The following is a 72,089-nucleotide window of genomic DNA, read 5'->3' as shown; positions in this document are numbered from 1 at the left end:
CTGTAAAATCTTCTCTCATAGGCTTTACTTAACGTGACATGCATACTGATATTCAGCTACATTTAATTTCTGTGCAAAGACTATATGCTAGTAGTACTGAAGTGTTCAGGATATAATCCTTGTGAAAATGACATTCGAAAATGCAATTGTGCATAGCGACATGAACACAAATGATACTGATAACAACACTCTTTTAAACACTATAGTTTTTAGATACGCGTGTATTACCTTTTTTCATACTGAGATTCCATAAATCGTACTATCAATAGATACGGTTATACAGTATTTCATATTTTCCGAAAGGATATTAATCGCATACAAAATGGCAAAATTGCAAAATGGTAAAAACTGTCCCGCAATAATCATAACACCTTTTTCGATTATGATCTAAGAATAATTTGATTTGATTTACGTATTTTTCAAACAAACATGTAGCAATATAAAGTTGTATATGCTTTGACAGAGTGGGATTATATAAAAAGTAATCCACCAAAGATGTATTAGCATATGTGAATAGAATTGTAACAAACATTTTATTCCGTCATTGAATTTAAATCAAAAAAAAAACATAAGCAGGACACAATATCTATCAAAGCAAGGACTCTTTTTTTTTTCATTTGCTACATAGATTTCAAACCTTAATTCATACTTCTGATTTGAACTTTGTCAGTCATTATATCAAATCGCAATCTGCAGCCCAACACGTTATACGTAGTTGATGTCTGATCGTCAGAACTGCTACATCATCATTATTATTATTTTGTATTTTTACTTCGTTTGCCTCTGTTGTCGGTGCGAAAACGATATACGTAGCTGAGACGGTAGGTTGTGCGCAAGGCCGGCCGGGCCGTTAATCTCTGCGTCCTGCAGCGCCTATACGTCTTGAAATCTTGACTATCAGTGGACCAGATTACTGGACATTGTCATGAAATTTACAAGAGACAGAAGGCGCACGCGCGGAACCACCTGTGTATATAAACGCCATGATTTCTGTATTTTCTCCTCACAGGAGTCGTTGATAACAAAAACAAGGTAAACAAAATTCTTTTGAGGCATTAGGTCCCCTTTTGAGCTATTGCTTGAACTTGGTAGAGGCTTCACCAATATGATGCATGCATTAGGTCCTGCCTATCACATAAAGGTAACGTTCGTAAGAGATTATTTCAACTTTAACATGATAAAATTACGGCTTAATGGTTTGAATGCTCTGTACATTTATGATATTTCAGTGAAGCATATACCTTTCAACAATGTGAGAGTCTCACCCACTGACACAATTCATTTAAGATTCACTCTTAGTTTTTTTTTTTTGGTTTCATATTGACTGTTTTGATTGTTTTCTAAATCAGAGATTGCCACGGATGATATCGAAATTAAACTAATTGTCATAGCATTAGAAATATAATAACATGTATATAGTTAACATCACTGAGTGAACAAAATACGTATTCATATTCTGCTTTTATTCTAGAGCAAGTAAACATTGATTTTTGTGTTTATTATTTTTTCTAACGACAGCAATAACCTCTTGTCCAGGTCATCTGGCGGTAGAAGCCTCAAATTAGTGTGTCGTCAGGTTTAGAATCTTGTTTTCTTTCTGTCCCGTTTTATAAGAATAACATGCAATTGCTGAACAAGGAGCGCACTGTAATTGAGCCAGTGTTATATAAATCATGGCAGAGACTAATGAAATTTAATCCAAGATTTACGTTTTCTGTTATAGTTGCACTTATAACATCAATATTCACTATATGAAAACAAAATGAAACACATTTCCAGAAAAGCAAGCATGCAGACAAGGAATATACTGTGTTACAGATCTTGTTCCACATTTTAGTCAAAATGGCTGTGATGATAGTAAAATCATACTAACAGACTATATACATGTATATCAAAATAAAAGTGTCATCGAAATCGGGCCCAAAAATTATGTGTGTATAACTAGATTGATGTCGCTCCACTATGTTTATTCTACAGTATCTTCATAGCCATGATCAAAAAGACCTAGTCGCTGCCCAAAATTGGTAGTTAATGACTCCATAAGAAATAAGGCCCAACATTATTAAACCATCAAAGCAAACCTATCATGGCACAGGATTAGCAGGGGATACGGGTGCACGTCACGAGACCGACACCCACGAGTCATACAGCCCATGAATTATACCAGGGAGGCACCTCCCTGGTTATACAGCTCACGAGTCATACAGCCCACGAGTTCGACACAAAGCTAACAAGGCCCACGAGACCGACACAATTAAGCCCCGTGTTCTATCTGTCGAACTCATGTGCTGTTTTAACCTATCGTGTCGAACTCATGGGCCGTATGACTCGTGAGCTGTATGACTCATGGATCTGTTTTCAATGTCGAACTCGTGGGCTGTATGGCTCGTGGGTGTCGGTCTTGTGGGATGATACTTGCCTTGTGATTATATGTACCAATCTAACTTTCTGCGAAGTCGTTCCAATTCTTTTCCATCTCTTCGCTTTGTTTCGGATCATTTTTGCTTTTAGTTCCATGCTCTTCACTAAAGACACTATTTACCATTCATTTTGTAAATGAAACAAAAAACCCAGCTATATAGTGCTTCAAAATAGTTCTGAAATATGAGGTAGAGATAGAAACAAACATCGCAGAAAAATGTTGGTCAATGTAATCAATGTTAAGTATTGTTAAATATACAGAATGTGAACGATAGTTTCATTAAAATTGTTTCTACAATAAACCGTCTACAGTTATGATTTATTGAGAAAAATAGTGATATCTCCTCGTATTTTAGGTTTTATTGCAAAAATTTTGTATGGTAGGACGTTTTGTGATACAACTGACTTACACATATGTGTCAAATGTGATAACTCGAACATCTTTTTTTTAAATCACTGCTTCAAATGTTTAACAGTGGCTTTAAACTAACTATATACACTGTGTGTGTGTGTGTTGGGGTGGGGAGGGGATATTGGGAAGTGACAATGTTGTTAATGCAATGAACATGCAAAACGTATTATTTTTTTTTCTATTTGCTCTTCATTGACTTCAATTCCGATTTCGCTCTTTCTTTAGTCTGTCCCACAGGCTAAGCGACAGCTTTCCTCCTCCTCCTTCTTCTTCTGTTTACAATGGTTATTTCTACAAAATAAGAGCGAATTTTGTATTCTGCCAACACCTGGAGCGGCTTTTGACGCTTTGTCTGCATTTGCATGGGTCGTTATATGCCGTTTTGTAGTTCACCGACGAGATAAACCTTCTTTCAAATCAATTTTATTAGAACTGATGATAGACAGATACAATAATCTTGTTGACGCGGAACATATAGTAAATTGACCTGACGATGGATTTTGTGTTCGATGTTATATCCATTCTCCGTTGTCATGTTCTCGTGAAGATATATTCGCCAAGTACCATAATTCTGATATTGTGCTGAAGTGCATGCATGTAACACATTATCACGCACTGAATGAATACTACGCTGTAACAAAATAGTGATTTGTACATCCGAAGTGTCACGTGCATATCTTGACGCCTCTTTATATAGTGACATTTTGTCACTACGTTATACCCTCTACAGATTTTGTATACGCCTATGTCGACGTGGACAAGGGTTGGTGAGTTATAACATCGCATGTCATTCATGAGTTCATGATCACATATATCTCAGTGCCGGGACCGAATCCAGATTCCTCACAGTCCATCAGAATGTGGGGCCTTTGATGACCAAGATGCGGTGATGTCTGGTAGGCGGACGAACCCACCTGGCTTCCTCATCATAAACCGAGATCTCCTCTTCGTCGCCGTCGACCAACCACGTCTTGTCGCCTGCACGTCGCGTCGTCTTCGCGCTTGTTGTCACAACACAGCTATAAACACAGCTTTCACCGTCGTGATCATATCATAAAGCCATTTTTGTACAGGCATCTGAACCAATAATTTATTATGACAGACTCTGTTTCTTTCATACGTTTATGGATTTGTTACCTCTCATGAATCAAACTTGTTCCGAAATATCCATCCATGTCGTGTTTATTTTTCACCATGCAGTATACCATTCGAATGATGCACCAAAAGGCACTTAACCACCACTTCATATCATGCTTATGCTCAACTCGCACAGACGGTACATGTACCGTAGACCTATTCATCAAACGACCATGGCCTAAACTGGTGGTGATGTTTCTACGACGAAACTTTGTTCGAGTGCAGAGTGAGCGGGTATGTAGACATGGCGCCTTTCCATCGCTCGATTCTGCGTGTAATGAGTTCAAGGAACGGGTATGCATTCGTCGGACCAGCGGCGATTAGTGCTGATGCTCCCGCCTGCTGCTGTCATTATGCGAAGGAAGAAAGCCTATAGGTCCTAATGTGCGACATCACAAGTTTTGGACAGTCAAGACATCACATTATTTTGTATAGCACTTAGGGGACCCCCAGTATTGGTGGTGCAAGTCATCTCAGTATACCAAGGAGGTATAGGCCTACCGCATACCCATTCGTGTTACAATGACGATATAGTAGAGATTGCCAGTGACGTAGGTTTTTGTTCCTGCTTCTTCTGCCTTGCCTGCTGTTGGACATGAGAGCAAGGTCCAAAGCAAAATTCAAAATTTGTTAAGCGTTTTCTGCATTGAACATAATATTATCACAAATGAAATAACGACATTTTTTTTCGAAAATATGGCGTATTATCAGTATATTCGAACAAAACTAAAGTTTACGTGTACATTATTTTGATTGATAATAGAATGGAAAAAAAACAAACACGACCTAAACTATACTAGTAGTCATTTAAGTAAACGCTTATCCAGGCTGAAATGAGAAGCCATATACGTGGCGTGATGAAGAACATTCTCACATGACATGTGCCATAATTTGATCCGGAGCCGGCTTTTCGTTCCCAGAGCTTGGCGATTAGCGCAGATGAGAGGGAATTACACGCCTTGTGGATAATTATACACCTCAGCGGCATGTATAGACAGGATTACGTAATGCTAGAAGGCTTCAACAGCAACAACAACATCAGCAACAAATCATATCGAGACAAAACCCATGGCCCTCTTTCCTCCATTTTGCTGTACCCCTTCCGCAAAGGAATCTATCACGCCTTGTTGATTTACTTGCCCAATATCATTGACAGGATATAAATTCTGTCTGGGCTATTGCGCAACAGGAGCGAGACTAAAATCCATGCGAAATTTGGGAAAGCCGCCATGCGAGGTATAAGGTGCTGCAAAACTGCTTGTTCTTCTTAAAACAACGGTGAAGTAAGGGCTAATACTATATGAGAATTTCCTCAAAAGAAAGATTTCCACTAACCCCTTCTTTTTAACATCAGCCATCTGCTGTAAATAGGCTCATTGTATTCACACGTTTTAGCATGAATGATATTTCACTTCGGAAGTCCCGCTTCGGAATTGTAACAGCCTCAATACCTTCAAATCTGAACTGAAGACTCATCTTTTCCAGCAACTTTGTGAATGACGTGTGACAAATTATGGGAGCCGGGTGCCTTTGAATGTTTCTACAGATCAAATGGCGCTATATAAATGCTGTTTCATCATCATCATCACTTTAAATGACATTAATAATGATAATTTTTCTGACAATAATGTGATCATGATAATCATAACGACAATGATGATAATTAATTTTTATAGTAGGCCTATTAATAGATATCATTTGAGCCAACTATTGACATGATGACTTGTTACACTGTTATTACAATGAAGACATGCCTAATTGAGCATCTCAGACGGACATCTTTGTAAAAAATGAAATGATTGTTTATTCGCGTGCATGATAAATGTGCGTACGCTCCTCATATAGAGAAAGAATGTTTCTACGAGTATTTCATTTTCTTGATGATTATAGGTCAGAGAAGTAGAATTGTTCTATTTGCCAAAATCTGCGATGGTTCTTAGAGGCTAACTTGTTGAGCAACAGTCTGAACCCGGGGTCAGGCAACAACTCTGGTGCATGGATGAATCAGAATGTGACTGACCATATGAGTGTAAGTGAATGACTATATCTATCAATGGATAAAATATAGTATGAGTGGATGAACGACAGAATGTAAGAACAAATTAATGAATGAATAATCAAACGAATCAGCTTTGCGATCTCGGTGTGCCGTTTCTCCTTCTCCTTTGTCAGTTTGACGTCACACTTGATGGACTGAATCGCATCTCTGTCCACACGCTAATCCCAACCGCGGAAATATCAATTTCGCCTCTATAACCCTCATCTAGACATGTTACGTAATGGTGAGCGTCGCCATGGTAACACCGGTAACGCACCCTCAGCTGAGCGTTGCTTTCCCTTGTCGGGGATTTCTTCCCAGAGCGTAGACATTCCACAGAAACTTAATCATCTTAATTTCGCCTTCCTTGCAGATTGTCTTCAAAAATCGCAAGCAGCTCCATAGCTAAGATCTTCAACCTTCCAAGTCAATCATGAAATACATTAACACTTATTTTTCTTCTTCTTAACCTCCATGTGATATGGAAGGCCTTTACAAGATGGGTACATAAATATCATCGAAGGAACTTCGCGACAGCAATGAAAAATGCATGCAGTTTCACATTTAACACCTATTAATTCGAACATAACTTACGTCTGGATGCACATGGCACGATGGTCGACATAAGGACCGATGTCTACGTGAACACCATGAATAAGCATTTCTTTAACCTTTACAATACCTTTTGATATCGTTCAGGCTTTGTCCTCGCCATCTGGTACTAAAAATCTCCTCAATTTTTCCCCGGTTAATGTATGGAATACACACTACTTACTTTGCGCATAGAGTATAGTAAGTAACCTCTTCGTAGAAACTATATCGCCTGTTGCACATTGCAAACGGCGGTGATATTACAAAGCATATACGTAGAGTGATGGACTTAATTGATTATTACAAGGGACATCTTCTGATCAGATCAGACACTGCAGCAGGCTTCTTACTCGTCATGCTCGTCATAGCTATTGTACTCGGCCCATGCTCAGTTGATTCCACGTGAACCCGGTGCCGAAATCACCCGAAGCAAATTTGTAATATCGTGCGTTCGTCAACCGTAAAGTCACCAGTGGAAAATGCATCTGATGTGATTACTGGCCGAATTTCTTATTGGTCGTATTGTCTCCAGAGCCCTTGATTTTGACGAACAATTACCTTCACAGGATGGATATTAGTTTGCTGGCAAATTAATGTCAAAAGCAGAAAAATATAGACCGCCGATTATTTCTTAGTTGGCGCACGTGCGGATGGGTGGTTTGGAGAGGACCATTGTTACGTTGCCCATTAGTTTCAATTATATAGCATCGTTTGGGGACAGGGCCATGCCGGATTATCTTTGTGATATAATCCGAGAAACTCGCCACGAGTCTAAGCAATGGCAACACAACGAGAGCTCAAATATACTACAAAATTTGTATTATGACTGTAGACCCTAAGTCAATTATAATCCGCGCCAACTCCGCGAAATATGCGTTTGATGAGAAGCTTGAATTCGATCGCGGAATCAAAGACAAGAAGATAATTTTCATAAGATTAGTCTTCATATTACATTGCACTCATATTACGTTGTACTCACTGTGTACTCGAACCTTTTTATTATTTTTTGTGTGTTATTTTGCTTCAGCTATAGCGCAAGTCTTCAACATTTTTACAGACCATTATATGCAGTCGAAGGTGTTGTCCCCAGATAATATCGTCATTCACACAATTTGTTTGCAAACGTAAATGATATAATATGCACAACTTTAATCATTGTTCGGCACTGCTCACAATTCATTTCAGCCAGAAAAACTACATAAAGGGGACTGGGAGTGTAATAGAGCTAGGTATCAAGGTATCGCAGGGATAACAACGACAAAGAAGAAGAAGAAGAAGAAGAACCCCCCCCCCCCCCAAAAAAAAAAAAAATAGTAATAATAATAATTAATAAACTAAAAAATACCAGGTGATTATTTTTAATCATCTTTAATACTCACCATGAGTAGAAGCATCATAGAGTTGACAAGACACAAATAAAACGAAACAAAAAATCACACACACAAAAACCGAACTAAGTTTAGTGAGGGTATATTAAAGACTACTGATATCCGACGATAGAGTTTTCCTTCAACTACAAGCTCGTTGTGATAGGGTAGGTAAATAAAAATTATGCTCAATAAAACTGCCCTTCTGTTTCACTTTGCATGTACCAGGCTATTCGACAACTGTAACAATAGCTAAAGCCCTCCAAGCCAAACTATGGATGCGGACTTCGTTCGTGCCTCACTGATGTTTTGGAGTCAGTACAACACAACGTGGCATCTAAAACAACTTTCTACACAACTACATCGCTTGTATGGTGATGAGAATATTCTCGCTAAAACCCGATAGCTGACAACAAGCTTATAATGATTGATTTAGGCTGTAGGCTTTGAGCTTTAAAATAAATTGGATTCACGTAGACTTATGGGGTTAGGGGCGAGAGAAAAGCGTTGATATGTATCATTTAATTAGGATGTTCACTGTACTCTGCTGCAAAGCTGAAGAATGATAGTGAAATACATTATAAACATTATTCATTTTGGTAAGACGCTTACGCGTCTATTCAAACCGATTTCACACGAATTGCCCACAGATCTAAATTTCTTCTGGTAGTTTGCAGATGCCACTGTAATCAGCCTTTTGAACAATATTTCTGCAGGGATGCACTTCTTTCATCCTTTTTTTCTGTTTTTTTTTTTCTCCGAGAGATTGAATTCAGAACGAGCTAAAGCTAACAAAAACATAATACAGTTAATATATCAACTTTACAGACACTATTGCACATACACACGCTCTTACATACAATACTTTCATTGATAATGTTCATACATTATAATTGGAAAGTACATTTAGGATTAAAAAACATATGTCATACTCATTTTGTCCCAACGGAATATGTGGAACAGCTTTCAGTTTATCCATGCGCACTGTACCTGAACATTGCTACACAGAACTTACAGTCCTGTTGCGCCTGCCGAATGTAAAACATTGATGACACACAATCTTGAAGACAAAGGAACATTAATTCAATCAGAAAAAATGCAGTATAGATAGAAGTCTAAAAGTGACGCAAATGAATGGCATCTACATATTAGAAATTCTAATCTGTTCAATAGTGCGATCCCGCCACAAAGCGACGTTAACTTCCTCGTAGTTTTCAGGAAACGGCGCGCGCTTATCCGACAAGCAGGAATGATGGTAGATAGCCATGCCCCAGTGCTCGTTCCGGATGGTGATGTGCACCTTTCAACCGTGTCAACCGCTCACTCGCTTTCGAGCCACCACTTACTCCCAAGTGCAACAGGAAGTACTATACTAACGGCTATTATTTTCCAGGGCTCGGTTTAATTCTGCTTGATGAAGGCACGAGCCTCCACGCGAGGCGGTCCATTGTGCGCGCTGGTCGGACCAGGCACGCGAGTCCAAAATTAATCATTATGCGTCTCATCTTCACGCACCCCTTCAACCACGCCATATCACACCTCTTACCAAAACCCGATCTTCGGAAAAAGATTGAAATGCAGATCCGGAAGATTCGCTCGAATTGCCACCGTTTGTTATATTTTGTAATCTCGTAAATTACGACGTAGCATGCTGAAATATAAGAAGTTACTCATCAAGCCAGATTGATCCGTTCTAATCAAGTCCAGAATACAGTCAGACAGACATATTGACGCCCATGGACGCACAATTAAATTCTAATTGCCAAGAACTGGAAGACTGAAATAGAGTCGCAGAGTTGCCTTAATTAATTCAATCGCGATATCGAAACGAATGCTTATCCCAGGCAAAATTACGGACTCAGCTAATCACACTGTCGCTCGCTCCCTTCACAAATTGAGCGGTTCAGATGTTGGCAAGTCGTTTTCAAAACGCAGGAAGAGCGGTTGACGAAATCGTGAATTTTACTCGATTTTATGGGTTTAGGGCTCGTGGAGTAGGCGAAGGGCACCGGAAGCATCCAAAGTGACCGTACGTCGACCGCCATTTAACAAGCTAATAAAACAACGCATGGGTTGATATGCAATTATGCAGAAGATGGATAACTAAAGATACTGGCAAAACCTTTTTTTCCCCATATTTTTTTTTTCTGGCAGAGACACAGAGACGCGTTAGAACCGCAATCAACAACCGCGTCGTCATGGCAGTTGAACACGGGTTCATCAACAGAGCAAAAATGGCGGGAAAGTTGTAGAAATAGATGAGGGCAAGATTTTTTTTTTTTTTTTTTTTTTGGTAGTGGTCGTTACGCACGAGCAGAAATCAGCCAAATTGTCTGGTTGATTTCTCTCTTTTTGTCTGTTATCATTATCTCTCTTTTCTTGTTCATGTGCGGCCTGCTGGAGGAGACAGAGCCGAGAGGATGCTCCATTGTTCTCGGGCTATCAGCGATTGGATAATTCCCGCTCGCTGGTCGGGATTTGCAGCTGCATCGGCCACTCAGTCTCTGGCACACGTTTGGCGCGTAAATTCGGGATCGGGGCCGTTCATCAAAATCAACCACGAACAATGCGCTATCAAGGGGGCTTCGTGCAAGTTTTATGAGGAAAAGCGATATTCGTTGAAATGAAATCTAATGTTTTGGCCACAATTTGATTAATACCCTTATATCTTTTTAGCTGTAACAAAACTGACTGTCTCCCTATACATGTATTCTGTTTCTTTCTGTAGGGACAACGTAAAAAATAACGAGTGCTGAAGTAACCTATATGGGCAGATTTAACATACACCTTGTACTAGGCTATACTCAAGTGGGATGAAAATTAGGACAATTCCCTATCGATTGTACGTTTCAAAGATGGATGCACTATATAGTGCATCCATCTTTGGATGTAGCGTCAAAAGCTTATAACGGCCTCCCGATTAATCTCAGATGTGAAACCCAGTTGAATAGATTTGTGTCAAACATTAATTGTACCATTTTCCAAACTCCGTTTTAATATGGTAATTTTCAGATTTGTATGATTTTTTTTTGTCTAGATTACTTTTTCCCTTTGTTTTTTGTATCTACATTTTTTCCCTTATCAAACTTTGTTACTTTATTTTTGTTTTGTCAATGTTTCTTGTCGTGTTTGTGAATGCTATTTTTGTTTTGTATTTTACTTTTGTTGTTTTATACCATGTATGTTGATATATACGGACTCACTGAAAAACAGCCCTGAGGCTGATAGTGGTTTTTTTAAACCGTATTGAAATAAAACAAACAAACAAACAAACAACATAGTGAAAATCGTCGCAAACTTTTGTTGTTTAGTCATGACAAAACTAAACTCTGTATAGAATGTGTCAGATTCGAGTGGGTCTAACCCGTTTGCTGTTGCTATGTGGGTAGTTTTCCCATCGCCTCTTCCTCTTTCTATCCATAGATAAGGGAAACAGGCAACATTTTTGTTTGCTTGTTTCAGCACTCATCGGTGCTCACGATATTTCAGCTTCGCAGGCGTTGAGGGTCCGGTGCTGGTTGAACCAAGCAGGTTCGCCAAGTACCTCCTTGGTTGAACACAACAAGTCGTAGAGTTACGTCAAAGGTTGGAAGGTGCATGAACGTCTATGAATATTTGATGTGCGAGTGATGTCTTGGCATCTATCAAGGCATCCCGCATCGGAGGTTCTACAGTCGACATGACCCCTATTCGTCACTTGTCGCCCAAGCTGACGTCACGCAACATCGCTTTGCACTAATCATCTCGGAGTGATCCCTAAGAGTAATGGACTAATTAATTCAATGCAGCTTTCTAAAGCTGCCACGGATGTCATCTCGCTCGAGACTTCCACAGACTCGCGTCTGAATTGCATCTTCCGTCTTTCCTATGGCCCGTATCTATTTCCGCCTACTGCCAGAGGCTGACGATGTGTTTTTCTAACACTTTTTTTTTTCTTCTTAGTTTTGGGTTTTAGACGAGCTAGTGTATCCTCAAGAGAGGAAGCGCCATGGCGATCAAGAAACATGAGTTCAAAGTTCTTGAAAGTACGCTGCATACGACTAGAATTCTCGGTCATTATTGTGCTTGCACTTGGGATGCCGCGTCCAGAAGCCTGAGCATCTTGCCTGCATTCCAACCCAGTGCTACGAAAACAGCTTTGACTGGCCAAGACATTGTGAAGATTTCCATGACATTCATTGAAAGAAAAACATTTTTGTGTGTTTGTCACATCTAATACTGACAACAAATGGAACACTGTCCGTGAATATATATGTCGAATACAGTTGGCCAGTATCAATTGTCCGATAAACTGTCTTAATGTTAAGTACTATTTTTTCGACAGCTCACGATTTCGGCACGGCATCTTTCGTGATTCTCACCGCTGATTCTTCAGTCTGTTGCTACGTTGATTGGCACTGTCAGACGCTCAAGTTCATTACGTTAGAGAACAATCGACTCAGAGAATGATCAATTACCCATACAGACAGGCACCCACCCTCCGCCTCATTATACGCGGGTGAATGTTGGCGTTATTGCAATGCAAATAATTGCGCAGTCACGATGAAGCATTGAAGAGGTCTCACTGGCCCTCGGCAGGTTGAAGTTATTTTAGATAAATTCCTTAATTGGACCTCACTTATTCGGTCATTGTCGGTTTTTTCTCTGTGTCCTACCCAGCTCATTGAGAGCACGCCTGGTAGACCGATCTCCCTTGATTCGCCCTCTCGTCAACCCGCTCGGCGGGTTATGACCGTATATCCTGCGCTCCACAATTTGGCGACCAGTTGCTCTCGGAAAGTCCTGCAGTTGCGCACCGAGGTTCATTACTACATATATCCAGAGAGAGAAAAAATATGCTACATGAAGTACAAATTAACTTTGATTATATGCCATAATGGGAAGTTTCCTTCTGTTGAAATGAGGGCGATGATGATAATATGGTTGTTTTGGGTGTCGTGACGGCTATAGTGCCACACAACATAATTATGTACTTGCTCTCTCTATCAGCAAATCATTATAACACAGTGGTACTTTTTGTTCTGACCTGAATATACTTTCGGTGCGCCGTGGTAACCAATGTATTGTGTACGTCGAAAAGCTGACTTGGGTTTTAGTGCGTGCAGCAGCAGCAGCAGCAGCAGCAGTAACAACAACAACGAAACACATCATTTCCTTGTGATTATGGGGGGGGGGTGGACAACTCACATCCATATCACTAATTCCGTACGTCTATAAAATTGTGTTTTCAGCAAAATATGTTAACCCCTATCTTTGTTCGCATATCTCGCTCAACAATTATAATATTGATCGGCCGACATGACTGTGTGTCCACAATTGACATGATGAAAAGTTGTGTGTAAAACGAAGTGTAGTCCTTGTATTTTCATTGGCAAAGTCTGAACAAAGGAATGCTGTGATGTGGTGGAGTGTAACACACACACACACACACACACGCACACACACACACACACACACACTTTTTTGTTTTATGATATTCTTTATTTGAATTTCATTCAATATCAGGTCCATGTTATCGATGAAATTAATATGAACAAAAATAAACAGCTGCATTCTTTTTCTTTTGCTGCTAAATCATTTTTTTTTTCAACATACAGTACAATATATTTGTATTGAAAAAGAAGTATCGTCTCATTTGTCAACCGGCTACCATCGCATAGCAGTCCCAATGTGACACAAAATCATCTGTTGATGACAGTACATAGTTATATACTTGTCATTTGGTATACACGTACATTGTGGTATCACTTTCCTTACATTCATCACCTGCTCACACGTGACACATGTTCCTATTGCTTTCTTGATCGATGCAGCGGCAAAGTCGGGTATATCGGCAATGAAATCAGTACTGTGTGACTAAAGGGTGTCATCTTGAAGGTATAGCATGTGTGTACCTCTTTACTTTACCAGATGGTTGTCAGCGACAATTACGTCTGGAAACCGACGGACACTAAAGTAGAAATCTATCATTCCTACTTACAGAGGATAAAAAAGCGCCGGAGCAACCCCACTCTGGCTCTATTGTCGCCTCCCCACTTGCGATTACGTATAAAAACTAAAGGATTCTCATGAGTGAGTGTTTGATACAAACATATTGCTTATCCATAACATTAGTTTCGATATTCGCTATATGATGCCACGATAACGAGATCCAGTGCATTTCTGAAAGTGCTTACCTACTTCGACATCACTCCCTTTATTTTGTCGTCTGGATAACAAGAGGACTGTACTTGAGAAATTACCACTAGCAAAATGTAGTGTACTGATGATCGAATATGATCCGTTTCATCATATTAGGGAAAGCTTGTTGGTTCTATACAATCATCACCATTACATCACCGTAACTCCTTGTGGTTACGTCAGAAATAAGATACATGTGTGTTATCGCAGAAATACAATCTGCTCCGTAAGTGCAAAGAGTTGCATGCTCTTTTTTGTCACGTCGTATGTCATGTGCATCTTATTCTTCTTCGAGCTCACGTATTAAGGACATTCCATGATCAGACCTCAACGTGTGTTGGCAAAACACAAGCGGCGTACAGCGTCCGATACCCAACTCCTCCTGCTGAGTTTTGTGCCCTCAGTCACCCGTTCCGGTGGGAGGTTGGTGAAAGGGTGCCTCAAACACCGCATCTTCGAGCTCCCGCAATGTCACCTCACAGCCCCCACCCCCATATCTTAAATTAACGTAACCAACACCAGGCACTCCCGTTAATGAGTGGCACGCGAACCAATTACGTGGCCCACGAATCAACACCACTCCGTTCGTTAGCCGCCGAATGTTTCTTAATATCCCATAACTGAGTCCTCTCGTACGGCATTCAGGCGACACATACTTCTGGTGCTGGGCATCAGCAAAGAGAAAGTGGTGTACGCCTTTCATCGTCTGAGTGCTTCTATAGTTCTATCTTTCAGAAAAAAAAATTGACAAGGAGACTCTCACTGAGATGAATTGATGTTCAATCCTCCATGACTGCTAAATACAGAAGAGACCATTGGCTCGTAAGTGCAAAAAGGGAGTCTAGGTTAAGTTTACTCTAAAAGCACAATTAATCAAGAAACATACATACGAGCATACGGACCAGTCCTATATGATCCTTTCTGCGCCACGTTATTATTGCATGTGACCGAAATGTCCTCTTCTTTTCTCCTCGTTGAATCACTTTGTAACTCTCATCTGTTCCTCGTGTTTTTCAGCTGCAATTAAAAAAACCCAATACGTGCCTATTCCTGTGGTGTTAAACAGATAAACTTCCTAAGTTGAGAGGAGACAATTTCAAGTAGAAAGGTTCATTATGTCTGTTATTCTGATGATGACCTTATAGGCAGCTCAAATCACCTTACGTATGCACTGCGAATTTCTCTTCCGGGTAGATTTTGTATTTGATTCACGAAGCCTCTCTTGTCATATAGGTGCCGCGGGGAAAGTACCTTCCGCATCCGTTTGTGTAAGATCTATCTCCCGAGCATTAACCGGGGCGTTGTTGATCCCTCTATAATTGTCAGGATCCTCTGCATCCCACTTCCTTGTCCATATCGGTGCAGTGATCCCCGTATCGATCGCCCCACCCTCCTTCTGGGATTTCCCCCTTCGGAAGCCAAAGGAAGAAAAGGAGGAGGAAAAGTCCTCAAAGCCCCTTTCAGCTCTAACGTTTGCCGCAAGAGTAACATCTGTCAGATTTGTGTTCTCGTCAATATCCTTCTCTACAATAAGCGGGTTAACCTTCCGCCGTGTTGAGAACGTTCTATTTGTAGATTCCTGTTGTGACGTGTATGGATGTAGGTCTCCGATTCGAACGTTCCTTTTCCAGCTATGGCTCTGCATCACCCAAAGCAGTTACTTCTCTCTGACCATTTGGTGGCCAAACTTCCTGACCGTATCCTTTCATCAATTCGCCTTTATCAAAAGGCACAGTGACATATGTACATAATTAACACATTGATAGTACACGTCTACTGCGACTCTTTTGATTTAATTCGTTTTAGGATCACCCCACATTCATTGTCTGTGTTATTACAATCTCTCATAAATATGTTTAGAAAGATCTGCTTTCCCATTCTCCGTGCTACAAACCAGTCACAGAGAGTTTCTTGTGTCGACATTTACCGGGCTCTGTAGGATATTGTCTTGATGCTTGGCAACACGCGCAGGTAGAATTCTGTGGACTTTGTCAGATGAGGTTTGATGTCCAGATCAGATTCTTTGCTTTTTGTCTTGTTTTTCTGCTTCAATGAAAATCTTAGAATAAAAGAAAGAAAATCAGTCAAATATACCAAGAGAGACATGACCGTATATGAAGTCAAGTCAGTTGACGATCTGTGAGCATAAGTGATATCCACGGTGGGCGTGTTGTTGTCGACGCCATTTTGCATAGTGGATGCTGCTTTTACCACATAGTTTCCCCGATTAAAGAAGAAGAAATTTAAATGTTTCCTTCCCATTATCAATCTGGAATTATGACAAGTGAACTCTGATGACTTTTCGCACATGTAATGTTGACAAATACTAGTAACACTTTTACCAAAAAAAAAAAAAAGTTAGACTTCCAGTTCTTCTTTACCACATGAATTGCCTGATTTTGGCGGGATTTTCTTCGGTGTATTTGATGCCGCTCTTCTCATTGAAGTTAACTCTAACTCTGAGTTTGTTTTTTCTTTTTCTGTTTTAATTGAAAACTTTAACATTTGCCATGAAACAAAGTACATATCATAACTGTGAAAGTATAATGCTCCATGGTGCATAAATGAACACACAACCAAGACAACACAATACGATACAATACAACACAACACAGCACAACGAAAATGTCTCCATGCTTATGCAGTGGAGTCCCACCATAACAAGAGCCATGGAAATAAATTACGTTCTATAAAATAATAATTACATGTATTGAAATCACACTAACTCTGAGTTTCTGGCGTTTTTTTTCCTTCCAAAGAGCTACGTGCGATGTTCACCTGTGATTGATTGCATTTTTCTCCCCCTCTGAGGCCAGACCAATTAAACGAACATTATGATGTAGATTACAGAGGATGAAATTGATAACTCATCAATTAGAACTGTTAGGAAAATAACAAGAAAATGTGCTCATTTGAACATAAATCTCCCACGTGCAGTATCTTCCGAACTAATGCACAATGACATGAGCTGATTATTTCAAGGTGTTGCATGTGATCGTTTCAAGAAAATACTCACTCATCGCATGGAAAATGCCACTGTATATTTAAATCCATCACAATGCTCCAGGCTATTTGACTGAATTTTCAAGGTTTATGTGTTTGTCCCAGGTCAGTGTTAAGACAGTTGGAGAGTGGCTACTTCCCTTTGCTTTATGGAACCTGTTGGCTGGCCTCAAAGAAATCCAAAATATAAAAAGGATTTTACAAGGTGCTTCAAAACTCTATAAGCGATTCTCAATTCCCACTTAAAACGACAATATACTTTAAACTGATGTTGATTTAAGAGAACACACTAGGTAGAAACTTTTCAACTAAAAAACGTCCATATATAGATAAGAAACATTCTTTATCTACATAAATCAATAAGAAATAAATTTCTACTATATGCTTCACCAAGTCTTACTTGAATTCAACTCAATTCAAATTTTATTTAATTTTTCGAAAAAAAACAAACATTGACATTTAACTTTCTTTCCAGACAGAGAATAAGGTTTCATACGCAACACGAAGTAAACTGAGAAGAGTATAAAATAATTGTGGAACCTTGTAGCTGTTGTCATAAAAACTGAAGTGATATAAAAGATGAAATAACAATACGCTAACTTCGAAAAATGGAGGGACACACTATAAAAGACAAAGCTTGTAGAATATCTGTCTTAAAAGATGCTACACATGGGAAGTCTTGTGTGACTGAAATCGAAATTGTTCAATATTAGAATCAAACACGAAAAAACTTTGTCTGGTGCATCAATTTTGATGACATATCCTGTTCACAAGAAGAAGACTTTGAATCAACCAGTTTAATTCCATCCGTCTGGATGTGCTGCAAAAGATGATGTCTGACAATCATTGAAATACATGAACTACTCATGCACCTGGATATCCATGAGTCTATGATGATGAAAATAACATACTGCTAATCACAGTACGTCAAGTGACAAAGTGAAGCCATGACCGACAGACTTGCTGAGCATTATACACTGTACTAACATGAGCGTAAAGGGTCAGTGGCATTCGTTTCCTGAATTAGAAAGGTCCTTCCTAACACACACATACACAAACACACATACACGCAAACATACACACACAAGCAAGGGGGTCGGAAGCGGGGGCGGGGGGGGGGGGGGGGGCAAAACTAGTTTTCGCCCCCCCTCCTCGTGCCCCCTGTAACAAATAATTTATCAATTATTTAAAGACCAAAATGAACAATAATGGCATTTTTCTTGTCTAAAAGTTGCCAATTTCATAACTGAAAATTATTATGCACTAAAAATATACATTATCATATCTATACACTAATATTAACTTATGAGTAAATTTAGTGTGTACGTGGTAGCCTCGCGTCCTCGAGTGTGCCCGCTGAAACATACCTTTAGTAAACCTTACATTTTTCCTTTTCTTCTCTGCTTTCTAGCAGTATAAGAATATTTTTATTGCTCAAACAATGCGATCACGTTTAAGCTTTTAATGAATACATTTCAGACGAATGGCAAAGTGAAAGTGGCTCGCTCGCTCTGCACGTACTTCCAGTAAAATGAATAGTTTTCATAAGTTATGATCATAGTCCTTCCATGTCTTCGAAGTGATTTCTTTTATTATGTTTAATTTCCTAGAAATTTAATTCAAAATTCTCTATACACGCGACTTTTATACACTGTTTTTCAAAAAGTCATTACCGTATATGCGGGGGGGGGGGATCCCCCTCCCACACCCTCCCCGTTTGGTCGCTTCGCTCCCTCGCTGAGGACCTCACACCCTCACATAATGTACGCCCATATGTTATTATCATAGTCCTTCGCACTGAGATTTTTCCCTAAGTTTGATTCCCTAGAAATTTGCTTTTAAAATAATGCTCTATAAACGTGACTTTTGTACTCTGTTTTTACAAAAAGTCCCTACCGTGGGAGGGGGGGGGGTATCCCCCTCCCACACCCTCCCCCGTTCGATCGCTTCGCTCCCTCGCCGAAGATCGCACACCGTCATATAATGTTCGCCCGTATGTTATAATCATAGTCCTTCGCATTGAATTTTTCTCTATGATTAATTCCCTAGAAATTTGCTTTTAAATGCTCTATAAACGCGACTTTATACTCTGTTTTTACAGAAAATCTCTGCCGTGGGAGGGAGTATCCCCCTCCACACCCTCCCCCGCTCGGTCGCTTCGCTCCCTCACCGAAGAGCTCACACCGTCACATAATGTACCCCCCATATTATGTTATGATTATAGTCCTTCCAACTGATTCTTTTCAATATGTTAATTCCCTAGAAATTTGCTTTTAAATGCTCTATAAACGCGACTTTTGTACTGTGTTTTTGCAAAAAGTCCCTACCATGGGAGGGGGTATCCCCCCCCCCACACCCTCCCCCCGCTCGGTCGCTTCGCTCCCGCTCGCCGAGGATCTCACACCTTCACGTCAATGTACCTCCCCGTATGTAATAATCATAGTCCTTCGCACTGATTGTTTTTTTCACTATGTTTATTTCCTTAGAAATTTGCTTTTAAATGCTCTATAAACGCGAATTTTGTACTCCGTTTTACAAACGGTCCCTACATCGTCACATAAATGTGCCCCCGTCGAGATTTTGCCCCCCCCCCCGCCAAAAAAAAAACCCACACACAAAACAACAACAACCAAAAAAAAAAACAAAACAAAACAAAAAAAAAACAAAAAAAAAACAGAAGTATTCCGGCGCGCTTGCACACAAGGAAAAAGAACATAGATACAAAGAAAGACAAAATCTCGATTAAGGTTCAAGACGGATCACCGAAAGTTTTAGAGCTATATAATGGCGTCCCGAACATGTAGTCTCCGGGTTGGAATGAAATTAACATAAATCCACACATTTTTTCAACGTTCCGGATTTACAGTATTGCTGGTTGAAGAGACATGTCGAAAAAAAAAGAAAAGAATTGAGCATATCATAATTGTAATGTATTCAGCTACATCTGGTTGCTCAGTTGGCCTGTTGGCAGATACCTATCCTATTCGAGCTTTCTGTTAGGGAGGGCCTACTGTAACTCCTGGTTTTTTACTACTTGAATGAGAGAAGGAGGAGGAAGGGTGTGGCATTTTAGACACAACATGAGAGAATTTACCTGACTGTAAACATACAAGCCACAGACAAGAAAACTGATCGACGATGTAATCAGCACGAGAGTATCCCACAGTCTGGTCTATTATAAGTACCAGGTTCACGGCCATAGAATTACAATGTCCTATATGTACGCAATCATGACGTACCTGGATGCACACACTAGCCTATTTTCCCGCGCTTTTCATTGATTGTTGGTCGCTTTCACCCTCACCCTGACAATTGCATACACAATGTGTGCTTATTAGTTTCTTGATAAGTTAGTATCTGTTGTTTTCGTGGAAGACCAAATTAATTGCCAGAAGATTGTGTGTGTGTGTGTATATGTGCGTACCTACGTTTTATTGGTTATTTCTCGTCCAGGGCAGCACCTGCCGAGGTCACAACGCCTTCGTAAGCGTGGATCCGATAGATTTGACACTTTCACCAAGTCCCTTGAAGGACGATTGTAAACAAATCAATTCCATTTTGCTTATTCGCACAGCAATATTTCCTTTGCGTATCCTCAAGCATGGAAAGGTCACAACTTTTTGTTTTTGCGAGCAAAGCTTCTGATGTCGGCCTTATTGGGTTAGGAAGCCCAGAAAAAAATGCTTGACCTGTTTCTACACCAGCTCTCAAAGACGTGTATTATTTTTCGCTCTTTCTTCAACGGCGAAATTAATCAATTTCATTGGTGTGATGTCATCTGCGTATACTTGGTGGGATGTTCTGTCTGACGGACGGCCGACACGTGAAGAGCGAGCATTGCTTCGCATAGGGAATTGGATTCAAACAATCACTTACGTTATCACGATAGCTGGTCGGCAAACATTCATGATGCATTAATACAATTTATAGAACGAAATAGTAAAAGCAGACTAAAAATGGCGGTGGAAAATAAAGTCAATGTGTTGCACAAGTTTAGATACATGAAGTCAAGGATCCTGGAGATCACTGCTATGGTTAAAGCAAAACTGATTAGTAGAATCCTAAAGAGCAAACGTCAGCCTACAGGGACTAGTTAGTCAAATCATTTAATCATCTCAATAACTCCAACCGAAGCGAAGGTCTATGTCCTCTCACCGATGCGATCAAACTACTGAGAGTACTAATGAACATCTCTTTATAGATGATAATCCTTACCAAGGAGGTATATCACACTCTAACCTCATTGTCCTTTATACCAATCTCTCACTGGCATGATTGGAGATGTCTGTTGAATTATAGCTTGGCTCTACATGTAATGGATGTTGCGCAGCTGTTCAGCTGCGTCGTATAGGTGAGCTTTCGTTTTGGACCTAAGCATATGGGATGATCCTAAAAGAGGCGTCGTCTGCATGTTTCAGAATATGATTAATGAGATGGAATCCAGCGTGGGAATCTCTTTTCTATCCCTGCCAAATCATCGAAGGTGTGCCTGATCATAACAATTCTCCATGATCATGATAACAGCGTCGCGTGCGATCAGCGACCTCACGTAGCGGGTGAATGCTCGCCTCTTCTTGTTCCCCCTATGATGCCCCATATCAACGTCAAGGCGTACCCTTGGTCAGCTGAGTGCTGATTGACTTTCCACGCCATTGTCAAATCATTGCTCCAACATTTTTCTTTCATTGAGTCACGTTGACCAGACGACGGCCTCTGTGATGCGACGGAGGACTACATCAGCTCCCAAAAGTCTTGCAGCACCTATAGTGCTACGAGTGATTTGACTTGACCGAAACCCTGGGATATCGGCAGAGCAAATCAAGGAGTGAAGATACTTGTTGCGATAATTTGAATGTAAGTCATCTGACCTGACATGATCATCCTATGACAACCTTAAAGGGACATGATCATCCTATGACAACCTTAAAGGGATGGTATAGTTTTGGTTTTGATGGGCTTGAGGCTTTTTTATGATGATTTTTTTACATAATGAGAAACTTCTTATGAGATATGAAAGAGCACATAAGTTTTAAAAGAGACTTTATCATTGGTTGTCGTTTGGGTCGTGATGTCACTATAGGTTAGGGTTTATCATGTCGGATAATGCACAAAAACCGTAATGCGATTTCATCGAATTGATTTCGTTGAATTTACACGAAGAATCTTGTGTCTTTAATAGTTGATATATTAAATTATAGCGCAGTTGATTATATTTTTAGATGAGAAGTGGAAAATGAAAATATATAGGCCTTTGTATTTTGATACATTGTGAACTTGGAGAAAATAAAAAAGGAAAATTGTGGTCTATGTAAAACAAATATGAGGAGCTTGCTGTTGTGATTTGTTTGCAGGTATGATCGTTTTGTCTTTTCCTTCAACAGGAGAGTATAAATGACTCAAGGCATTGCGAATTTTGTCTCATATGAAAGAAGACCGTTTGTTCATTGCGGAGTAAACCAACAGCCGATTAGTGCCATGCGATGCCTAGCGAAACATATACAATAGAATATGCATGACACGAAGAACGTATCTTCTACCTGGATAAAAGGTTGGTTTTACAAGGAACATCGATCTAATTTAAGGAGATCCTCATATTTCCTGACCTTGAATTACTGCTGAAACTTGACAGCACGTCCGCTCTCAATATTCAACATTCACATTTGTAAATATTCTAGATGGGTTTTTTCAGCCTTCAAATGAAAACAATAGTTGAACACCTATATCTTCTCTGAAGAAGGGATATTCAAAGTCAACTCGGCTAAAAAAAAAAAAAAAAAAAAAAAAAAAAAAGTCCTCTTGAGATAAAAACGTAGGCATCGTTTGCCAATCTTTAAATATTTCTTTGAAATGTTTATTTCTCACCAAGGAGTGTGCTCAGTAAAATAAAAATTCAACTTCACTAGTAATATACAGGTCCGCCAACTTCGGCTCTTACATTGTATTTCAGAGATGAGCTGAGTAGAAATCTTATAAAGGGTAATTTCGGACCAGTTTAATGTTCATCTAAAAAGAAATAGCAAAATTTCAGAAGCCCAACAGGGTAAAGTTGATTAAAATCTTTTAAAAATTAGGGAAGTTGTGAAATGATAAATTTCGCGAAAATTTTCAAAACAGTTCTCGAACAGTTGATATATGAATATGCAAGAGAGTAGCTGATTATGACATCACCTCCCAGTTTCTACGTTGATCGTGTGCATAAGTATAAAACATGCTGTGTTATTCCTAAATATATATATTCACAATAATTAAAAGGCATGCAGATGTATTAGGATTTGAGACTGGGAAATAATTGCATTTGAACCAAAAAATGAAAGTTTCAAGATTTTATGTTCAAATCATATGGCAAATTGAGTGGGGATGACGTCATCAACTCATTCATTTGCGTATTCTACTTGACTATTCAAAAAGCATTTTCTGAAAATTAATAAAACTCATCAAAGTCATAACTTTCTTAATTTTTATCCGATTTTGATCAAACTTTCACTATTGTGCTCATAAAATTTTAGTCTTTCTTATGAGACCAACTTTTGACTGCTCCAGAGTTACCTATTATTGCCCAGCGTGTGGAACTGAAGAAGAGCCCAGATCTGATGAGAACATGATCTCATGTCCAGTGTGAGACTGTGATCCCAGACTAGCCCCCTGACTAACCCTCTCCCTTCCGCTACATTCCGCGCGCGCTGTCGCCCTTCGTGATCGTCCTATCATCTGAGGAGGGATGAAGGGCGGGCTCTGTGATTTATCGCGCGCGATAGAAATTGAAATTACCCGGCTTTGCGACCCAATTTCCGGTGCTCGGACAGCAGGAATAAACCTGCAACTTTATGATACACCTTGCTGTTGGACTGATGGAGGGATGAAACGCGAAAATGATGTCTGTTCTTCCGATTTGGCGTGAAGTCATCTGGTTCCTCGACGCTGATCTCTCACAAACACCCGTCTTGCGACAGCTTTATAATGTAAACACGCCTGCTATATTTAATCAAAAATCATGCGGTTTCTATCTTTGCAAGCTACATGAGAGTTTTCACAGATTCAAATGTAGGAACCAGCAGCAATGACATGGTTCGTTCAAGAATGTGAAATGGAAAGTATAATCATTAACTCAAAGTATATTGCTACGCTGTCCAACTTTGGACCAAGAGCTTTATCAGTAGCTTCATCTTTTGACATAGTAGTACCAAAGAGTGTGAAGTAGCTCTTTGGTAGCACCTACCCTTATAGAATCGCAGAGTTCAAAAGCAAGAAAAAATGGCAATGTAGATGAATGTGGTGAAAAAAGGGGAAAATGTCATGGGCCGTTGTTTCTCCATCAGAAGCCTATTCCGACATTGTATTCGCATGACTGTTCTCAGAGCATGTTCATTAGGATTATTCTGGTGTGCAGACGATCTAATGACATTTGGAGCGTTCTTTGAAAACAGAAAAGTTTGCGCTGGAGCATGATGCAGATCTGGTGATGTAGTGCAACATGGTGGTAGTATATGTGCAAGATTTAAGGATTTTTTTTTTCATCTGCACAGATGTAACATAATATGATACAACAAAGAATCCTGTTTTTGATCATTGAAAAAAAAAATTGCTTCCTGGAATTACCCCTTTTTCAGGAAGTCTGTAGTAAATGAATATCATAAAGATTTCAATTTTACTCCATGATCGGACTGTATATAATTTGTGAAGGCAAGAGCTGAATTAGATGTCGTTAGGGTGGTGCGTGTTGATGACATTTATAATTCTTACCGAAAAGAAAGAAAATAGTCGTTAGATCTTGTCCCACGATACGTAATTACGTTGGGGCCTTTTACATTGGTCTCTCGTTAGAACGACTTTATGATTTACTTAATTTCACTTAGCTTTGGATTCTCTGAATTTGAATTTCATCCAAGTGTTATGATAATGTAACATCTGTAAACATCTCTTCCGAACAAATTAAACGTGTCAATGTAAAAGATACTATCGATTCACCACTAAGCATGCTTCATATAGACCCCAAGCTGAAACAATCCGAACTCTGTGTCTTGTTAGGGATTGATATAATTGTTTTACAGTATTGTCATACAGTATTGTTTTACAGTAGTTTTGATGATGCAAATCTTATGATGTAATTCTGTTAACTGCAATGGCACGACTTATCGCACATTATTTGATTTGGCAAAGGAATCACAGGGGCATTGTGCGTCCATTTAAATCCATTTAGATTTCATATTTTGGCGATAAAACTGATGGAGCAAAGATTGTTGCCGGTTTAAAAGTTACCTGCTATGTGAGATGTGAGATGTGAGATGGATGTATTATGTTAAAATCGAATGCATTCTGTCGATTTTATGACTCGAGGCACAGACAACGAACGAAACAAAAAGGAAGAAACAAAGAAAGACAGAGAGAGAGAAGCACAGGTAGTACAGGTATCCTTGGCCTACGACGTGGTATAGTGTTAGATCTTTTATTACTAACGTCGCTTTCGATTTTGTATTGAGCGTCGTTCGGCAACCCGCTCTTCCTACAGGATAATGGTAATGAGTCGTGTCAGAGTATCTGACTTCAATGTTTCTTCTTCTCTGTCGATAATTAATTGCCTATGGTTCGGTTCAATGCAAACGATTACAGGCACTAAGCAGGTAGCATGGTACCGGACAGTTTGTTTGAAAGGTCTTCAAAGGCCCTGTCTTTCTCCGTCACAGTCATAATTGTTAGGTTGATGGATTCCTCCCCCCCCCCCTCCCCCGCCACCCATTCCTTCATAAACTAGTGAAGAAGCGTGGGAAATTTCTCCAGAAAACATCCCTTAGACTTTGCCATCAAATCAAGACTTTTTCTTTTGAAAAGCGTTCCGCCATTGCCCGCAGAAAAAGTTGTATCCTCCTTTGTGTCTCCTGCTATAGGATAATGGGGTATCGAAGACTGGCAGGACATAAACACACAAAGGGGGTAGGAGAGGTTTGCCTGGGCCCTCGGAGGGTGTAAAGCTATTCATAATGACCAATTGACAACTTGGAGGAGAGGGATACGGGCAATTTGAGTCGGATTGGAAACGGGAGATAATCGCCTTTTGTGACTGCCAAAGCACAGTGTTTCTCTTTTCTTCTTCTTCTTCGCATAGGCCTGTGAACAATCCCAAGATACGAGCTATTTTATGCAGCTCTCTCGGACGATAACCATAATTGAGGCAGGACTGAGATCTCTGCCCTGTGGATTGACCTGAAGTGTATTTTTCAAGTTGTATAGATGTTTGCAAACGCAAGTTGTGATACGAATGATAATATAACATGTTAACTGATCTTAAGACTAATCTCGACCCTATCTCTCTCTCTCTCTAGAGTTTCATATTTCTATTAAATTTTCTCAATTTTCATTCTCTTGCTCTTCAATTCCATTCCTCTCCAAAACCTATTTCGTTGACCGTGTATTGTATTGACACAGAGTATGTTACTGGCAAACAGACGTAAGTGGTATCATCAGCAGTCATTAAATCATTATTATACATGTATCATAATTATCTTAGTCCTGTCTTCCAGGAGGCCAATATATCTTTCTGCTAGTTCTCTTCCGCTCTTTCTCTCTCTGTCATAAACTTACAGTAAACACACACTTATATAATGTGTTTTATATATATATATATATATATATATATATATATATATATATACAGCTGTATATATATATTATATATATGTATATATATACATATATATATATATATTATATGTATTATATATATATATATGTAACACACGCATACACACACACACATCAATTCACGTTCCCACTTTTACTATGTGATCATTCCAATGCGCTTAACATATGCGATTATTATACAGAGACGAAATCCACACTATTCTTGTTTTCGGCGGTAACTTTTTTGCGTTTTCTTTATTCGATTTATCCAATGGCAACAACAGTACCAAGAATAAGTGTTCAACGTACGACAAGAGTTGTTTGAAGTTGAATTAATTTGTTGTTTATCCACATTATGTACAAACTGTACACTGTCTGAGCTATAGAAATATACATAGCATATACAAAAACGACTTTAACAATGTGTATTAAAATTGGCCAAGAGCGTGAACACTTTTTTTTTCCAATCAGAGTGAGATTGAATTAACCTCTGAAACATTTAAATAGTTATTTGAAATGATGAGTTGTATTTGATAAATCCGTAAAGCTAACAATAACACGACTGCTCGAAATATGAGCACAATAAATTACATTTTGGTCCCTCTGCATAGCAAAAATGTTAAGTTACAAAGTGAATAAGTATAAGAAAACCTTCTGATTTTCTTATCAGTTTCGAACAGAAGCCTATCGTTAGTCAGTTTTGAGTTAAGTTGCCACATGTTGGTAGCGGGCACTTGGTTTTGCTTCACTTCTATAAACTGAATAATGATAAGTTGCTATAGAAACCGCACATCTAAATCATACGTCACAAAAGTACGATTAAACGTATGCTTCACATCATAACTTTTGCTTTAAATAACAGAATCAAACGAAAATTCCGAACTCACAAAAATATATAAAATATCTCAAGAAAACTTTATATCTCAATAATTTAACACATCAGTAGTAGTAAATAGTAGAAGTAGTACATTTTCTACATCGTGTACTTTAAAAAAACTTTTCTTATTAAATCTTTTTTTTTTCATTTTCTTCTCATATTTAATAAATATAAGTAGCAAATTTGGAATACAAAACAAGACTGCTACTTCTGCTGACCTATACAATGAGTGAACGTCTGTCCTGACGGCATTGAATTGAGTCCAACATAACAATGAATCTTTCTACACTGGAGTTATGAATGAAATTGGCAAGAACATTGCCCCCATATGTCAATTCCACGAGACAGCTCAACGCACGGAATGCTAATATTCTAGCCTACTTTGTATGAACTTTTTTTTTTGCAGATTGTACATTGTGTGTAAATGTACATTTTTTTTTCAGATACAGCACAGAAGTGTGAAACTTTGTACAATATTATGTGATATTGACTGAAATCGTGAAATTCATCCTTTTGGTTTGGATCGTTGACGTCGGTCTGGTCTATATGGTCTGAGAAGATTGGGTGATCTACGCGCCTTGTTTGTCCAGTTATGAGAGTACCATTGTAGTTATCATCGATTGTGATTGACAAGTAACAATAACAATCAATTAAATATTGCTGCTTGTAAAAGAACACAATAATTTAAATTTTATCATAGCTCTCCTATTTTCTTTCCAAAAAGGCACACAATGGCTTTTTATCTCCAAAAATTGTAGACAAATGGATAAGAGCTGCTACAGCCAAGTGCATGGCTTGGCATGAAAGATTAAACGATGCATAGAATTTGGTGGCGATAATTTTTTAAAGATCTTTATTTAGATTCATTTAGATTACGGCGCCCTTCATATTACTATTAAGTCTCTCTCTCTTCCGCTCCTCTCTCTTCCCCGGCTTGGGCGTACATCTCGGGTGGCGCTGTACCAATGGCAGTGGGCGATAGCGTTGAATACATAGCGCATGAAGAAATAATATTGCAACATCTCCATCCTCTTTTCATACCTGCACATGGAAGACAAACGATGAAATATCGGTGAAAATTAACTGATATCCTCTAGAATGATGCATTCACAATGTGCTTGCGAATGTGTTTACGAAAACAGAAACCAATAAAAATCAGACTTCGCACTTGACATCTTTACTTAGCAAAAAATGGTAAATACAGAAGCGAAAATGGTAAATACAGTGTAGTGTGTGATAAAGAGTGCCCCGTGGTATGTGTATTTCACTAGTGTATGCAGAAACAGACGGTACTGCGAACCCGGGAGATGATTTATCAGCCTATGGTGGCCTCAAGTACAGGATAACGCGGGGGCAATGTCCGCTTGAGTCCAGCTTCACAGAAGTCAACTGTGTTTGTGATGAAGCAATCACATCATGTCATATCGCTTTGATAACTCGCAGTCTCGCTCGATGTCAGCCGTGGGTTCACGAGCTGAATAAATTGCGGTAACAGTGAGCACACGCTGGGCGGTGTGCGGGGAGGGGGAAGGGGTGATAGATGGGCACAATTTGTGCATTTCTTATAGTGCACCTTCGCGCTAAAGTCACAGACAGCGGAGAATTAAGACACATGTATTATGCGAGAAACACTCTTACCAGATGTGGCTGCCTTCATGATAGCAGTTTTACTAAAATTGCGTGTAAGTTAATTCACAGATTTGTCGCTAAACTTTCAACAGGCCTACGAAGACTTAGATTGCTATTCATTCCAACAGATACACACCATGCCAAACTGAAATACATTTGGTCGAATTCAAGTGCTCATGGACTGTGATTATAATCATATTGTAGGATGACACGGGGGGGGGGGGGGGGGGCGTGACAATACATATCTCATGTGAAATCACTTTTTGAACAATTTTGGCGATCCTGCTGATACTGTTTGTTTCGCGCGGATTCATCAGTCTACTAGCCGGTGGGGGAAAAATATGGGGGGAAAGGGGAGGGGGTAGAGGGGATTCGTTCCTTTTATGGGCGTATGAATGTTGAGAAAACAAACAAGCGTGCCGCGCCTGCAATCGTCTGTGTATCAAGCAACGTGATTGGTCGAGAGCGCTTGCACCTGCATTTGTAAAACCACGTGATCAAAACAGTCTAGTTTCATTGTGCTGCTCGGCACATTCACAATAGTTGCCCATGACACATCTCCCTTTGGTCGCGCCTACCCCTCGCTATTTAAATAGCACGGCTCTTTTTCGTAGCATCTTGATGAAAGCCCTACCATTATGAAGCCGCGCATATTATGAAATATCAAGTTTTCTGTGGGCGGAAATAGCGTACAATACGTGAAGTTGGTGGATTAACTCCCTGTAAAAAGGCAAAAATGCTGCAGCGATTTGAATTCTGGGCTGATTCGTTGCAAAGAGTAACTTGACCTCCTCGCATGGTTGCTTTACTCTTCTGTGTGTTTGTTTTTTTTTTCGCATAATATATAACCAGTTATGAGCCCCTTGATAAAGAAGAAACAAAACGAGTTTTGAAGGCTGAACGATGTCGCTCATTTCACAAATTTTTGTGTCTTTTGACGACTTATTAAGAAATGCGTCGCACAAATTTCTGAACGTCACTGGCATACCCTATCTACCCCAACCCCTTTCTCCCCCCCCCCAAAAAAAAGAAAGAAAATAATCTTATATAACATTGAACACACATGAGAAGTTCATTCTGATGACTATCTGTCCTACCAAATTACAGAACATTTCGTATCGAATAGAAATGAATATCGGTATGATCTCAAAGTTTGTTCGTTTTTGTTTTGTTTGTTTTCGTTTTGCTTTTTTCTATAGATTAATGATTTATGTTAAACGCTGTCTAAACAACCCAATCGGAGAACCCATTTCCCCAAATCCCTGAGTATCCCGTCGGGTCGCTGCCATCTCAGCGACCCGCATTCCCCGCGTGCCGCGAAAACTGTTCTCGCTATGAACGGCGCTTCTCAAGTGCAATCCCACACGACTCGAAAATATCTATACCGTATTCCTCACGACATGGAGTCGCTGCGCTATCTAAACGCACATGGATATACACCAGTCTCAATGGCAGTCATACATGACCGTATCTACAGCTCCGTCCATGCACAATATATCATAATCACGTGACGTTTTTAAGCGACACTAAACCTCCACAAAGGAGAATCTTGGTAGTCGACACCGCCAACATACACTAGTGAGATACACTAACACTAATTGGGTCACAATTCATAATGGTGTACCTGCAACCATCACTTAATTATATTAACCCCATCTAATATATCCGACACCACGGGGCAGATCATATCACATACACACTACATTGTAGTTACCTGCATACATCCCAAATCCAGTATTACTGTAACATCGTTTTCCAATTAAGATGAAAATATATTTGTTGAAAAGCTCTGTGATTAAATATATATGGAGGACTGGTTATTTCTTTTCTATGAATGAACGTTGTTTTGGAAGTACAGAGGCAATCGAGGGCATGACCAACATGTAATATTTACCCCTTACCAGCGACAACCCAGCCCTAAGAATACGTGGTGTTGTGACATCCTCACCCGTTCTCCACCCCACCCAAACCGTCTGAACTGAAGCTAGCTATAACCCAACCTAATGGAATCGTATTGATTGTTAAAATGGCAAGATCAATTGCGGCAAGAAATGGATGATAATTACCTCAGTTGCGTGTAACGTGACAGGCTTCTGTGGCGTCAGGCCCCTGTCTTCTACCACAGCTCTGCATGCCGCAAGAGAAGAGAAAAGAAATGGAAAGATGGGAGAACGTGATATTAGATCACAGTATTGACACCGCTTCAAACCAAGGGAGAATAGCGTTGCGATATGGGTACACAAATCACCGCGATGAGTCACTTAGGTTGTAGGCTGCCACTATAATTTTATTCAGTGTGTACTACAGTTAATATACTGTACCTCTCATATCGTGTTTTGGTGGGAATTCACCGACTGTGATATCAAGAGCCAGATAACTTTCGGCATTGTCCAAATCACATGCACATAGACAAAGTCACATGCGAGTAACATTAACTACGTTTCTTCAACTGGATCGATGACTGACAATGATTATTGACCCACAATGGATGCTTCTTACAATCATGAAATGATAACACAACATCACACAGACATGACGTGCATCGCCATCAAAGTCACTCTGCTTTTATCACTCATCAGCATCTACACGTTTGCAAGTACATGTAGAGTTATATTTTACTACCAAATAGATTCACAGAGCACCATTCCACAGTGTATTGGTAATGGGTAATGACGACATTGCAATCTCCATTATTTGAAATGTGTGTGGAGCTCAATGTTTCTCCCTCTCTCACTCTCCTTCTTCCCAAAGAGCACTCTAAAAATGCATCTCTGGAGGAATACTCAGCCTTGCCGCTACTCGAGGGATAACGATAGAAACAAATGCCTGGAGCGGGCACTGAAATTAACAGCCTTCACTATAATTGAAAATTTCGATAAATCTACGTCTGAAACAACAACCCTTGCAATGGAAATGTGGTCTATAATCGCGTTTCGTTTCTGTGGTTACAGTGGTTACATCAACAAATTGTCTGACGGTGATGATCACAGGCTTTCATTCAGAAATTAGTGCGCTAAAGCTGCAGGGCCCCCAGCTGGTTCAAGGGATACATTCAGACAAAATCGCATTTGTTCAAAGAACAGTTACTCCAAAGTGGATTACTACTATAATTGGTTAGCCTGTCTATTACACTTATAGTGAAACCTCATCAAGGCCAGAAAAAAAATTCTCCCCTATCATGTCTACTTGGGAAATGATTAAGCTCTGTGGATTACCATGTACCTTGCAGTCGACTCAAGGGCCTTCTGCCTAAATACTTGCTCACCTCATCACACATGCCCTCATCACACATAACAACATTCTTCGTCCTATTCACTTAGAATGCATTTCAACGATCAGTCCAATCGAGTGCATCCACGATGTAACGGCAAGGTGACAATAGCAACAGAGTAACGCGGGACACAACTGGAGATAGAATGAAAAGGACAGGCAAATAAACAAACATTTAAAAACAAATGTAATACTTACGATATTGGTAAAACAGGGTAGTTTCCCGAATGCCTCGGTGTACTTTGTGACGATGAAGTTTGACTAGGTGTTTGCAAAGAGTCTGTTCTCTTAAGTTGCACTGGATTTTCCTCATAATAATAATATCCTTCAGAGTCATGCCTCGGGTATGAATGTCTTGCTTGAGGCATATTATGCATACTTGCTGATGATGTAGGAATCACCATCAGTTGGTTCATTGAAGGCGGACCTTCAAAGTCTTTAATAGGATAGTCTTTGTGGTGATTTGTTTTATGTTGTGATGCTGTATTAGCTTTGCTAAATGTGTCCTGCTCTTTGTTGCACACTTTTTCACTAATGCTCAACAGAGGCAGCACTTTTTCCTCCTGCGAGAAATTGTCTTTATATGTGAGCTTATTCCTGTTATTAGGCGTTGACGTTGTATTTGATTCCAAATCCTTTTGTCTCGGTTCCGGATGGTGCTGTTTCCTGTACACGACAATTATCAAAATGATCACTAGCGAAATCACGAGGAATCCGAACGCGACGTAGATCACCAACTGCGTGGTATCCGATAATCCGAAGTTTGTGGAAGGCGATTTGGTCCCCCTGCTTGGCTGCTGCAACTCCGTTGAAGGTTTTGGTGTCTGCTGATCTACCAAGGAGACGCTGCATGTCGTGCCTCTCCATCCCTCCGTACACTCGCAGCGGAATCCTCCCATGACATCCTGTAGGCAGGAGCCTCCGTTCTCGCAAGGGTTGTCTCCATCGCACGGCCTGAAGTGGTCACTGCAGTTGCGTCCGCCGAAGCCGAAGGCGCACTCGCAGCGGTAGTCGTTCAGCAGGTCGATGCACGTCCCACCATTTTTACAGGGCTTTGCGAGGCAGTCGTTGATGTTGTTCTGACAGTGATCTCCATTATATCCCAGGGGACAGTCGCAGTGGACAGAGTCGGATTCCGCGCGGCAGGTACCGCCGTTTTCGCACCCATGAGCCGCACAGAGGTCTTCCTGGCACTGGTCACCTCGGAAGCCATCAGGGCACTTGCATTGGTAGCCCACATTGTTGTTGATGCAGGTTGCTCCTGTGGAATATAAAAAGGCAAAAATTATGAACTATGGTGTACTCCTTACAACCTGCACATAAATATCTGTCTATTTACATTTTGGTGCATGGGACTGTTGTAACAATTATTTTGCATAAGTTTTTCATAATGCGTTGAGGGATTCTTACCGTTTTGGCAAGGAGAGTTGAAGCAGTGGTCGAAAATCTCGCAATGGATGCCGCTGTATCCGACAGGACACGTACAGCGGTAGCCATCATTGGCGTCCTGGCAGGTTCCTCCATTCATGCATCTCTGGACATCGCATCGAGGCACTGGGTCGTCGCAGGTCTCGCCCGTGTATCCTGCTGGGCACAGGCAGGTGTTACCATTCGGACCATTCTGAGCGGGAAAAGACGAAATTATTGACATTTCAAACCTGAGGTTAAACCAATCTTCGTATATATCATTGACCTCTGTTAACATACACAATTGGATGCGAATAGTGATAGTCACAGCCCCAACTGCAAGAATCTCCAGCTCATTGAAGGAGGCAGACTTAAGTAGAAGAAGAAGAAGAAAAAGAGGATGACGAAGAAGATTGGGGGGGGGGGGGGGTAACTTAAGTTACGTGCTTAATAGCAGTGATAATTTTACAGAAATAAAAGCATACTGATCTTTGAACCTGACTGACGATTCCAACACGATGAACTTAGCTACGGTCGTTTAAACCTGTAGCACATTACTTGTAGGATAACCAATAGGCAGAAATACTCACTCGGCAGGTTCCACCGTTTCGGCATGGACAAGCTTCGGCCGTTTCGCAGTGAGTCCCGGTGAAGCCTGGCTTACAATAACAGCGGAAGCCCAGAGGTCTCTCGTTGCGGCACGTAGCACCGTTCTGGCACGGTTGGTTGTTTGTGCAATAGTTGAGATCTGAAGACAATTGAGACACACAAGAAAAGAGACGTGACGTGAAGAATCATACCAACTCACACCCGCACAGATGCATCACAAATTATTGCACTTGGGATTGATATTTCTAGAAGAATGAAAACTTGTAATAACTTTGAAGTTCAGGCATCAATGCGCTCTGAATAGAAATAGCCCCATACGTCTACGTCAACTGAAGTCTTCACCCCATCTCGGGTTATCTCGGTTTCATCTTACCTGTGTCGCAGAGCAGGCCTCCCCAGCCGGGTAGGCAATTGCATTCGCCAGGAGCATTACATGTCCCGTGGTCGCATCCTTCGTAAAGGTCGCATTCGTCACAATCGGTTCCCCCGTAGCCAGTGTCACAACTGCATCAAGGAAAGTTAATGATAACGATGTATTTTGATACACTGCAATACAAGTAACGATGAAAACATGTACACGAAAGTTGTCACTCTGTGTTATATGCAGAGTGAGGGGGGGGGGGCGATCCCTTTACAATTCGTTACCGAGTGCTTAACAATTTTGAGGTGAATTTTGAGGTGAATATCGAGTGACGTACGCCACATGTATCGAATTACCCACGTTTAGTCTCAATTCATTAACTCTGAACAGGATTTCCACTCACTTAATAAGTGCATATTACTATATCATGCGTGACAAGATCATTTAGGGCTCCTAGCAAAGAAAGCCCTGCGATTCCAATCCGCACTTCTTGAGTGTTTAATGAAACAAGGCACAGAGCTTTCGGCCAACACCACGGTCTTGCTTGTACCTTGTAATTTAATCAACAGCGACGCATCACCGTGGCACGCGTATACAATCTTTCGTCTTAACGGGGTAGAGGCGTTCGCATTTCACGGATTTTATATTCGTTTTCCAGAGCTCAACCCTACAAAGCTGCTAACTGTGATTCGTAAAGGCGAGAAGGTCATGTGTGGAATATCTTTCCTGGCTTGTCATCAACAGAATAGTATAAACAATCCTTTCGGGACCTGCATGCATTTTGCCATCTGACTGAAATTTTACCTTGTTGATGATTAATACACTTTTTTTTCATCATAATCAGAATAACAATGAAAACATGTTTAAATAACATTTCTCCATAAAATGATATGCAATATGACAACAGTAAGAATTGAAGCCAATAAATCAAAAACACATGTCATTTATTTTCTCATGATATGAATCATTCATTAAAACGAGAGAAATGAGGGAGGGAGGGTGGAAGAGATAGATAGAGAGAGAGAGGGGGAGATATTTTGCAATTACCTGCACTTGTTGGGGGCAATACACGTGCCATGCACACATCCCTCTGGACACTGGGCTGTTGGAGATAACGAGAAAGAGAGATGGGCGAATGAGATGAGAGACAAGCATTTCGAGTTGATGAATGAAATAAATTGCGAGATCAATTGTGCATTAGCGATACTGAACGCCATCAAGCGAGCAAAGGGTTTTGCGCAGAAAATTTACTGCGCATGCGCTGATGTAACAGCTACCTACCCTTGCCTCTTGCCTAGCTACCCTGGTAGTCAAATAGAGAGGTTATGCAAGTTAGATGTATGCAAGGAAAGACTCGCGCTCCCGATGCCATGTTTGTCTGCGGATCATGTTCACTGAAAGCTGGCTCTCTGGGTGCGCATGCTCTTCGCATACTCTCGGGATGCCATGTTACATTAAAAGGGACACCATTCACACTTAGGACTATTTGAATTCGTCGCTTTTCTCGATGTGCGATCCCCCCCCCCCCCATAAAGGCACCCTACCAAGGAGGTATCACGACGTAGAGCTGTCATCCTAACGTTTCCCTAAAGACTGAGTTACTCGGATAGGCAATACGACATCCGCATGTCAAGGAAGACAAGAGACGGGTAGCCCTCTTGCGATATCCAACCCTATGGATTTCAGCTCTTCCTGTTAAAAAGCGATAACCTTCTCGTCACTTTTATGCTCAGCTGAATTGGAATCGCGACAGTAAGATAGGTTTTCGCGGTTCTCAAGCTCGAAAGCAGCTCCCCTGATTTACACATACACACACACACACACACACGCACGCACCCTCTCTCTCTCTTTCTCAAGAGTGTCCCTTTATATCCAGCTGCAGGGGGTTTATATGTTAATAAGGCTAGGATTCTCGCCTTTCCCATCAATGAATCAACTCCCACACATCGCGTGGAGAACGTGTGTACACGTTTTCTCCTTACAAATACAAACACCAGCTCAACACAGCTTGCACGATCCCTTGTTGCTTACCGAGGCATCCCGGTCCTAAGAAGGGTAACATAATTTTCTTTCATGACGCAGGGCTTTGGTGTCAAGGGAAAAAAAGTTTTAGTCCAATAGTAGTAATTAATGGTGTGAATTCACTAATCTATTGGAAATTTGTGGATCAGTTCTATCAAATCAGAGTTTTTGACGACATTCGATCACGTCGTAAAGCGAAGAAAACAACATGACAAAAATAATAATGGAAAGTTACAACGCCTCATTATGCTAATAATATGTAGGCGGCAAAGCCGTGAGAATGGCGGAGTTGAAATGAGCATACAAGCGAGCTGCGCGTGCCGCTCCGACACGGGTCGCGAGCCCATTTCGCGCCACGCGGGTTTCTGGTACCCCGTGCGTCCTTTTGATTATCATATACATGCTGCCACGAACCTGGACGTATGGAGGTGTTAGTGTTCAAGGTCCACTTGAAGAAATTGTTCTCAACTGAACACAATCTTTATTGGCATGTGGTAAGGTAAAGTGAGTTTCTCTCGTGTTGACGACTACATTATCCTACCTCCCGTAGACCATTTCCTTCACTCAGCATCGGCACACAAAATCATACAACACTTACTCTTTTCAGGCAAAGCGCTTTATCTTCTATGTAGCATAAAACTCCTATCAGGCAGTTTCATGGTTGATTTATCTTTTCCTTCTCTTTTTTTTTTCATGGTTGATCCCAGCGTGAGGGTACATTCTGAATTTCTGGCACGGTGATCATTATCATTTATTACCAAACTCCGTTTATCAGCGTTACAGGGGGTAGCTGTCTGGAAAGACTGGTTTAGCTCATGTCTCCGGCTCTCATTACTTATTTGCTACCACGATCTGGCTCTTCAACGAACATGATACGCATGATCAACCATAAAAGGGATTCATGCCACACGAACCGTTCTCCTCAACTGAGGAGATATACGATTGATGGATGAGCAGAGTTTGTGCCATTTAAGAAGGCTGTCTCATGCTGGCCACTACAGCATCCACCAAACAATACCATTCATCAGCATTACCCGCTTGTGTCAAAACGAATCTAGAGGGACTCCATGAAAGAAATAAGTTGGTAGTGGAAAATTATGGCACATTCTGGCAGAGCCCCGACCCATACACTGGATGACAATTACCTGAGTGATACACTGTATGCTTCAATGTAATCGCCCTGACCTGTCCCTTGAAGCTAATAAAATGTACACTCGGCAAATGCGACTATTCAGCTCGTGAATGGCAAAATTGCTTTATACCCGCCACGACGCCACAAGTTTCCCCCTCCCCCACCCCTCTACCCCCAGCACCTCATTCACATGCCCGTCACTCGCTTGTAAATATCACAAAGGCGAGAGGGTCCAGGTGTTTCGGCGCAGCAGCGCAGATGCGCCCTTACAACTCACGACATTGAATGAAGATTCGAGCACACACACACACACACATACACACACACATACACTACTACCCAGTCATAATTGCTGTGAATGATAAAACCGCTCAGCGACTGATGTCAAAAGCACAGCTATTATGAGGGGAAAATGATGGGTAATATTCTGACAAACACATATACACACACATAAGCGAGCTTTTACTGCCTGCGGCGATGGCAAACCGGGTAGCGATGCATTGAGTAGCGGCATTTTATTTGAGCGCTTTTTTTTTCACGATTTGTACGATGCCTAATCGATAAGACTTATCCCATTTCATCACTGGCTTAACATGGAGCGACATGTGTGGAAGGCATACACAGAACCTGAAAATGTAAACAGTGGACTAGTGAAAGTCAGCGCTGAACGATTTGTTAAGATATCATTGCTGCTGCGTTTTAAAACATGTCTTGGTATGCCCACGTGAAATATTAATTTCAGGGATTCCAAAACGAAATATCACTGCGCTGATGATTTGTTACTATAAGCGCTTAACAGTTAAAAGACTCTTTTTGCTGATGATTACCACCTAACTTGACATTCATCAGCAATCTAGTTGTAAGCGTGTATTTCAAAACACGATCATGTCATACACCGTGTCGATGACGCTTGTTTTATGTCACTCGTGTGCCCCTGTTGGTCTGGATGGGCCGGTTTGAGATGGGATGCGCTGGTAAATTGACTTTGGCAGTTCGCGGATAGAACTCGTGATAGGAAAGCGGTATGGCTATGCACTGGAATCCTACCTACGATCGGCGATTTTATTTCAATCTTCCTTGACATCCGCCCAATACCCCTTGAGATTTGGACAAGGATGGCATCCCACCGTGATTGGGGATAGGAAGAAAATAATCTTCCTGAGGAGAAAGGAGTGGTGAGAGCAGTCGCCTCTGCGAGTGGATATGGTCTTAAAAGTACGATGTCATGTTTTCCGTACTATTAGTAATAACATGAAAGACTCGGTTGAAGATTTTGCACTACCACCACCACCACCATCACCACATCATGACAAAAACGAAGTAGCAATCCTTCCTCGCCAAGACAAAACAATAATACAGTCAAAATTACAAAGTCTCGTATGGTGATTGTATGGTGGTGTCATCTCAACGTCTGTGAACAGCCTGGGACGCTTTATCTCTTTCACATAAACTTTTCCATAAAACAAAACAATTATTTTCCGACAAGACCCATGATACTAGATAAGAGAAGCGATGACCAGTGATTGTCACTTTCACTATCATTGACATGTCTGTAGCTTGCCCTCCCCCATGTTTGCTTTGATAATGATAATCAACGAAGTGACTGAATGATTGTCCCACCCTTAAACAAAAATAAAAAGTCGATTTGGTTTGATTGCAGTTGTGTAAGCAGTTTCATCAACATCTTAAGAATGAGAGTGCATGGAAGGACTCCTATGATTCTTACCTTGGGTACACCAGTCCCCTCTCCAGCCCTCAAGGCACACCCTCTCTCCCTGGTTATTGCACCTGTAGTGGCCGAAGCTGTCGTTTCGTGGTATACACTCCCGCTCGCACTTCGACCCGTAGAAGTTCTGCGCGCAGACGACCCGGTACGAGTAGTCCAGGGTATGGCTTGGTGTGGTGTAGGTGAAGTTGGACCACACCGTGCTGACGTTCAGCGACCGGTGAGTGCGCAGTCTGGCAAGAAGGCGACGATTTTCTGTCAAAATCGATGAAAGTACATTCCAAAAAATTTCAGTTAAAACCAGGTTAATAATATAAAGGTAATTTGCCTATGACATTTCGTCTTCGTGACGGTTCATATTCTGAGGTCATCTGTCAATTCAATTGTATATACACGTAGACGTCAAAAGTACACGGACAGAGTGCATACAAAAGTTCAGGTATAATACTAGACCTACATATAAGCCTTGTGATATGCACATGATGATGGGCATGAAGATAGGGGAAAAATACTTTAAATGATCACTGTATCATCCTTGTTTACTTCCATTGATTTATTTTCCCAGCTATGTGCTGGGGAGGAGGCAGGGCGGTGAGCTTTGTTTGAAGAAATAAAAAATAAAAAGCATAAGACACTGGATGGAGACAAGCCACGAACGTGTTGTATTGGTGGTACGTGACAATATTATTCTCATCCCATGGGGGTCGGAGAGCTATATCTTCGAGAGTGTTTACCGATGACGGCGATAGGCTGTATCGACTACGGTGTATACCCGTAGAGCAATACAACTGTAGCAAGGACGACTGTGCAAGAGTTACTCCATGTATCGGGTGGGGCGCGTGGCTGTCGCGTGGTATACGTGCTGCATTTTACACCTGTCTTCTCATATAACCCCGGTCCCACCATCTCGATAACCTTGACCTCTGTTTGACCTCATTCCACTTGTCCGCTCACGATTCAATACAATGTACTTGGATCTCGACGAACAAAGCAACTTCTGTCCATTATCATTAGGTTGGATCAGAAAAGGAGTCTCTAAACAAATCGTAGACTAGGAGGCTTCATTATATTTCAGTAACATAAAATCCGATTTCTATTCTTAGCTCTGTCGCAGAAATTGCCTTATATGAAGAGAAGGCTCGTGGAGGGCAGGCAGTGAATGTATTTTCATTACAAATAGGCGGCATTCCAGCACAAGCGACCCAGTAGCAGTAACCAATCATACCAAGACCAGCTGCTTCGCATTGGTCGACTAGAGGGCCGTAAATCTAGCAGCTTCAGGATCGGACTGCATCTTGCCTCCATACTCACTCATAGGGGATAAAAAAAAAGTGAAATCGGACCGAACGCAGCCATCCCCAGGCCGCAAGAGTAGTACCTGGCATGGGGGCTATCGCTGGCCAACCATGCAGAGATGACAGGCGATAGATACGTAATGCCGAAGTGTCGCTAATAACACGTTCCCACGGTTTTCCTACGAATTTTGATTACCGCGTTTTTGCCTCGAAATTTTCCCATGTCCTTCATTTCAGCCATTCGACACCGTAATTTATCGAGTAGCGCCATTTTCTCCCCCAATTCGTTTATGATGTGGCAAAACGAGTTCAGGGGGGTGAAGGATAGAGGGAGCACATAGCAAATAATTCTATCAGCTCAAAAAATGTGGCTGTCCGAAGCAGATGGTCTCATTCCCATGAACAATAACAACTTGAGTACTGCGCATACGACCAGTCCCCTCCATTATTTATGGATGCATTTGCTGTATAGCTACAGACAAACTGCTGAGGATAATTGATCCGTCGAAATTAATGGATAATGCATTATTTGCTGGTAATTCGATTCTGTCCTTACGGAATTCTCTTTTCAGGATCCTTCTGACTGAAGAGAGGCATTTTCTCCATAACAGTCTGATATTTATGACAGATGGATTACACCATGCAGCATGTAACTGAGAGAATTAACCCCCCCCCCCAAAAAAAAAGAAACAACTCTCGTGAATAATGGTTGCACACAAAAGAATAAAATCAATCATAATGGATGATAAAACCTCCCTTTTTATATCTAGTTCATAGTTGTATATACAAAGTCAACATTGGGGCATATTACAATAATGTGATGCTTGGAAATGGTCTTTAATTAACGTGGTTGTTTGAATAACAATTCGAAGTTCGTAATGCCTTTAACCAGTCCATTTCTAACACACATACACTGCCCACTGCCCAAAATCCACATGTTCCCCTCTGCTTCCATCTGCGTTACAAGCTTCTATAGTATTTGGCTAGTTAACCATTGTGAATGCCCATCAGTACACACCTTGACTAGAAACTTTTTTCCGTCTTCTACAGCAAATTGCTCAACGTCTTAATCATTTCAAAGAACAAAAACAACAAATCCATGTGGTAGGATGAAGAAGTCAAACATCCGGTAAATTCCCACTGCAACAAGTTTGGACATGATGGTGGGGCTGGGGGTCAACCGGGGGGTACCCGCCATGTGTTACCAGAAGTATTACCCCTCGCATAAGGGGTGACCAACCCCACCGCTCGTATCACCGCAGGCGGAAGTTGTCCATAAACGTTGCGAAGAGCTTAGTGTTGAGAAGGAAATACGAGGGGTCATTTTACGAGAGGAATTACTTGTAAATTGCCCACCCTCTCCCCATGAATAGGGAGGAAACGAACCAACTACTGGAAGACAATTGGAAGGCTGGAAACGCTGGATTTCCTTGTACATTCTAGTCATATCAGAGATCTTTTCTGGCTCGTAAGCATCCAGTTGGAATGCGAGTGATGCGAGGTGTGATTCCTCCTAGCTAGTGCAATTTTAATGGCGTATTAATCCAATCATACTCCACGTGTGCTCCTATTCAAAGGGAATGCTCTCCTCTGTATGGTGCTATATAATGTACAATGCTGATCTAATGATGACAGTGATGATAATCCAAAAGTGGGGGTATGTGTGATGCTGTGGCCGTGTCTCTGACATGATGGCCACTGAAAAACGCAAGACTCCATTATACATGAACTGCGGTCGCCTCAAGGCAGGGACTTCCCACGTTGCACAATATCCCCATTGGCATAGCACAGAAATAGACGGGCATTCATGTATTCCAGGATGGCGTATGGATCCACTGATGAATGGTGAAGTGTATGACTCCTCCTGTTGTACACACTCTCAGGTATGGAAAGGCGACGAGACCGCGGCCATATACATGTGGTACGATGCAAGGTGTATCGGATATCCGACAGATCCCAGAGTATTGCGATCAGACTGTAACAATTATGTTATGGACTATGAATGATATTCCATTAGTGCCGTGAGTCAGATCAATATAATCCAGGGGTTGAAAAACAAGATTTTAAAGAAAAAGAAGTTCGCTGAGCATACACTGATGCTGCACATACGCGTTAAATCCATTTGAGTAAACTGAATGCATAAAATACGCTCATTGCGTCTTTCACACAGTATTACAACTGCATTGTAGATTCACAAGGACACAGACATACCAAATGCAAAAATGAGTATAAACAAACAATATTCGACTATCACTGAGACAATAGCTTGGGATAATTCATAAAATGTGCATTAAGGCTACTATACAGTTAAAAACCATGTAATATTTGGAGAAAAGAAACACATACAATGTAATAATGTCATGTTTAAAATGTCACAGATATTCATTATGTCACATTAACAATCATTTTACGATGAATAAAAAACGTTGCTGCTAATGAAGGTTAAAAATGTAAACACTGAACATTGTCAATAATTAGTAACTGAATAATGTGAATAATGATTTATATCAATTCAATGGGTACATCAATTCAATGGGTACAACGCTGTAACACTAAAACATCGAAACAGATCTACTTCTTCAAACATACTCGAAGGGGGTGTGTCTTGAGTATTGGGTGTTGCGTACTATTTACATTGTGATACAGTAGAAGTGTATCATGCTCACCATCATCAGGAAGCCCCGTGTCGCTATCACTATGCCAAACATCCAACGCAAGAGAAAAGTCTCCCTGTATGCAAGAGATACAAATCGTCATCACCTTGTTACAAGACCACTGATTAAATGTGATAAGTGGCGAGAATCTGCTTTTCCAAAATAAACACTGATGTCGACAATATAACACCATTATATTCCTTATGCAATGTACACATTCCATTCACTTCGTCAATCACCGCTCTGTCACATAGTTAGGCAATTCTATACAATAACATTTTCAGAATAGTCAGATTTAGTCGACGTATTTCATTAAAGGGGGGGGGGGGGGCTGTTTAAAATTAAATGGGATTTTACAATGAACGAACGCGTGTGTTATTGAGGACCTACCACGCCACTACTCGTAGGGGAGAAGGCAGCCTTTCCTGCCCGTCGCACACGGGTTGCGCCCAGCAATAAACGCCTCTATCTCTCCATTCACATATCATCGTCGCGGTTAGCAACGTAACGGTGAACATCATAATGAATCAAACATTTACAACATCTGCACATCATTCAAGTTTCACGCAATTTATACAACTGAATACCAGGTGAATGATTAAAGTAACCAATTTCCTTCAAAATTGAACAGCTTTATCGTCAAACACCAAGACTATAACTGTCTAAACTAAAGACACGCTCACAGCAACACTCGAAATGTAATAAATATTTGAAAATTTGAAGGTGTAGCGAGTGGAACTTCAGTACTTACCGGCCAGTCGATATCAAATGAGACACTTATTAATCCATTGGGCACATCAAATGAATTTTCTCCCAAAATTGACGTGAATTCATAGTCAAAATTTGACAATGTACACTGTCCGGGTGGGAGTTCGTCAGGGATATCGCGAAGAAACTGAAGGAGGCACAAGGAGAAGAAGGTTCTACATGGTCCAACACACTGATAAGTACTTCCACTTGAAGTGGTATTTCCACAACATTGTCCACTGAAATCCACGGCTCGGTCGTTACTGAAGGAGTTCAGACGGAGTTCGTAGGTACCTGCGGCTGACGTAACCTGTATAAAAGTACAAGAAAAGTTACATTAATCGTCACTATTACCGTATATTATCAGTAAAAAGAAACTATAGTTTACATGTAACGACATAACAGTGCAATGATCGAACATCCCGCCCGCCTGGCTGGTCAGGTAGCGGAGAGGCGTCCGTTACTCTACTACCTCCGATTTGTTTACAACGACATCAGTACTTCCAATTTCATTTCCACGCAACAAAATTATTTTAAATTCCTAAGAGTCTTTTCAACTTACCTTAGAAATAATTCCTATCAAATGCAGGGTATATATCACCGTGTTACTCCACGTAAAACGCCCCATAGTTGTCACAGAAAACGTAGCACGCCAAGACGGCAGTGCAGCACAGACTTCGCCGTTTCCCTTTCTTTTCCAGTCACGCCGAATCTGCGCAGATTACACCAACTGCCGAGCAGACACAACTTTGGCCGATTCCAGTCCCTTTGTGCAGCTCAGTAAGCTTTTTCTCTTCTAGGCTCCGCCTCCAAAGAAAAAGCTCCAATCAAAATGAACCTCGCTTTGATAACGCGATACCACTAAAGCGAGAGCACTGCGGTACTACAACCACATGAGGGCGATAGACTACTTCTAGTGACGATGGTCAAGAGCAGCACGGAACTGTGGAACACGTGCACGATGTTCTCGGACTGATGTTCGACCCAGTTTTCTGCGAGTCACAGTGCACGAATGTATCACAACGATTTAACTAGACAAAAATCATGGTCGGTCATCCATAGTGTATGTATATTTAGTAGATCCTCCTACGTGAGTTAAAACTGATATTTTGCAGTCGCAGCCCCGTTTAACTTTTACTACGAAGCGTCGGAATCGGGGCGATTCGTGACGGTGGGTTTTCAGAGGTATACTACTCGTTGACTGAAAGACGCTCCGCTTTTATACCAAAATCGTGGCTCGTGCCGCTGTTTAGCATATGCATAGATTAACGACCCTCCACGCGCGGAACAGGTTGTTCTTGTGTGTTTTAATCCGGATTATCTGCGGGGCACGGTCCAATGTGCTTCTTCGCCTTGCCTCCTGCAAACAAACCAGGCTTATTTCAAGGTCTTTATATTCGAGTAAACTCAGTTTTCATGCTAATTGCAAGCCAGCGAGGCTGTTTTTCTTTTTCGTTGTTTGCTCGAGCGAGGGACAAGAAGAAGATTAGTTCGCGTGCCTCTTAGCAAGCATACGATCGATGAAACGATTTTCAATTTTCGCGTGGGTTTCATCTGACCCTTGTTCTTAAAGTCAGGGGAAAGAAAGAACAATCTGAATGATCATGATATTTATTATACTGAAGGGAATTTCGATCCTCACAAGCACATTGAAATGTAATCATTTCATTTTCACCTTGCGGAACGATTGCAGATAGATTATATTCTTGTTCAATATTCTTATAAGAATTCCATCAGTCTCTTGGACTTTGTAACAAAGACTAGGTATGGCAACGACACACGCTAGCAGTTGCCGAGTCTTTATTCAACTCAGCCAGTCTTTGCCTACATTGGCCCCCCTCCACTCGAGCCACTCTTTTGTTTGGTCAGACCCTACCCGAACAGCAAGTGTGCGGCTATTGTGTGCGACGCGTGCCCCATGTCAATGGGAACAATAGCTCCACGAGAGCTCCTTTCTTAGCGCCTTCTTTCACTCTATTCAAACTATGTGGTCAGCTGTGTGCTGGCAACTTGCTTGCACCTGCGCACGTCGCTATTGTTTGTCGTGTTTTTATTCCCGCTACCCTTCCCCCCCCCCCCTTCTCCCCCCCCCCCCCCCTCTCTCTCTCTCTCTCTCCCTCTTGCTTGCTTCCTCCCTCCCTCTCTCTTCTTTTCTCCATCTCAATGTCTGGGTTTATCATTGACTAAAGCCCCTGACCCAACATTTTATATGCACGTGTGTGTGTATTTTCGTGTGTATGTGGCAGGTCGGTGGGTAATACTACGTGCTTCATTGACGCCTCATCTGTCCAATCAACGAGCCGGCATGGTAGTCGCGCGGTAAAAGCCGGAAACCCGCGTTGCTACGAATGGCAACTTCCTCAGACCATGACACAAACACAAATGTGTAGTAGCTCCATAGTACGATTGTATCACACGTAGGTTTTCAAAAGTTGTCGTAACAGTTGCAGCAGTTGTTGTAGTAGTTGCAGTAATATAGTAGTAGATGCCGCAGCAATCCTGTAGCAGAGTATTGATTGTTGCAGCAGAAATGCTATGAATAGCAGTTATAGTCGTAGTAGGGGTAGAAGTGATAGTATTGTAATTGTGATGTTTGAATTGCCGTTTTTAGCAGTACGTATAGCTATATTAGTTACTGGGATCTGTCGGCATTACAAGCCGAAGAGGGGAGCATTTAGATAGGCTAAGGCAGCTCTAATGGTGTGACAACAACGATCACGACAGAATTAAAGGAAGAAACAAGGCAGATATAACATAAGGGGAGTATACGGGGGAAGGGGGGACCCGATAACATGGCTAGATACTATATCTAGTATGAGATGACGCGTGACAACTGAAGCTCATTTGGCAACTTCAAAGTGCGCCAAACAAAATGAAATATTCAATATCATTCACTGTGAATATCCAGTTGTGGAGAGAATGCATTTAAAACGTAATGTACATAATGCACTTAAGAACAAATACGTGACCCTGTTAATATGCAAACTTCAAACTTCAGTTGACTTCGAGTGAAGACAGACATAGAGAGAGAGAGGGGGGGGGGTGTACGATATAGCTCCTGTCTGATAAAGTCGTTGTCTATCGTCATACCACTAGCCCTGTGTATTGCGTACTGTAAATAATCATAATTATGCACCAACCCATGTTATTGGCAATAACTACATACATGTATGAATATTGGACTCTTTATCATAACCACTAATCCCATAATTGTAAATTTGATTTATTTGTATAGGCCCTATTCCCTTGATTTTTTGATCAGCGAATGATCAGCCAATCAGAGCAAAGAAAATGAACGTTAAATGTGGTAGCATCGAGCCCCTAATTTGAAGGGTGTCACTACAAGAACGGAAAAATTACCATAACAACAATGAAAATACCACTTCAACGTGTCACAGTTTGCTGTTCTTGCATTCATCTTGATGTCATACATTACCCCCTTTACACAAATTTGTTCACCATTGACGTTGCCTTGTATGACAGATGTGCGGGTTAAAGACCCCGGTAAGGGAGAGAACGTTGACCCGATTGAACCGATCATCATTCGCTGCCCGTTGGGATAATTTCGAAAACCACGACTAGCGCATAGGCCTGCTAGAATAGAATTGTCCCTCAGCGAATAATGTGCATAGAAGCGTACGCTCATCAGAATGTCCAAAATAATTGTAAACGTCAACGAGAATGTAGTTAATGGTAATATATTTAGATGTATAGATGTTGTAGTTGCTGCATTATTTACAAAACTGGGAAGTTTATATAAAAAGAAATGTTTGTAAGCAAACCAACATGAGAACTGAGGTATGATGACATCAATGAAATTTTATTTTCATGGCTGGTTGCTATTGAGAAAAGTATTACTACTAGTATTCCGTGAAAATTACTATTAAAAAAAATAAAATTGGTACTGTTCCCCTTGTTTGATCTCAGTTTGTCTGCACACCCAATATCTTTTGAATGTGTTTGTGTGTGTGTGCGTGTGTGTGTGTGTGTGTGTGTGTGTGTGTGTGTGTGTGTGTGTGTGTGTGTGGTTCGTCGGCATTTACAGAGGTACGCCTTTGTGGTATTTTAGAGCGGCCACGCGCCAGGGAAACAAGTGCCTCGTTCTCCCTCATAGCTATATCCTAAACTGAAGAAATTTAAATGACAATTAGGGGTCTCCCTGCCCCTTATTGGTAGACGGAGCGGGTAGTAGAATATAATGTCGGTCGTCGGTCTCTTTGATGTTATTCTTATATGGAGGGGGTATCATCTAACCCTCCGCCATTGTGATGAATCATGAATCGCAAGCACCAGATCCCCGTTGCATAGAAAAAACAACAACAGCAACTAATAGAACTTGCTATAATTACAACTCCCACACCAAAAGCCAATCAGAATCCTTATTTCTAGTTTTCCACGCGAATGAAATATATCATTATGTTGCATTATTATGAATTAACACAAATGAACAGCGTTTCTCAAACTTGCGAATGATCATTTTTGTATCGTTAACGACATGTCTGGAAGTGTCAATGCGACCCAATAGTCATTGGCATATCTATACTCTGGTATTAATTATTATTCTCTGATTTAAAAGATACGAGTTGTTTCTTCGTGCAAGCCCTTTTGTGTCTACCCAGAGGTAATTTTAGCACCCGATTTCTATCTGTCGTTTCTTGGCTGTAACAAATGTGGATGTATGTTTGTATGTTTGTATGCGTGTGTTGTGATGAGTTTGAAATTTGAGTATCTATATTTCCATCCAATTAACGAGGGGAATCCCTATGGACCGAGAGTCCTAATAGTCCGATGATCCGACTACCGTATATAAAAAAGGGTCCGACCCGAGGGTTCTATAATAAGGAACAGCCCATGATGGACAATGTATGTATTGCATGTTTGTTTCACATCACTGATATTTGTATAGATGACAATTGGACAGTTTGCAAGAGAAATTGCAGCAATGTAAACGTGGTGACTAAAAGTGTGTATGCACAATATCATTATTGATATTGCTGCTTGTCAACTTACCTGGAGGGTACATGATGAACTGTCAGAGAAAGTTTAATATGATGCCGATGTCTAAACTTTGTTAGTTTAATTCTACATGCGTTTTCACTTTTATGATGTTTCAAATATTACATACACTATTGAACCCTGCATCTAAAATTGTGCTCCAGTTACCGCATTTTCCTCTCGTAATTTTAATTTCTTTCAAATAGACTTATTGATTCAGAATTTTAAAGTACAAATCAAACAAAACAAGGAAACATGGAGCGTGTTTATATTTCGAGAGCCAATTCAACGTGTTGACATTGCATGTAAACGTGTGGTCTACTTTTGTGAGTTATTCGCATTAATAAATACGGGTCAAATTCTATGGTGATTCCCGTTTAATGGACCTGGTGGCCTTTGACCGTTAACCTTATTTGCACAATTTCAGACTCGATAAGTCCGTAAATTGAAGCAGAAAAAGAGAGAGAGAGGGGGGGAGAGCCAAGGAATGATTTACAATTCATCGACAAAAAAAAAAAAAAAACATTAAAATTTCAGTCATAGTTTTGGGTGTTGAGTTTGTAGTGGAACTATCCTTATATGGTCGATTTAAGGGAAAACACTAACAAACATTCAGAATACGGGGATAACAGCAGAGCTCCCCATAGCGTTGGGTTTCATCGTGTTGGAGGTTACTAATGCTGTAAGAGAAGTCCTAAAGCTATGGAAATTGGGCAGGATGCAAGAATGTTATAATTTTCCAATTTGTTACACGCACTTTGAAATATGTTTTGTTTCAGCTGTTCATGGAAACTATCACTTCAAGTTGTTAAGGGTCCTGCTCGCCCGTAGACATGGTTTAAGTTCAAGTTGCTTATTTCATCTCAAACAAAATATAGATACAATTGAACATTTGAATATGAAACGAAAGCAGCACAACAGTGTAATGAAAAAAGGCAAAGAAACGTAAACTGAGATACAAATATCATGTAGTAAGTTTTGTGACTAATTCTGAAACAACATTATTGGGAATGGAGGGGACTGCTAAAAAGCAGTGCTTGTAGTATGCAGTCCCCTCATTAAAAAAAAAAAAAAAACCTAATTGCAAATATCTAATTGCAAAACTAACAGAACTGGGCAAATTTATGCACGTGCTGTAGCTCCATGGTGTTTGTTACTAGTTTACTTCCGACTCCCCATTTCGTCATCATTTCATCCAGTCTTTAAATTGTGTTTTCAAAATCTTAACGGACTCTCCTGATTGTGCGAATGCTCTTATAAAAAAAAAAATGTGTCATTCATTTTCGTTCAATGTCACCCGTTTTCGCCCGTTGCAACTCCAACCTGTCATTGGTATTAATTTTCGTCAAAATTTCACTGAAAGATTTATGCGGTACAATGCAGCAATCATTGCCTTAATCGAACTATTTATGCTCATCACTCAATTGAGTCGCTTTAATCATACATAAAACACATTTGGCTTTCACAGCACTCACCTTCCGATCGACACACAGACTTATGCTCACATACTATGACACAACAACGTAATTGATGCAAAGTGATAAGAGAGGAAAATAAACACTAAAGGTCTGGTTTATCCTCAGTATAAAGGCCCATAAATCATCATCATTTTGACGAATTTGAATGACAAAACAATGAATTTGTTTGAAACAACATAGCTTTTGATCCCAGCTTTTCTAACTCATCGTTACGCGGCAAAAATAATTAATGTCAATGACAATATTTAAGAGTATGAATGCTTGTTTAATTTCATATTCGATTGAAAAAAAAAAGAATGTGAATGTAAATTTGACGAAATGAAGCCTAGGATTTTAACGCAGGACTCTCTTCCAGACAAAATTGAATTGAAAGTCGATGAAATTGAATGACAAGGTGACGAAAAATGGATGGAAAACTTGTGCTGAGTGGGGTTTCTTGTACCGGTTATCTCTTACTAGTATTCCCTGTGGTAAAGTCCTGTCAGAATAACACGACTAACTCTTAACGAAGTTTTAAGCTTAACGTGTACAATATAATTGGCATCTGTTCCAGAGGGATTATGGCACCTTTTCGAGCTGTGTGTTGTCAACATTATCAGACATCATGTTAGGCGTGTATGTGCAAACAACAACAACAACAACAACCATGCCATTGTATCTGTCGACCATTTTGGTTCGCACCTTGGTCTACGGATCATCCGCCCTGTTGTTAGAAGTTCTTCAATTTAGACACAACAAGCCCACCGGAAGTCTATTGTCATGCGAAGAGGGACAAACGAAACACCCAGCCGCCACCATCTGGCGCGTGCGGAAAATAATGGCAGCCCATAATAGGCGCACGAGAAGACCCCAAAAGAGAAGGTAAACACAATGAAAGAGTAATTATTAGCAAGAGGAGAAACGGTGCAGTCAGTCGTTGTGAAGTGGAGTGGAGTAGTGTGCTAAAAAGAGATGAACACTTTGAGGTATACCTCATGAAGACATTTGGCAACAGGTCTGATGCCGTGAAACAGAGTGGAGAAATGAAAGGTTTTCTGATGAAACGACTTCAAATAAGCAGATTTTCTTTGGTTCTAATGTCAATCACACATCATAAGATTGAATGATAATCTAAAGAAGAAAATACTAACGCAACAAAACGAATCATAAAAGATAAACCATCAAGCCCAGACATCACGAATTATATGATATCAATATACCCCACCCCACCCCGGCTTTCAGCTATATCAACGTTTTCTTATTTTTCTTTTATATGTCATTTCGCTTCGACGCGGCACACCCGTATATCTTACCCCCGCGCACAGCGTGTGACAACAGGAGTAGAAGGTAATTAAAATGCGAGTTTGAGTGTGCCGTTTACCAGTAGATGGATCATAAAATATTGAATGCTACCCCCGCAGTCCCTCGGTGTAAATTTCACATCGGCACGCGACATGCGCTTGCCGTTACCAACGAGAAATTTACGATCACCGCCTCGACCGAACTGTCTAGTGGATAAGTTGCTCCCATTCCTTGCTTGTATATTGTTTCGAGGGCGTAATAAACGTAAGCTAGTACTGGCGTTTCTCTCGCATGTATGGAAATATTTCAGAAGTGTGGCCTTTTGTACATGTGGTATAATCGTCTTTGAACGATGGTTAAAAAAAGCAAAAACAACAACAACAACAACAACAGAAAAGAGCAACATGCAGGAAAAGGTAAATGATGACGTCGGAGTATCGCTATAACTAAAACAAAGGATCATTGTTTTAAATTGGTATTGTTCACCTTGACAAATGACTTTCGGAATCAGTGAAATAAATCGATGCTTGGGCTATTTTACACAATTTTGTCCGAAAGTCCGAAGCTAGTTTAGCACTTAAGGTATTAAGGAGAAATATGAGGATTTCATAATGATTCATGGATATATTGATGGACTCATCGACCCTGCGGTAACTTTGAGAAAGGATTTACAAATTATTTATTGTACTAGCTAAAAAGCCGCTAGGAATATGTTCAGATGTATCATTACTTTTATTTGGATTTCCCGAGTCCGTTGATGTCTTGTGCCACTGTGCCACTGACCCTTCCTTCATTCTCCCTTTAACATAATCTCCTTCTTTCTTTTCTTTGTTTAGATGGCAATCCTCTGTTGTTGTTATTGTTTTGTGTGTGTCTTTGCATTACTATCTCTCCCTAATGGTGCAGTGATGCTCTCTTCTGGTGTCTGTCCACGAAAGGCGCAATTCACTGCAAATTTGGGCGGGAACTTCAAAAATCGGATTTCGGTTCTTCTCGCAATGCATTCCTTCACAATAACAAATGGGCGGAATTAAGAGTCATACTCCATGGCTTCAACACCATGCCGGTTTTTTTTTTTAAGGGCTTCAAACAATATCATAGTCTTTAACACCATTTGCAACCACGCAGCTGCCCTTGCTCAGAATTTTTATTTTTTTTCTCCGAGTTATCCTTCTTCAACTGCAGCGGAAAATTCCTGACCAAAAACATTATCATCATGTACGGATTCTCATTGTAGCGAACACAATCGGCTTTTAGAGGATGAGCAGGGTATGTCACGCTGAGATGACTTCGGTGCTTGAAATGTCCTGTTTTTATCTGTCATGAGCATTCAATGATGCGCATCGCGAGCGTAGCGAAACTAATTCACTGATTAAGAGAAAGGGGGGGGGGGGTGTCATTCTATCTTTCTCTCTTTATTTTCGTTCATATCCAGCTGTCACTTTTACGAGTCAAAGAAATAAAAGCCCGTTTACGATTTTCCCGCCATCTCAAAAACTCTGATATCTGTTCTTCTCTGTCTACTCTGGTGTAAACTTCTTCAGTTGAAACTCTGTAAATTTGTAACAGTAGCTTTGGACAGAAAGGGGTATAGAAATACCCACGAGGGAGGGAGTGACGAGTAAGAGAGAGGGGGAGAAGTACAAAGAGAGCGGTTATATTAAGAACAAAGTAACATATTATGTTACGTATGTACCCTTGTCTATCTAGAACATAAGTATACATATATATATATATATATATATATATATATATATATATACATATAAATGAATAAATGTACTGTATGTATATATATATATATATACTGTATGTATATATATATATATATATACTGTATATATATGATATATCCATTACAACAACAAAAGGTTGATATCAGCACTTGTCTCTCAAGAAAAGGAGTCATCTCTGCTGATAATAGTACAACACGAGCACACACACACACACACACACACACACACACACATACGTTAACATACGTTAAGCATTCATTTGTTTGTTGTTGTTTTTTCCCCTTGGTATTCCGTATACATGCGGTGATAATGATGATGATGATGATGATAATAATAATAATAATAATAACAATAATAATTGCAATAATATTTATTATTATTATTGTCATTATTATTATTTAAAATAATAATAATGATAATGATAATACTGATAATAACAACGTTGATACGCTCCTGATTTCGGGTGAACGAATTAATGCTAAATTGTTACCATACATACATTATTATTATCAATATTTTATTACGTATGCCTACCATGGCTATGATGGGTTCCTATTATATATTGAAGCTCTATCACACTTAAAACTCATCATGACTATGGGGCAAAGATGGCTGAATTCTTCAATGCAGACATAAATACATATGAATGAATGAATAGATATATGAATAAATAAAATGAACAAATGAATGAATAAATAAATAAGTAAATGAAATTGTCTCATCAAAGTCAGTTTGCGTCACAAGACTGTAAGGTTATTGTCGAGAACATTAAATAAATAATTAAAAACATTAATATAAAAAGTTTTTAAAAATGACTACTTGGGAACAGGCTGAATCAGAAGAAAGAATGAGAAGAGGTTAAAGCAGAAGGCAAAAAGAAGGAGGAGAATAGGAGAAGAAGAAGAAGATGAAGAAGGAGAAGAAGAAGAAGATGAAGAAAGAGATGGACAATTTGACAGCAACAATGATAGCAAGGGGGACGCGGTGATGGTAAAAGAAAGGAGGTGATTATATTTCTTGTTTCGATTGATAAAATGACAAAGGTTTGTGCGTTCCTCTGCAGCAATGTGTAGGACTCTATAGGAGCCTTACACAGACAAAGGGTATCAATTCCACAACAAAGACATTTCGTTCTCGCGTCAGAAAATCTTTCCTATACCAAGCCCTCTTTTTTTTTTCTTTCCTCCATTGCCCTTTCTCCAAATCCGTCTTCACTTGTAAGCCCCCAGCCAGACGCGGCAGAGCTTTATTTGGCCAAGAACAGGTTGTACTCACAGAAAGTTTGCAAAGATTTTGTTTAGGGTATTGTTCGTGTGTCGCGTGCAGCTGGACCTCGGGTAACCATGCATTAACTTAACCCATGGACCTACCATGCTTAACCCCACCAGTCCAGCGAACTCAACGTTCTACCCTTAGTCTTTCCTCAAGGGATGCTTACCATTTAGAACTAGGTAGTCCTCTCTTATTCTGAATCTAAAGATTCAGAACAAGTTTGGACCACCCTATTCTACTTTTTATTGTTTGTTTTTACTTTTCTGGTACATTTCAACAAATCTATGGATTTTCGATGTTAACTGTTTAAAAAAAGATACATTCGAAGAGGCTAATCACCCATTCACTTGCGATCGTCTCTATACTCGCCAGTGATAAAAGCCCTTTTGTCAAAGGAGAACATATTTGGTTTCAGAGGCAAGCGTGCCACTACATAAAGAAAATTCCTGCGCACCATCGACTGCGTGCACCTTGTGTATTTTCTGCTTTGTGTTGTTTCGTCGGAATTGTCCGGCATACTCGTCCTTTCAGTCCAGATTTTTCTTTGTCTCGCTGAGGACCACGTTAGCCATAGCAACATATTACAAGAGGACTGAACCCTGTATTACAACATTATGATTTTGTTCAATAACCACTTGCCATTAAGCTTATGCCGGAAATAAATCTTAAAAGAATGTACATTTTCAGTGATATATTCAGATCATAATCCAATATACACATACCCATATAACGGAGTTTTAAACTATGAAAACCGGTTGTTGCAGCAGCCGAAGCGCGTAAGAGATTCCAAGTAGGTCTTATACTAAAATGTATTTCCAGATGAATAGAAATTTCAATTGCCATAGGCCTATAGTTCCTCTTGGCTAAAACATCTAGTGTAGTTACAGGGCTACACCGCTTCGCTGTTTCGGAGGACGTTGAAATACAAGCTACCTGACACAGATGGTTAAAAATGGTTAAATGTTCATACGCACCATTACCAAGATTATTTTGAGATTTAGGGACACCCGTCCTTTGAACCGAGTCATTTTTTTTTTACAATAACTTTCAATTATTTTGTGGAGTTAAATAGATTTAATGTCAGAATTATATCGCTCAGAATTAAGCTAGTTACCAAGTGACAAAGGACAGAAAAATGAGCACAAGATCGTGATTGTGCTCCTGCGCTAGAAAAAAAAAACAACTTATACATATAAGATAGCTATATAAAACTGTTACATTCTTATTTTTGCTTTTATCGTCAACATCACTACCATCATCCTCATCAACACCGCTCATCCTCATCCACATTTCACTTCTTCCGTTTTTCTTATTCTCCCTTCGTCTCTATGGTCTTCATCTTTCTTCAGGTTGTCGTCATCATCTCCATCTCTGTATGATAGGGGGTATGATCCGGTGTCCGAGCAATATCACACCATTCCTCCCGCTCTGTTTCATCATCAGAACCTTGCTTACAGGAGTATACGTATACATGTACAATGCTCCCATTGCTCCTGATAGCATTTTTAAGAATAAAATGCTATATGCTCATAATCTTTATGTCCATTTTGAATTTATGAAATGGAGTAGAATTAAAATGTAATGGAGCGGTGAAAGTTTAATTAAAATCTAACCTGAAACAAGCACACCACACGCAAATTGCAGATAAGCACAACCAAATTGCAAATTATGAAACATATAAATGCAAACTGCCTCACAAATCTTCCACCAGCGCAGCGCTCCACCACTGGCGCCCTAGACAGTAAGCCGAAGGAGATGAGAGGTTCAGACCGGAAGGGGAAAACCAGCGGCTGACACCAATCAGGTGGTCATAAAAGTATATGGATTTCTTTTGCCACTACTACCACCGTCAAGGCCTCTATGTAGTATGGTAGGGCAAGCGATAATGATTGTCTTGGGAACGCGCGGGAATACTGGTCAACTATAGCCATCACCGATCGAGGCCTTATATTACAACCATATTTATCTGCATTATGCAATGGCTACGTGTGATTTTCGCCTGAAACCACACTCCATCCTATAGCATGCTCCATTATCGAATTCGAATGTAAATTTCACTCTTGCTTTATGCATGACATTTACATTTCTACATCCCACAATGTACCCCTTTCGTCTTGTGTTGTACTGCTGATGCCTGATTTATATATATGTGTATATATAATATATATATATATATATATATATATATATATATATATATATATATATATCAGGGCTCGACACTAACTATATTTTTCGGTGGCCCGATGGGGCCACCAAAATCATCAATTTCATATTTTTGGTGGCCCGAAAAAAAAATTGATAAAAGTCCTTTTTTTTTGATAAGTCGCCACTCACTGCATGCATTTATGCATTTTCGGCGCAAAAAGTTACGAATTTATTGACACACTTTTCAAAAATTTTTGGTGGCCCGAGGTGGGCCACCAAATTTGCCCTTTTCTGAAATTTGGTGGCCCGACTTTCATTTTTGGTGGCCCCGGGCCACCGGGCCACCGTTAGTGTCGAGCCCTATATATATATATATATATATATATATATATATATATATATATACATTTATATACCCTTCATATCGCAGCCCATCCAAACGAGTATATGGGGCAACTGAAAACCACTTACTGGTATAAACGGTAATTGTATACAAATCCAAGCAAGTTAACTGTGAACAAGCGCGTTTAATTTCTTCCTCTCGTCTTTGTGTTTATTCATGAATTTTATAACTATGAAATTACTCCTGTGATTATTCACTCTTTCATCTACATAAACTGGCTATCTCTCTATCTGTAGCTCTATCCATGCCTGCATCTATCTATACTGTTTTCGTTTCTTCTTTTTTTCTGTTGTTGTTTAAAGGAAATGTAGCCCAAATATATTTTGATATTTTATCGAATGCAGAAATAGTAGAACACATCAAATAAAATTTGAGGAAACTTGAACAATCCATTTAAAAGTTCTGAATTGTTAAAATTTTAGTGCCGCCATCGTTAGCTCGTTTTGTGATAAAACTCTTCAAATGTGATTTTTAATGAAAAGTACACATTACTTTTAGTTGTTACTGACATAATTATATTTATTACGTTGAGGGTAGTATCTCCCCCCCCCCCTTAATATGAAAGCGGTAAGCCAATTAAGTGCTCCTTCATTATGCCAGAAAACTATAAAAATGTTGAATTCTCTCTTTATTTGATGTTCTTGGTGTTCAGTGCGTTCACAAAATGTTAACAGTGCGTCCACAAGTCGACTCTGTGAATACACTATGGGACCTACACTGTGGATGTTGTGTGCTCATTTATCTTTATATGAAGAATGAATAAGAAAAAAAGTGAAGAAACCGCACTCTTTGCCACGTTTGCATCAACTGTAGAATTGCGATGATCAAGCAATGTCGATTTTATAGGACAAAAAGACACCTAAAAAATTCATGACTTTCTCCTTCCGTGCTTAATTGTTGTGATGAAACTTTCATTGAACCAGCTGTTGTAGAACTCATAGTCTTACTTTTTGTTTTCGCGGACATCATAAATTATTTACTACATCGCTTCCGTAGTCACATAGTCATCATGTAGTACGTTTGGATGAACGCACCAAAATATAAGTAAAGCAAATAAAATGACAAACCCCCAAAACTCGTAATAACTCTTGATAATTATCACTCATCTTCACTAAATGACAGATTTGGACCATTGAAAATAGCTTTCAATTTGATTTTCCATAATTATTTTTGTTTCCATTTCGAATGAAAATGAGACAACATCTCATATTACTTTGAATGTCAATGCAGTCGTTTGTTCCGTGAAACCAGGGGTCTCAGTTTGCATGAAGTCAATTACTAGTACTCCTTTGGATGAATAGCAGGGGGCAAAACCGTCCATGAAGTTGATTTTTTTTTCTTCTTTCGCTGTGGGACATAGACGACCACAAAATAATTCAAACCCTTTTCAATAACATAGACACGAATATAGAACAAATTGGTATCCACACTGGATAAACATTGATTATTTTGTGGATGTAAGTTGACTGAAAGGATTCCTCTGTCTTACATTCTCATGCCATCACCTCGTGTACAATAACAATATAGAAATCCCAGATTCTAAATCTTATATGAAGAAACAGATGACAGCCGATACATGGCCATCATAATTAGAAAAAAAAGGGATTCTTCCGATAATATACAACTGATCAATTATTTGATTAATTCGTCAATTGATTAATTCATCTATTGATTAATTGATTAGTTAATTCATTCAACTATTCGTCCGTTCTTTAGTTCATTCATTCATTGATTCATTGATTCATTGATTCATTCATTCATTCATTCATTTGCGTGTCTCAAAACCGTCTCAAGAGGGCAAGTTATGTTGTAAGGTTAGATTAACTCTTTGTATTCTGCAGATATGACAGAATTTCTGAGCTGAAGGGAACTGCAGCACTATTTGCGTTTGGAGAGAGAGAGTATGTCTGTGCGTGTGTATTCTGTATGTATACATGTTAAAATGAGATTCTTCAGTACGTGAATGTCTCACAACTCTCTGCTAAATCAAACGAGCAATGGACATTTTTTATTCTAATATCAAGTGCATTTATTCAGAAAAAGACAATTGGTGGATATTCATTTAGCGTGTCGTGTCTAGAAGATGTCTGACATTCTATGACCTTAATCATAATTGATAACTCAGAGTCAAACGGACGATACATGTGCAATAATCGGAACATTGGATGATCTATTAGTGGTCCATTCTCTCTCTGCAGTTTTAAGCATCTTCCATGCGCCTTCATCAGACATCGCAAGATAATATTTCTGATACCATTCATAAATTCGAGGACAACTATAAAATATGTTATTGTGAAAATATTTTCCGCACAATGCCTCGATATTGATAAGCTATAACGAGCCCCTGTATACAAGCAGTTTCCCGTTTCTCAAATCAAAGCCCCCCCCCCCCCCCCCCACGTGTAATTATTTGCCACAAATTGAAGCCACCACCTTCAGAGGGTTCAAGAGTGACCAAACGTGTTGCGGACGTGGTAGGAGAGCAATTACTGGTGATAGCCCGCAGCCAGTGCTGTGTTGCTCCCGCTGGCACGGAGAGGGACATCCGGCGACACGCAGTCGTTCTACCTTCAGGTAACACAAACCTTTTCTTATTTGACACCAACTAGGGCGAACTAACACACCTGAGAAAAATATGAAACTTGTCGGAGCTTTATGTGCACCCCTCCCTTCGTCCTCTTTTTCTTTATTAACAATATCTCACTTACATTTGGAGTGAAGTGGTCGCAGATTTATTTATAGAGCCATGGGAAATGATTATAATGCGTCATGCTGAGCATAATTTGCCAGAGTAAATGGTCTCTTTGAGGAAAATCTGCCGATGGTAGAGTTGGCGGTCTGAAATCCATGCACGAGCTTGGCCCATCTGATTCCCTTTCGCACGTACCTTCGGGGTGTTGTGGTCCCGATGTTGTTCGCAACTCTCATTCCTTTCTCGCTCTCTTTTTTCTTGTTTATTTTCACGCAAACTTCAAGTATTGCTTGCATGTGCTGATGTGAGGCGGCTTCAGTATCATGCATTACTGTTGCTGTAACCAATAGAGCATAATTTTGGACAGTTTGTGTATATGTGCAAAGTTATGACTTGAGGGGACATTTGAGCGCACTAGCATGTTCCATTTTTCGAATATATACTTTCTGGGCGGAAAGTCTTGCTATTTCGTCGTGCCAAGGAGGTATCATACCTCCTTGGTTTTGCTATGGCAACTGATATATTTAGAACTAGCTTATACAGCTACAGTCGTGGAAATTCATTTCAGTTCACTTCAATTCAATGCAAACTTTATGTTCTTCTTTTTCTTTTCTTTTTCAACCGAACGTACAAAGTGATGATTGAAATCGCTGTCGATGGTGCTCTATGGCACACAATCAGGTACATTCACAGTTTTGCTTGGGTTTTTACAAGTTGACCCCGCACGTGCATTATTTTGTCCCAATGACCGACAAATAATACAGTTAAAAACTTATTAATTACCATAAAGATGATGGAGTACAGGGAAGAAGAAAAAAAAAGAAGAAAGACGAATAGGCGGAGAGGAATGAATGGACGGCGGGAGGGAAGGGGAGAGAGGGGGGATTAATTTATTACTAGGTTTTCATTTTTTACCACTAAAATGCAACTCGAGTGTCGCCATTTCAATGCGTTGTAATCCCCACGTCCGTCTTTTGGAGCGCCGTAAAACTGTGTTTGGACTTGGTTGAGCGAACATGAAATTGTTTATTCCTAAAAGGAGTAAAGTCTGAAAGGAGGGAGTAAAAAAACGAGGGTCCTTTATGCCCCGAGTTAGCTCAAGCGGCAGGTGCTCCGACGCGCGCCTTTTGTTTGCTAGCCTCATTCACAGCGACAATAGGCAGCCAGGGGTCAGAGGTCATAAGTTAACCTCGGGAGTTGCGCCACGCGCACGGAGGACTTCACTACGTACGAATACGCATGGCTTTACAATCCAAATTCTTTCCGTGCCAAACGATGAAGGAACGTACACCTGTACAATATAAATATATGATAAAAATGTAACTAATATACTAGTAACTCTCCAGGAACCACTATCTTAAAACACCGACAGCATAAGACATGCATGCTGCCAATGGTCATGATGTATAAGTCAAACTACTACCCCTCAAACACCCAGGACCAGTCGAGACAATAATTATCAAACACACGCGCACGTCATATTTGTTGTATGATAAACCAAGTACGTGTACATGTATTTAAACAATGTACGACATCTTACAGATACGATGTGCTGATTAACACAGCTGAAATTCTGCTGAATCAAGAATTGGATAGCCCGACGCTTTGATGCTGTCCCTACACTGATTTTAGCTACAATCTGATTGATTTGATTTGATTTGATTTATTCTCTGTATGGCATTTCTTTACATGACCATACATTCTTAGGAATTTCGTGAACATCGTATAAAAATTAATATAATATGGCATTTCCCACAATATATTACTGTGGGAGGCAGTTACCGTTGAAAGGGTAAGGGAAACTAATACTTAAGTTGAGAAAATACTGTTCATGGTATATTCATGACACAGCCAGTTAGGCTGATGAAAGATGGAAGCGGAATAAAGACTACTTTGATTGTGCAGAACATTCCATGTAAATATTTAAATCATAGTCGGTTCCTGACTGACATCAACATCTACTTTTTTTTAACATTCATTTTACAATACAATTCCACGAATACGCTCCCTCTTCTGTTGCTTTTGGTTTCATTTAAAATAACTTTTTGTTTGCAAAATATTCTTGTCAATATTAATTGACTATGACCGTAGTATATATGGTGTTCACTAACCCACGAATCTGGTTTCCCGTGTATACACATCCAACATCAAACGACAATTTACCATTGCCAAGTACATTTAGAAATCATACTCAGTGACTCTGCTTACTTTTACGTAACATATAGTCATATTAGACGTGGTTTGCTACCATTGTAGCTCAACAAGGTGGAAGATGGATATTTTTTGAATTTCAAGTGTGGCTCGTGGATTTTACCAATAACCTGGGAAGGATAAAAAAAAAACCTACGAGGGGGGGGGGGGGGTGGCTACCGGGAAGAGAGGAAGAGAGGTGATTAGCGAAGAGAGAGAAAGAGGGGGGGGGGGTGGTGCTTAGTTGAGGTATATTAATCATGCATATTGTGCGATAAAAGAAATACTGGCATACAAACCGTCACACAAATTGTCGCTGTTGAGGTGCCTTCCTTGAATCAAAAGCTGATACATGTGTTTTTATTTGCAAAACATTGAGCTCAACAATGTCGTTACTAAGTATTATTTAGGTATGCTTATCTAACTGTTTTGGTTATGGTATCCGAAGTACTTAATGGACGGACGGGCTTGTATGGGACCCGCGTACAGAAAGAAATATTATCATATTCTTTCGTGAAATAAAATTATTATGAAGCATTCGCGAAATGGTAAGGATAAAACGGCTTGTCATCAAATTCAGTCCCTTCCTCGTATCAACGTGTCGCAGCAGTCACGCGACAATAGCTATGTAGAGCCTTGAGAGAAGAATACTGTACACACGCTCAAACAAAAATTGGTTTTATCGCGAGGTTGATTTAACAATCGGCCTGCACTGGATATTATTCCTTTCTTTTTCTTTTTTTTTCCAGCGATCAGCAGCCCAACCCACGTTCAAACCTTGTCCTCTTTGATATATCGTTATCAGCGTGCAAACATGGGCCTAATGACTCTCGTGTAAATAATCATATCAAACTAACCCGCGGAATCGGCGTAGACATTTCGGCAATTTGAAGAAAGGAACTGGCGAACCAATGGCAAGTGACAATAAAGACTAGACAGGTGCTCGCAACTTCGGACAGGTAGTTAACTTCGTCTCAGGACAAACAAGGAGTCAAGCTGTACTATCATTTTCCATATAACCAGAATCAAGAGAAGGAAAGAGAATGTAACCTATATAAAATTCGCTGACTGCAGTAAGGGCAACACCTGTTACTATTAATTGCGACCTTGACATTCATAATACATGAATAGTCACAGTTTTATCACAGTGATGCCATGCATGCTGCTTGGTGAAAATGTAACAAGTTCCAGGTGGAAAATGATTTCCTTCAGTTCGTTTTTAATTGAGATGATATGGACACCTATGAAAAAGTTTGATGTCGAGTCGTATTTTCATGTTCGGTTTTATATCAAGTTCGACCTTTCCAACCCTGCATGTTCTTCAATGAAATCGAATAGAATATACAAGCATAATAAAGGCGCTGTCAGAAAAGCCTTTGCCAAGCAAGGCTTGAAAAGGTTTTATCTTCTCCGATAGTAATCGAATTTATTGACTCAGCACAACCAAGAGAAAATGAGAGAAGATGTAAACGCTCTTCCTACGAGACGTAATAACATACGGAGCTGGTCACATTCATGAGCAATATACAACGTTGTTGGTTTTCTCTATCCCAAACGTACAATTTAAAGAAGATAAGGGGATACCCTTGTTACAGTGGTCAAAATTTTTCAACTGCCTAATCAATCTTACAAGGTTGTCATAAATATCGTCTTTTTTATTAAAAACTTTTCAGCTTTTGCGCGGATAGGTGCGCAGCGACTGTCAGTCATGTCATTTTTTTTTTTAAAGAGACTGACTTATCACGGTTAAAATGAGGTTCGAGGTCAGGAAAAGAAAGTAAATGATCACGATTAATGCATGCCCACAGCGGTTATTCCTACAATCATTATAAACTGGTTGTATAACCGGAAGTGGTCTGATATGAGTGAAGCTGACCTACGCTCAACAAGCTCGCTTTTTAAGTAGGTCCCTTCATATTTCTTTAGCATTCATTCACAGATTCCAAACTGAACAGATCGACCACTATTATGTTTTACATATTTGCAATATTCTATGTATGTCATGTATTTCATTTAATTTTGTTATATTTGATGTAATTTTTCATCGAGAAATATGAAAATAAATTGAAATTGAATTGAAATTGAAATTGTTTATTGTCATGATCACTTTATGAATGATCTCAAGTGACGCCGGTTGTTTTTCCACTTGCGGATTTATCTTCTTTTTTTTCGTAAAGATTCAAAGTCATGTGCACATAATGATGTCTCAATTATGACAGCCTGTATGACGAGTTCTTACTGGCAAAGAAGAAGGCGTCGTTGGGACATAATACTAGTTTGACCCTACCAGGCAGGAATCGGCATTTCACGTGCAAAAATGTTCGTCATTCCACTTTGTTGTTTCCGCTATACATGTTTGTTGAACAGTGATACCAATGCATGGTGTTGCCTCTGTGGCGGTAACAGCGCTGATGTGTGCGGTGACGATGTTGGGTTGTTGGCGATGGTATAAACCATGCATAAGTGGTGGTGGTGGTGGTGGCTGTATTGGCAGCAGCAATGTTTTCCATCACAGATCGTTTTGGCCGTGAGGTGTTGTCTTGGTGGCGGTAGGTGTGCACCTATACCGGTGATTTGATGATAAGTCATTCATTGATATATTGACTGTTCATGAGCAGTTTTGTGAAAACAATATCTTAACTTACCTAATTTTATATCCGATATTGATCAAATGTTTCCTTTAGTGGCTCTCGCGAAGTATTGATGAATAAATTAAGCTGTGCATTCACTTCGTCTTTCCTCGACTTATGGAGTAGCTATATACTTGGTGCGTCGTACCAGGGAGGTGGCCACCTCCCTGGTCGTACAGAGTAGAGAGGAATGATGCACGCACTAATAGAGGTACCAAGGGAGACCCATCCAGGAAGGTATTACGGAAACAGTAGGCCTAGGTATGACTTCCGCAGACACTTTTTCACATTTCCTCTAACAAAACAAGAACCCTTCATGATTGAAACATAACAGTCTTGAGATGCAGAGGCCTTTTTTTAACATTTAAGGAATAAAAGACGACTAAACTGCATAAGATAATATATATATATATATATATATATATATATATATATATATATATATGTGTATATATGTATGTGTGTGTATGTGTATATATATATGTGTATATATATATGTGTGTGTGTGTGTGTGTGTGTGTGTATATACATACATACATACATGTGAGCAAGCACATAGGCAGCTCATCTTTTTTTAATCGGGCTCAATATTACGGTAGATAAAGACGTATTGGCCTAAAAGTCGCCAGACCACGTGCAAAGGCAGTAACCTATCAATCTTGGCAAACAACACGTTTTTACATCGCATTCCTGTCCCCAGCAGCCAGACAGCGCGTGGCTATTGTGTGGACAGTACAGTTCACATAATCGAATTGGCGCTATCCATCACTCCCCTTATTCATCACGCAGAAGATGTTCATTAACGTTATTTCGAGCAAGCAAAGGCGCACTGATAAATTTAATGTCACTTTAGCGCGGTCTACCAGTGGCCCGACTCGGATAGAGCAGCGAGACCGAGGCCGAGGGAAGAAAAATGGCCGGGTCATTTTTCATTTCTTGGGGTATGGTCCACAAAAGAATTAGACCAGGGGATATAATTCATCAACAGGCGATGTGATGAGAGAAAGAGAGGGAGAGAGAGAGAGAGAGAGAGAGAGAGAGAGGGGGGGGGGGTAGGGGCACAGAAAACAAACGAGAGAAAAGCGATCTTTGATGTCGGAGAACGTTGACATTATGATATGGGAGATCAAAATTGAATGAACTTCAGTCATATTTTTATATTTTCTTCTCCCGAATCATTCATTGCAATCAAAAGAAAGAAAAAGAAGAAGAAGGAGAAGGAAAAGAAAAGAAGAAAAAGAACCCGCTGAAGTCATCCCAAAGGTATTATGTGGTAGACGAAATTTCAGGTAAAGTTCCCATTAATTCTATTTTTATGTATCAAATTGTCCTTATGAAAGCAAGTCATTTCCCATAAAAATAGACACATTAATGATACATCATTTAGGAATGAGTATATTATACCAAATAGATTCGTAACTACTGTCGTAAAATCTGTCACTCAATGTTTTATCCTCACTATACTCCGCCCTACCGCGGAGTTTCAATAGTAGTTCCAAAAGGACATAGATATTAGTTTTCACTTTCTTTGGTAACAGGTAATAAGGTTTCGCAAGCAAATCAAAGTAAACTAAGAAGAGTATAAAATAATTGTGGAACATTGTAGTGATTGTAAGTTGTCCTGAAAACTGAAGTGATGAAAATGAAATTACAATACGCAAGCTTCGAAAAAATGTAGGGACCCACTAAAAAGACAAAGCTTGAAGAACGTTGGCCCCTCGGGTACAGAATGTCAATGGAAAAAAAAAAAACAAAGTTAATGCACAAAGAAAAAAAAAAGGTCTGAAAAACGATCTGAAACCCCACTAAGAAGACAGAGTAACAAACACACACATACACACACATATGAAACAAGACTGGAACAACACTGAAACTAATAAATTAGGGAGACTAAGAGACAAGGCAGAATGAGACGAGACTAACATGACAGGAAGACAACACAATAGACAGACAGGCACAACAGATCCTGCCATCCTTGACAGAAGTACATAGTTATGTGTTTCGAAAAAAGAATATGGGACGCGTAAAAAGGACACGGAAATATAGAGAAATAGATGAAGATATAATATTGATATTAATAAAAACGAATCCTAGCCCTGTAAGGACAATAGGGACGAGAAAATAATATATAGTATAATTATGATCTGTATCGCAAATTCTTCAAAAGGGTAACAGTTCGTAGCCCCCAGGGTTCGAAGGGTAACAGCTTCGTAGCTCCTCATCATTTCCCTGGCTACAAGGATCATGTGACCATGATGGAAATATCTGTAGCTATGCTAAAACCAAGGAGGTGTCTGATATCGCCTTGCTAAAACTAAAACTAAACTCAACTTGTTAGATACTGGGCTACGCGGGGTCTTGTGCTCCTGTACGCCATGCTATCAGTCACCCCCATCTCAAAGCTCGAGTGGAGGATCACGTTCATACACAGAAAAGGATGTGTGTGTACACTAAACACACCCTCCCCGCGATTTCTACACAGCTTCCGTGCTGAGCAGAAGTTCTTTTACCCCCACAACAGGTGCAGATAACGTTCACTGATAAGGACTGAATACCGCTGCACTAAATTAAGGACCTTTGATATTGAGGCCATGCATGGCCGGAACGATTATTTTAGGATATACATGATATGTATACGCAGAATTTGAAGAGGTGACCCCCCCCCCCCCCCCTTCTGTAAGGATCATACTATAAGGATCAAATGAGGTGTGAATTCGGCACGCGACGAATTGATATCAGGGGGGGGGGGGAGGTGAGGGATAACGTCACATTATACACACATTATCCAAGCTTAGGCTATTGGAATTCAAATGACAGTTGGTCATAGATGCATGGTGTTATGTCGGTTGGCAAGGTTTGGCGCGCGTGGTGTACCTCAAGCTTTGTGAATATGTAATCAAGCTGAGGATACACAAGGCACCCTTGCTCTGGACACGCGACAGCACGCGCGCTACCCTTTGTCTTTCTTTAACCAACCCCGATCAACCCCCCCCCCCCCCCAACGCTCTAACTGGCTTAGCTAACACCATATAGGTTGGACCAGTAATTAGGAAAGCTTGATGACTAGAGACCGAAAGGACTATGTTTACGCAATGGGACGAGTCCGTTAACAAGGAGTGTCCATGAAAGCGCCTACGGTAATCCTCCCTGCAGGCGTTGATACATCAACATAACAAAACCTCTTTGGAGGGGGGGGGGGGGGGGGTGAGGGTCATCGGCGTTGTGAAGAGTGTACAGGAGGGCAGCCAGCACGCGACTTCAAACGATTATCGATCACAACTGTTTGTCAATGGTCTTTTGAATTTTAGGGAAAAAGAATGGGTGAAACCACAAAACTCGTGGAACATTAACAGCCAGTCAGCGAAGCCAACCAAACAAGAATAATCCTAGCCAGGTTATAAGCAGCAGGATGGTACCATCTGCACACGTTCCCGGGATACTACTAAGCTCCTCATAGACATGTCGATGAATAGAACAAGCCTTCGCAAAAGAAAGGAAAAAAGATGGACCATAAAGAATAGGCACGCGAAGATTGTCAACGGGACATAATTGTTTAGCCTTGAATAGCCCTGTCTTATTGTTTGAGTGACTTCTTCGACAAAAGCGACTTTTGTTGGAGCCACGAGCCGGGCGAAGAGTAGCGAGCGGGGCACGCGAGGCCGATACGAGTCGCGCGTGCCGGCCTTTGTTTCTCAACATTTGACAGTAATTAGCTTTGTTCGGAGCTCAAGTCTCGCCTGCCTCGGAACTAGGCACGAATGCGAAAGAGACAAAGCCCCCTAGCCCGCCCTGTCACTCTTCGCTCGCCCCTCTGCCCGCTGGAGTGTTTGAAAGCAGCCGCTATACCCTCAAACATCTAATCGCATAGACTTCTCCCACCCTTCCAAAAATCCCTAAGGTTTCCTTACCTAAACTGTGGTAGACTTAAAAAAAAAGTCTTATTCACAAAGCAAACCTTCAGCCAGACTTCACGAGGGAATCACAAAATTATTGCCCAAGCGTCAAATAATGTTATGCAGCGACTTCTGACCCATCTTACAGCTCCATCCCATGGAATTCTCAAGGTACAATCATGAACAATCTACTCGGCATGATCTGCTCCACTAATGTCAAATGTGGGGATGAAAATTTACTGCAGTGTGGGTACGACTGTATCATGTCCACCCCCACCTTTTCTCATGATCTCCCTATTCCTCCTCTATGTACTATCCGAGACTTGATTTTTTACTGTTTTCACGTGTTTATCATAATTCTTTCATTTTAGTCAGCTGATGTATTGTGCACATCGTATTGTCAGTCCGAACAGTGGTATATGAAACGGACTTCTTTCAGCAAGGAGCCAAAACCTTCTCAGTGAACTGTTTGGTACTTTCTACCAGTACCTGGGTAGTAATTGAAGTCACGCTTCTTATTCATATACAAACGTAATTTTCGGACAAAGCACTGCAAATTCGACGACCACAAAGTATGACTGGAACCAAGCGATTTACCAACCCAAGCAAGTGTGTTCGACGGCTAGTCAATTTAATTCTAATTGTTGAGAGTTTACCGTACCCGACGTCTGCAAAACGCCACACGAGCCTCCTCGATAACAAGTGGTTTCAGAGCCATGCACGAAAACCACCTGTTCCGCCCAACCACGCGGGCAAAACTCTGTGAGCGAAAAGAAATACCAAGACATGGTCTTTCCATCAAATAAAGGGACAACAATTCCTCATCCGAACATTAAATGTCTATTCGGTAAATTGATCTGCCAAAATGTGGGCCCCGATGATAAGACAGCCGATCGCCGCTGGAGGTTATGACCTCATGATGGAGATTTTTGGGGTGGGGGAAGAAGAACATGCGCGCATGCGCAAAGTGAATGATTCTCCTGCAGTCATGACATCGTACTTGACTTTTGACCCTGTGCTCTCTAATCTTGATTATCAGCTCCCATCTCTGACCTCCTACGGGCTTCCACCCCCACCCCACCACCACCGCCACCCTATAGTCTCCTAGCTTTTCAAGTCTTTTGACTTTATTTCCTTCATCCTTCGTGGTATATATACGCATTCGAAATGACCACTTCACGTGGACAAGCAATTCGTGAGTGTATTTCTTACAGAGGCAGTGTGTGGAATTCATTGGACAAATTTTCCACGCTCTCAAAAAAAAAAAACAAGACAAAAAACTGAGAAAAATTCCCTCACGACGCAGAGCGTGCGAGCTTGTGATGAACGGCTGAACAATCTATCGTAATCTCAGTTAGTACTCTTATTTATAACATTCCCTCATTTTGATGGTGATTTTTCATAATGATCTATATTTTGTACAAGTGCATGGAGAAATAAAACAAACTGAAACAGTTTCGAACAAATTGGGTTTATAGGTTTGTCAGTGGAATCATATTTATTCATTTTTGTCATCGACAGATGTTTATTTCTTATTTCTCCGTCCATCATCTAAGTTAATTTTGGTGATGATTTAGTCAGAACAAGCACAATCATCAATAAGAACAGTATTTTCACTCATGTGTATAACAGCAGCACACAAGAGCGTCGAAATGCTGCCACAGCCGAGTAGGAACACTTTGATTTCTGTGATTACTGTGATTAGAGTCATGTACTTTGTCCCGTACTTTTAGGCTAAAATGAAATAAAACGAATTACCTGACAATGAGTCAGAGTCCTAAAATGACAACAACAACAATAACGACGACAACAACAAAAGTCTATTGTAAAGTAGGCTGTGTAAAGTACCTTATCAGGGTCTCAATCTCAGTATAAGTTATTGTTTCTTGTTTATATTTTACTCTTCATTTACATTTATTTTGTTCCTTTTTTGTTTGTTTGTTTGTTTGTTGTTGTTGTTGTTGTTGTTGTTGTTAAAACGATGATTCATGGCACTATGGATGATGGGAAACGGATTTTATAAATCGTACGTTTCCCTCGCATGGCTACAAGACCATGCAGAGTATTATACAGAAAAAAAAGCAACATAATATTCACAGAAAACCATAGCTTCTCACTGCTAAGTTCGTCAGCACCATTGCTGGTCTGATTTCGATGAGTTTCCTATTATGAAATCTGATTGATTTTTTTAAAAGGCTTCAAAACATTCGCTGGCTTCACCGATGGTATGATTTTTGGATGCGATAAGAATGAAGACTATATATCCGTCTCATATTGCACGATGTAACAAAATTCGCGAATGTACTGGACTTCAAGTATAATGATTAAACTTTCTGTAAGATGACATCCCCAATGTGGTTATCCCATAGCATCTAATGCACACAGATGCACACAACTCATTATCAAAATGATCATTATTGCACGAGAAATAGATACTTGAGGTACCAAGCATCGCGAGATCTGTCGGCGAACAAAGCGTTTTCCGAACAAAGTTATTGGGCCCTCTCGGGTTTTCTCTTGAGGATTATATAGTCATGCTTGTCTCATAATTGTAATCAAATGCACTCCTTGTCATGTTATACACAGCCTGGTCGATAGCTTACAATAATTGCCCACGCGGTCAACAATCCTCTGAGTATATCGATCACCGGGTGTGCGAATCGATCCGTTATAGTTTACAGTGGTTATACGGCTTACGCGATGATGTCCAGCGTGCATCTACAACAGGGGTCATCATCGTCAACGGACAAAAACAATGTGAGTAACCAAAGGAAAAAGTCCAAGTTTGACCATCTGCCACCTTTTCTACTAGTCCCATTACGGGGAAACTCGACAGGGAAATGTAGGGTGCAAAGAAACGGAATCAGGATTTGGTGAT

General features: G+C 40.3%; 1 protein-coding gene across 1 annotated transcript; it reads right to left on the bottom strand.

Moving 5' to 3' along the window:
* Positions 1 to 26,912: 26,912 nt before the first annotated feature.
* On the bottom strand, positions 26,913 to 45,249 carry LOC139729967 (uncharacterized). The gene is made up of 11 exons (XM_071640883.1): positions 45,056 to 45,249; positions 44,498 to 44,803; positions 43,759 to 43,822; positions 39,798 to 40,052; positions 35,965 to 36,019; positions 34,930 to 35,060; positions 34,538 to 34,695; positions 33,951 to 34,161; positions 32,739 to 33,801; positions 31,337 to 31,397; positions 26,913 to 28,682 (listed from the first exon to the last, which is right to left on the bottom strand). Exons 1-11 carry the CDS (start codon positions 45,119 to 45,121, stop codon positions 28,677 to 28,679), a joined length of 2,376 nt encoding a protein of 791 aa, XP_071496984.1. The 5' UTR covers positions 45,122 to 45,249; the 3' UTR covers positions 26,913 to 28,676.
* Between the last annotated feature and the right edge of the window lie 26,840 nt (positions 45,250 to 72,089).

Source organism: Diadema antillarum, unplaced genomic scaffold (genome assembly GCF_040938485.1).
Source record: "Diadema antillarum isolate AM-2024a unplaced genomic scaffold, OU_Dant_1.0 seq00000278_RagTag, whole genome shotgun sequence".
In the NCBI taxonomy this organism is placed as follows: Eukaryota; Metazoa; Echinodermata; class Echinoidea; order Diadematoida; family Diadematidae; genus Diadema; species Diadema antillarum.
Note: the sequence above shows the minus strand (reverse complement) of the source record. Positions and strands in the feature narration are given on the sequence as shown.

What these genes read in the sequence shown, in the direction of transcription:
- LOC139729967 (XM_071640883.1), bottom strand. Translation starts at nt 45,121, where the DNA reads ATGGGGCGTTTTACGTGGAGTAACACGGTGATATATACCCTGCATTTG. An exon ending in CATTTGATATCGACTGGCCG is followed by an intron (nt 43,823 to 44,497) that starts GTAAGTACTGAA and finishes TCTTGCATACAG; the next exon opens with GGAGACTTTTCTCTTGCGTT. An exon ending in CACGGGGCTTCCTGATGATG is followed by an intron (nt 40,053 to 43,758) that starts GTGAGCATGATA and finishes CGATTTTGACAG; the next exon opens with AAAATCGTCGCCTTCTTGCC.